Source organism: Platichthys flesus, chromosome 9, assembly GCF_949316205.1.
Source record: "Platichthys flesus chromosome 9, fPlaFle2.1, whole genome shotgun sequence".
In the NCBI taxonomy this organism is placed as follows: Eukaryota; Metazoa; Chordata; class Actinopteri; order Pleuronectiformes; family Pleuronectidae; genus Platichthys; species Platichthys flesus.
In genome coordinates, this window is record NC_084953.1 from 22,556,640 (window position 1) to 22,622,508 (window position 65,869).

At 40.2% G+C, this 65,869-nt stretch overlaps 3 protein-coding genes across 3 annotated transcripts; 2 read left to right on the forward strand and 1 right to left on the reverse strand.

Moving 5' to 3' along the window:
- The first annotated feature begins 22,087 nt into the window (after positions 1 to 22,087).
- On the forward strand, positions 22,088 to 25,843 carry LOC133961139 (claudin-18-like). The gene is made up of 5 exons (XM_062396138.1): positions 22,088 to 22,307; positions 24,560 to 24,724; positions 24,824 to 24,959; positions 25,051 to 25,164; positions 25,702 to 25,843. The coding sequence occupies exons 1-5, from the start codon at positions 22,088 to 22,090 to the stop codon at positions 25,841 to 25,843; spliced, it is 777 nt and encodes a 258-aa protein (XP_062252122.1).
- A 5,754-nt stretch (positions 25,844 to 31,597) lies between these two features.
- LOC133960681 (uncharacterized) lies at positions 31,598 to 34,748 on the reverse strand. The gene is made up of 2 exons (XM_062395473.1): positions 34,526 to 34,748; positions 31,598 to 32,357 (listed from the first exon to the last, which is right to left on the reverse strand). The coding sequence occupies exons 1-2, from the start codon at positions 34,698 to 34,700 to the stop codon at positions 31,795 to 31,797; spliced, it is 738 nt and encodes a 245-aa protein (XP_062251457.1). The 5' UTR covers positions 34,701 to 34,748; the 3' UTR covers positions 31,598 to 31,794.
- Positions 34,749 to 38,643: 3,895 nt separating this feature from the next.
- On the forward strand, positions 38,644 to 50,278 carry hs2st1b (heparan sulfate 2-O-sulfotransferase 1b). Its single transcript, XM_062395470.1, has 7 exons — positions 38,644 to 39,203; positions 41,348 to 41,586; positions 45,811 to 45,896; positions 46,276 to 46,414; positions 47,222 to 47,319; positions 48,832 to 48,989; positions 49,092 to 50,278. The coding sequence occupies exons 1-7, from the start codon at positions 39,080 to 39,082 to the stop codon at positions 49,316 to 49,318; spliced, it is 1,071 nt and encodes a 356-aa protein (XP_062251454.1). The 5' UTR covers positions 38,644 to 39,079; the 3' UTR covers positions 49,319 to 50,278.
- Positions 50,279 to 65,869: the final 15,591 nt, after the last annotated feature.

The following is a 65,869-nucleotide window of genomic DNA, read 5'->3' on the forward strand; positions in this document are numbered from 1 at the left end:
ATGTCGACTAAATGGAACAGATGAGACTGGATGAAAACCCAAGTACTGTCCCTGTAGCTAGGGCAACGGAGGTTCCAACTCAATTGTACTTCTCTCGATTAATTCAGTTATGCAGCAGTAATAATTTTTGAAGATACTGAACGATACGATGGAGCAGTGGAAATATGAAAAACTTAAGATCTCACCTTTTGATGCGGAATAAAATATGAGTAGCTCCCAGCATCAAAAGCCCTAATCATATCACATTTTCTCAACATAAAAGACTCTCTCCCTTCCCTATTTTATTTCCTCTGCTGTAGTCATATGTCATGTCAGTCGTTATATTATGCACAAGTGCTGTCTTTTTTATTGTTGATTCCAGATCGGGTGGAGCATTTGATATGGAGGCTCAGAGGGTTCTGATGCCCTTCTATTTTCCTTGATTTCGTTACCAGTGGGGCATTTTTGCCTCCATATTCTTTCATGTCCCTCCCTTCTCTGTAAAGTAAGTTGTTTATTCTCCATGATGACTATCTCCAGCTCAAAAAATATCTTCTGAAAAAGACTTCTGAGCAAATCTGTCCAGGCTCTGTCCCTTTTTAAATCTAAGGCTTGGGTAGAAGCCTACAATGGCTTAGAGTCCTTGGAGGAGGCAGCTTTCTTTTACTCTCTTTCTCCTTCCCAGTCATCTTTGTGATACTTGTGAACACACAGCTTTATGACAAGGAGCTAACTTAAATCAATTTAAAACAGCTTTTGAAATGCCTTTCGATATGCCATTGTGTTTACTTGAAAAAGAATGAAAAGGAAATCTGAATTGTAACATCTGTCATACTGGGTTCCCCCCCTTCCGCGCAGCTTTCGTCACACGCACAATGAAGTATTGATCGATTCAAGTCCATTTAGGTTTTGAAATAAATATAAAAAAACGTATAATCTATCGGGGCTAGAAAGCAGGGAAAGCAGGGAGAAAGAATTGGAGGGCCTGCAGGCAAACAAATGCATTAAAGACATCCAGAGCACAGAGGCAGCCAAGCTATGCTAAGCCAGCAGGATGATTCATTTAAGCACATCTCTCGTCTCTGTAAGCGCCACAGTCATTGTTGCTCAGCTGTGTACACTGCAGTGAACAGCGGCTTTAAGTGGAAGGGAGCCGCGGTGGTCATTCTTTGGAACAACAGTAAAAACTATCAAAGTTTGCAGAATAAAGAGCCGCTCGCTCAGTTCATCTGGTTACTGTATTTCAGACCCAGGCTTGAGTGCCTCTGCAGTCCGAGGGGATCAAGTGCTACTTGAAATCATAGGAGGTACTGACCATGAAAAAAAGACTTCAGCCTCATGTTCCACGTTATATCTCACAGACCATCAGCCTGGTGCACAATGCAACTCGAGACCCTTCATGTGACATCTTAGTGCGAACAGAACGGCAGAATTCTGCTGAAATACCTCTTTGCAGAAGCCAACCTGAGCTACAAGCAAATCCTTTTAATCCAGTACAGTATACTTAAGGACTGACCATTGGTAAACCCTAGAGAAGAGAGAAGTATTAATAAGCTGTCACAAGGCTTACTCATTCTGTGATTTCCACAGACACTTAACTGCCATGGTGAGAGGCAGGGGAGGGCTTGGGGATGAGTGCTCACCCCTGATCTTTACCCCTCTTAAAGCAGTAGGGAAAATGGAGTCAGGCAGGGGATTATGGAGTGCAGTAATTGTGGAGAGGTGTTGGAGTCAGGATGCAGCATTTCTGCTGGATTAAGACAAGAAGACAGGCTAATCTTGGATTGGGAGAGGAGACACAAGGGTCGGAGTTGTTCTGGAGCCCTGAGGCCATTTGGAAAGCTTAAGTGGCAAAAAAAGGACTGCTTATCCATACCTCTCTTGTGCTACAAGATGGCCCTCCGCAAAATCACGCAACGCTGCCATCTTTCAGCACATTCAACGTGCCCATGTGTTGTCATTCAGTGACGATAGAAGCAGACTAGAGCTGCTGTCTCATTTTCGTGCTTCTGATGTTACCAATGCAAAGGAAGGGATGTACTGTAGCTTTAGGAGAATGGTCACTTTCGTTTTCTGCGTTTTGATGCCGCCGCCGACATTCAGCAGGCCTCGATGGTTATTAGCAACAATAATCGGGATAGAAGATGCTGGCAAATTGCATTTTCCCCACTTTATTTGCCCCCTCTTTGCCTTCCTCTTGCTGCCTTTGTGCTGGCACAGTCCCCGGTGCTTCCTCACTCCAGTTTGTTGTTGTGCTTCCATTGTCTCCCTGAGGGGAGGTGACCCCGTGTCTGTTGGTTGTATCAGCAGCCCTGCATTGTACTCAGGGGGGGATTTAGACTCTCAAAGCATCTTCCCGCTGCAGCTTTCCCAGCAAACACCCAAAGTGGTATCTTGCCTTTTCTCTCCCTCAGACATTAATCTTGCTCTACCCTTCTACATCAAAAATGCTTGTATTGTCGGAGAGCGCTAATGTTTGCCTCCTATTCACTATATATACACATATATGTATTTTTGTGTCTGAGGGAATCAGTCGAATGCATTGTTCCCAAATCATTGTAATATCTATTTAGAGTGGCAACAGCACTGGCTGCCGATGCTCAGTATTCATGGAGCATAAACCAGCCTTAAGACTTAGAAAAGCTGAAAGGGCTTATCCCTATATTCTTAAACTCCCCTCTTTTATGTTGGTCTTAGGCATTAAGGATAGGATTGTGAATAGCAATTGTTCAACTGCTGCACTGAGTGTGAGCGTGTATACGTGGGTGGGGGTGTTTTATTCCCTGGCAAAATCCTTTCCTTTTCTCCCTTTTTTTTCAACTGTAAATATTAACTGTGTTCTTAACTCTTAACGGTGTATGGGACAGAGTAATGTGCTTTTAAGGATATATTATGTGAAAGATTTTCCACTGCATACAGTTCTGCTTGAAATAAGAAAAGGCTATTTTATGGTGCCTGAAAACAAATTTGCCACGGCAGAAGAAAAAGGAGAAGAAGAAGAAGGAGGAAAAAAAACAGATAGAACTTTGCGGTATCAAGTCGTCAGCAAACAATGACAGAGAGATCTCACGGGGGCTGGGCGAGGGAAAAAAATGATTGCATCCCGTTTTTATTTATTCATTTTTTTTCTCCTTCTGTCTCTTTTTTGTTCCGTCGCTATGTTTCAAATCCATGCTTGGTCTTTCTTCAGAGAGTGTGTAGTGCTAATGCATTTCAAAAGCCCATTTTCAAAGCACAATAGAATATCGCCATAGAAGTTTAGTGGTTCCGCTGAAGAAAGTGGCTCAGTCATTGAGAGCTGTACTCCATTGTGCCCGAGCCTAAGACATTCTCGCTGAAAACTCAGTTATTTTTCAGTTTTCATAGCAGCGGCTGGAGTTAAAAGGTTGTCAAAAAAGCTTACATACTTCTGTGCTGCCTTATAACCGGTTGTAATAATTACCCTTGTGAATCTAATTGTGTGGGGCATTACTTTACAGCAGAATAAGATCTAGAGTGTACAGAAGATGGAAAGAAGCACCGATTGCAAGTTAAGTTCTGCACCGGTCATGGAGTTGCTCCGTGGAGACCCATTCTGTAACTTGACTTAGTCTATCTTAGCACAGCCTGTATAAACATAGCATAAGAGGGAGCTTGGAGAAAACCATTACATGTACTGTAAAGTGCAGTCGACTGTGTATAATCAGAATAGAGAGTGGCACTTAGGGGGTTGTGACAGCCACAGCCACCCCTGTTGATATCAAATAAGACCTTCTGAAACCTTAAGGATGAGTTAGCATGAAACAAATTGCTCCTAATTGTCAGGAGGATAAATTGTGACTGTGAGCGTTTGTAATTCTGTCAGCTACCATTCACCCCCCTCCCCGCATCTCCATTCATCTGGGCCCGAGTGCTTTAATTGACAGGGTCTGGACTGGGGTGAGTGAATTGGTAATAGAAATAAGGACCGAGTGTGGATATTTTAATCAGCGGTGACTTCTGTACCGCGGCAGAAATGAACCAGCGCAGCGCGGAGCGGCGGGGCCATCCATCTCCAGAGCCTCAGGTGGAGATGGAAGAGTGGCTCCTCCATTGGATGTGACAGTCACTCACGAGGGGGGTTAATGGCCCAGCACGCACCACTGATGGTTATTGGGATTTATGCTCCCTATCAAAAACAATCAAGCTATACCTCTCTGAAAATGGCAAGGGCAGAAAGCGCGTCACCAAAAGACGCAAGAGGTTACTGTTGTTCTACTGCTGCCCAGCTGTTCAGATACTGTAAGAATTGCACTTGCCATTGTCTGCTCTGTCTGCCATTACAGTTTAGAAATGTTTGACCTTTTACTACATTTATTTAACAGCCACCGTTACTGGTTATTTTAAGATTTTATATACAAGATGTGGTCTACTACAACTACAATTCATGAAATTATATCTCAACCTCAACCAAATTTATCAATATACATTAATGCATTTATAATAAATGCATTAATGATAGTGACTAGTTTTTTGCATTTTTTTCGTCTAGTGAAACGTTTTTGTACTAATTGTTGAGGTAAATTGTGATTTGTGAATACAGGCAATACAAAATAGATTAAATTTTAAATTTAGATTTTAATATTCTGGATCAAGAGGGCCCCTTACACCTTTATTTTGATACTTTAAGTACATTTTACTCATACAATTTTTGTATTCATACTTTAAGGAATCGTTTTTTGGGGAAGTTTGTGTATTTGCCTTCTTGCTGTGCAGTTTGAGGATCAGTACTGTCATGTCTGTTCACTGATTATAAAGCTGCAGTAGGAAGGCAGTTAGCTTATTTTAGTTTAGCATAGCGACTGGAAACAGGGTGTGTGTGTGTGTTCATCATAACATCATCGTTACACCATTTAAAAACAATAATAATATGTCTTAATAAACCTCAAAAGCTCAATAATCAATCTTTATGTTTCTTTATTTGTTTTTCACTTTTTAAATCTAATTGTATATCTGTTAAAAACAATAAAATGGTTTTGGGTTAGTTTATTATTACAAGACTCCAGGACTTCACTAAAATGAAATTAAGATTCAGATTAAGATGCATTTATTAGTCCCAAACACATGCACAGACATCAAAGGCACACTCATGCAGGTAGGGAAATGTAATCTCTGCTTTTGACCCATCTGGTGCAGGACAAACAGAGCAGTGAGCGACCATGTACGGTGCTCGGGGAGCAGATGTTGGGGGAGTAAGGTGCCTTGCTCAGGGGCACTAGACAGGGTAGGGAGACTCTTGGATTTTTGGACAGATCAATCCAGGTTCGTCTTTTGTTGTCTCTCCGTGGAGTTGAACCAGAGTTGAACCAGAGACCTTCTCTGCCCATAGTCCAAGATTCTGCCACTAGACCACCGATCGACCAATAACACAAATTACACAAATTACCACTTGTGAACTTCAAACCAAGGATCCCCTACAAGATAGAGAATACTCTGAGGACCCTCCTTCATGTTGGTCCCTTTGAATAATTTGACATAGTTCTACTGAAATATATGAAAGGACAACACAACAGAAAAGTCCAAGACAAATATTAGACCTACATTAAAGATGTTCCCACTGTATCAACACAGAATACACATATATCATGATGATTTTAATGGATGAATCTGAAAACCTGTCATGGAGCCCCAGGGAGTACACAGACCTCCATTGGAGATCCACGGCATCACACAAACAAAATTCAATGTGTTATTTAATTAAACTTAAAGCTGCTTGTGGTTAGACTTTTAGCCAGACTCAAAGCAGCATCTTCCCTCTGCTGTCAGTTTGGGACCAAGCTGAGATAACTTCTCCCGACTAGGGTGTCGTATGTAATGAGACATGACAGTTTTATCATTCTTATTTAGACTGTGGTGTTACAACTTCTACTGAAGGATCTGTGCACGTCTTCCTCCACTGCTGCCAGCTCAGCTTTGGTGTAGTGCTGCTGACTCCTATAGACATGGATATGCTAATCATTCACTTGCTGTCTGCAGCATTATTACACATGACAGCTGAAGCCTTTGTCCATTTAAAAACACATACTCTCGTAGTTTATAAATAGGCCGACAGGACTATTTATAAAATTGGACAACAGGGAACAGACCAGCATGCATGTCTTATTATTTAGCTCCGGGATATTTGGCGTGACTCGCACATGCTAACTTCTACATATTCTAATTTGTCCTTGTCATGTTTATCATTAATCTTTGGCCCTGGTTTGCCTGAGACGTGGTGATTTGTTGAGATGTCCCCTGGGAGGACTAAAGACATTCTCCACTGTGATAATGGCATTATGCCCGCCTCAGTGAAAATTTGTCATATAAATTATACATCATCAGTGACTACACGTGTCATATGTTGATATGGCAGTCCTCAGTCCGGGGCAAAACACTTGCATGTGTCATTTATAAACATTTTCACTGGCCCAGGGCTCTGGTTAGGTTTCCTGTCAGAGCTCAAGAGTGCTCTTTGATTATAAATCATATATGCAGCTTATATATAGTCACTTAAGAATACACAGGACACTGAATAATCAAATGACAATGCAAAAACATGAAATAATAGACAATACATAATAACTCAAGATTTAATCAGGCAGCATACAGCACCACGTTAGCATTACACTCATAATTTTACAATAATGTGGAGGACAGTGACAACAACAACAATGTATTAAGTTTCGAAGGTTGTTGGCAACATCATCTTTATAATATGAACTCCCTTTTTATTAATCATTCATTTGACATATGCGTAAACTGTTTCAGGCTGTTGCTTGACTAAATTCATCAATCAAATGACACAGCACTTCTCACTTGATCTCATTGGGCATTATTCACCATTGTCCCTCAGTGAGTATATTCTCCGAACATCGCAAGCTCATATATCAATCACAAGCATTGTTCACTATTGATTTTTTTAACCAGGCGGAATCACAAGATTATAAGGGAATAATCAATCATGAGTTTATGGTTGTAGTGTAATGTGTTTTTTCTCTTGTTTTGTTCAGAATTACTTTTGCAAAAGAGAAGTCGCAGATGCTGATGGCTGGCGGACTCGCTGTGCAGGCCTAAGTCTTGGTACAGCGGTGAAGAAAAGGAAAGTAGAGACATGATGCTGGCAGAGATGAATTAGAGCCGTGGAAAAGCACTCAGATACGAGCAGGTGACATATTTTGCCCTGCCTCTCTTTTCCCTCTCTCTTCAATTTTCTCTCCACCAAAAAAAAAGGGAACAGAGGCTAAAAAGGGTTGCATTGTGTGAAATGGGACAAAGTATAAAACATATTCAAAGTAAGTATGAAATTCGCCAACTTCAGAAAGCCATTTAGATCATCCATCCAAGTGACGTAAGGGAAAATAATATACTTGACCCTTTTGTCTGTGCACTTTGAGAAGTTTGTTATAATGGCAAGCCCTGTAATAATTCACTGTAGCTCATGTATATTAAGTAGAAATTCACTGGCTTTTATGATAAATTGCCAGGGTAACACCAGGACACCTCTTTTGCATTTCAATGCGAGAGAGTGTCAGATTCTTATTTCATTACCAGGCGACACATTAGCTGATGGATTTTAATTTCCTTTTTTTTTTTTCCTGCAGGGAGGAATCCACAGAGACCCAATGGAAACAGAAAGGGCTTGAATATAAGGATAGGTTAAGAATGAAATAAATAAATACAACTAAGTGTCAAGTACTATTATTACGATTCGGAAGCCATCACCAAAAAAATAATGATGAAAAAAAAAAGTCAGTGTATGATCTTTGCATACCTTTGTGGATTGCCTGTCCAGAGTGTGAAATGATGTCGCCCCAATATCACTGGTGCAGCTCTCTCTTGCTGAGTAGACAGAAAATCAAGGTTTAATTCACATAGTGATAAAAATCGGGATGTGGCTGAATCTAAGACATGCTGAGCAGGGGCAAATATGGAGGAGACATGGGAGCGTAGCCTTTTCAGAACGTCACACAGTGGGGTGCTGAGCCGCTCCACAGCCCGTTCTGAATTCACAGTAAAAACTCAGCTCAGGGAATCTTTCTGCTCAGCTACAGGGAGATGAGAACAAAACGCAGGTGCCAAAAGCAATTATCAAATTACCTAATCCTTTCTTGCTCCTGTTTAATCTGTTTGTAGTAAATCCAGCTAACACAATACATCAGGGCATTCAAAGTTGTCCCCTATAGAGGTAATAATTAGTGTGGCTTCAGTTTTCAACAGGGAAAGAAAGAAGAAAACTAGGTCAGTGTGAAAACTTTAAAACACAAGTTCTATTTCAGCATTTAAGGGGTTTGTTTGTGTTTTTGAGGTTCACATCCAACATTTGAAGAATTCTCTGAATGAAGTTCACTACACATTCATAATCTATAGGTCAAAAGCTTGTTAAAGGTCTAATGATGTATGCATGGCCGAAAAGCAGATTATCCTAATAAGTAAGTAATTTAACAACTGAGAGGTGGCATCAAAATAATACGTTGAAAAACATTCATCTTAAATCTTTTTTAATCAGAAGGAGAATTTTCTATTATTTTCATGAATTACAATATTTTTTTATATTTCATAGTAACTTGTTTCTTCTTATGGAAGTAGCCAGCTAACTTGGCTTGGCTAGCAGTCTTAAAGCCTTTGAAAATCATCTGTGTAAATAAATCGCACAAATGAGTGAATTTTAAAATCAACTCAAAGATTGAATCAACATCAAGTGATGATTATCTACTTCTTTTACATAATTTGATGAGTTCCACTGGTTCAGGGGATGAAACTTCAGGATATATTTCAGGATGTTTGAATAACTGCTGCAACAGCTTTTACCAAGAGCATAGTTTTTTCTTGAATATTTAATATAACAAAGGTCTAGTTTGTTTCTAAACTGCCCCATCCCAACGAGTTGCTGGTGGACATTACAGACACAGACTAGGTAACACATACAAAATAAAATGTTGGCAATATGGACACTTGTTATAGCAGATAGAAATGGCCATAACAACCATTTTCACAAAACTCAAACACCAAGCACTTTGATCAACACTTTGATAGAACACGCAAACTATCCACTGATGAACATGCTACTTAATGCTAATAACAAACGCTCAGACCCCACAAATTCCAATTGTATCATTCTTTCTGTCTACAACCAATTGTCACTAAACCAGCAGCCAAACAAGAACAAAAGATAAAGTTCTACATCTTACCTCTGATGTTTGGTCACGATAAGTTATGTCAAAATTCATAACTCAAAATTCGGTGCCACTAGGGTGCATACCACCACCTACTGATCCTCTTCTCTCAGTTTCCTTCGTAAAACCTCTAACTTTGCTCTGCTTCATGTACAATGAATTAAAGGTGGCTCAGATAATGTTCAGATGTTGTGCTATGGATTGCTAGAGATTCTGGGTTACAAATACGTAATTTCACGAGGGCTATTCACTCTAAAAGTGTAAAATTGTGTAAGGAGGAAATAAAATGTTTCATTTATGGTGCCTCATGATGTTAGCATCGCTCAGTCCTGCAAGACTGAACGACCTACACATCTACCTTCAGCATTTGCAAACGGATCTGTTTAGTTCACTGTTTAAAAAGTATCATGTTCAATGGACAGCACATGTAGGCACGCTCATGCAAAACATAGAATTGGTTAGATGTGTACAAGCCTAGAAAAATTGGCGTTGTTCTAGGAAATAAATCCACAATATCAGTTAGCGAAATTGTGTCACTGATGTGAAAGCTCACATTGGCTGGATACTTGTTTGAAAAAATATTACCAACATGCAAGTAATTCACATTGTCTGGTGTGCAAAGGCTACTTTGGCTAAATTTAGCAGGCAGTGGGTGTTAGGAGCTAGTTTTTTTGTTGCAGCCAGTTTCAACATAAATACAGCTGCTGGTGAAAACTGCTCCAGGTCTTTCCACAGACTATCATTTTTAACTGGATTTGTCCACCAGGCCATCAACAGCTCCAATTGTACTTAGCTGCTGGGGTTGGGCCTAAACCAGTCGAGTATGTTTTAACTGAGAAGGAGCACTGCAGCTTCTCTGCCTCCCACATCTGAATGTATTCACATTCATTGACAACAAGATCCTCCCTCATTTCACACACAGTCCTCCGTCCGCAGAGCGTGTTCCTGCCATCCATTGTTGCTGCATTAACCGTAGGCTAACATAAAAGTAATTGGAAACTGATGCGAGCCAAAGCTTCAATTAATGCACCACCAAAGTCCCCGTTCTGTGTAATCGGCAATAATGGTTTCATGTTTGGGAGGGCGCATGGTCACTCGCATTCAGCACTCACCTCATGACAGAGACTGTTAAACCCTGCTCAAAATCCCCACTCCACAGTAATCTTCATTTCAGTCATTTTCCCTCTTTCTCCATCTCTGATGACAGCTCCAGTGTCTTCGCATTGCTTGCAGTCAGATTGTGCGCCCGAGTGAACAGGAGGTGTAATTGACTACTGACAACTCAGCGACAGGATTCTTAATTATTACTCTAGGGTATGGTGGCTGGCTGGCCTGGGTTCAGCTCTCTTACTGAGTATGCTAACAGAGTCATTTTCCTCTTCTCTGTGAATATTGAAATGCAGTTTTGTTCGCTGCGTTTCCGTGTCAGACCCCGAGACTCTACGGGAGGATTGCAAATGAAATGCAGCGGGATGTTAGTTTAATGCTGCACAGATTTTACACAAGTGCTCTGCGGGTTGTAGATATGTCCCTGACACTGCAGGCGTATCAATAACTGATCCTATCAGTGCAACACCAGATATTAAATTTGTCCTTTGTGAGAATTCTTGACTGTTACTTAAAAAAATAAAAAAATATATAACAGTGAGGCTCCAAGCATGAGACTACATGGTACCTTTTGTTTCCTTTGCCTTTGTGTGTCGATACTTCATCTGCCCTTACAGTGATAAGACATTACACTGAGGCTTCTGCTGCTACTAGTACTACACAAGAGCATAATTCCTCTGGCCCTTGCCTGTTTGTGCCTGCACTGGGCCTGCTCAGTGTGATAGAGCAGAGTAAAGAGGGTGAGCATCGCTTTGTGCTGCAGTCTGTATCTTTTGTGCGGGTGGATATGGAAGAGGGCGTGAAACAATTGGACAAAATGGCCCTAATGTGCTTAAAGAATCTTCTGTCTATAATCAAAGCTCACACACATGCACCACAAAGGAAGACAGAGCAAAACCAATTCTCCGCTCCTTCTGCCGAGTGGCTGTTCTTCTCCCGGCTGCAGCCCTTCTCCTCTCCGTGCTCAGGATCAGGTTGGCTTTGTTGTTCTTTTTCCCAACTGTCATTCTCAGAGACTCATTGCCTCATCTCTTAAAGAAGGGACAACAGGGAATTGGCTTTAAGACAAAACAGCAAAGTGTAACTTTGTATTTGTGTTGTCATCATGATTATTTGACTGCTTGATCCACTCAGAAGTCATTATTTTTAATCCACCTATTCCACATTTTAATCAAGTCCAAAAGGTAGCTGGAATAGAAATGAAAGACATTAGTAATTGAAACATTTTTTACTGTTAGCTTAACATATTTCACCAAGAAACTGTCCAGTCTTGGGAAACGCAAGTGAACACACATACATGGGATTTATGATGTTTTCAAATTGTTTTACTTTAGCCTTTCCAGGAAAACACAAGGTCATGTTTATTGGTTCTAATGATAGCTGAAACCATTGGCATGTCGAGCTAACTAGATTACTACCTCCAAAGCTAAAGAGCACATTATCAATATTTTGAAGGTTGACCAGCTATGTCAAAAATATTTTTTTTCGAATAACACATTCACTTAATAGTATTTCTCGGCTGTATAAAAGTCAATCGCGGATGCTAATATGATTTAGGCTAACATTAGCAGTGCTGTTTTCACAGCATCAACGCCAACCACACTCTTATAACGTTAGAAGTGAAATTAGCAGGAAAAAATGCTGCCATTCAAACCAGTCTTACCCACTGGATTTCGACTGTGGGTATAAACCATAGACTGTATGTATCTTGATTTCCCCCTAGTGGCTGGCTGCAGTATTGGTCAGACATTTAAGCCTTGCCTCCTCCATGTGAGGAGATGAGACATGGCCCAAACTTAAAAAGCCCTTGTTAAAAACATTTTTCACAAACAGTGGTTTCTGTCATTTCAGGTAGTTCTCGTCCCACTGATAAGTGTGTTCTAGAGCAAAATGTTCTATTAAGTTTGGTATAAATTAATTCATGATTGGTCGAGAATCAGCGGTCTTGGCAAGACCCTGTTGCCGCAGCTCCCCGACCTCCACCATGCAGATTTTAAAAGATGGCAATGTTCTTTATCCGGGATTTGGCTTCATTTCTGGATAGTGGAAGTAGCTGGAGGCTTGTTAACCATATTAATGTACAGTTAAAAGAACAATCCTTGGACACTTATCTCAGAAATCTGATAGGTGGCCTACAGTATAAAAAGTTGGCTGGGTTTTGTGAGGGGCCATTTGTGACTTTAAAATATATTCAGGCTTTTGTTTATGATCATTCGGCAAAGTTCATGCAGTTTTAGTGATTACCACTTGGCCCACTGACATCAAATTCCTTTATTCCCGGTTCTGTCTATTCAGCAAAGTTAAGAGATCAAGAGACTGATCAGAAATGGCCGCTCATCTCATCTGTAATTTGATGCTGAAATAGATGGGAATGAAAAGAAAAAAAGGGAGCATACCTGGGAGCGTTGAAAAGCAAGATGGTTGCTTCATGACCACTCCTCTTGCCCTTAGTGTAACATTCAGGGGAAGAGTGTCCCTTTGTTATCACCCCCCTCTCCCTGGCAATTATCACAAACTCCACTTCCCCTGCCCTCCGGAGCCCAGAGAACTGAGCGGCCGGAGTGGGAGAATAGCTACATTTATAATTTTTTTTCTTCTCTTTCCATAGATTAATTTTCTAGGAAGCCCTGTCACTGCTGTACAGGAAAGCGAGAGAGAGGAATAGAGTGTGAGGAGGGGGGAGATGGGGGCGGGCGGGTGGGGTGTAGAGATTGGGGCTACAGTGCACAAGCCTCCTCGCTTTTTCTTTTTTTTTCTTGACAGATCATTTTCAATGCAGGGGTATCAGGGGGTCTGGCCGATAATTGGCATGCAGATTGCAGCTGATGGCGTCCCGCAACAGAAGAAAAGAACTGGCTAGTTAGAATAATGAGCCAGCCTGCCTGATGGATGGGCGAGGGAGGAGGTCATACAAAATGTTTCCGACACAATTCTTAACACCAGCCCCCCTCCTCCCAGCCACACTGCTACCTGCACCTCCCATTTTTATTTTTCTCTTTTTCACAAAGCCCTGATATTTCATTATTTCCTCCTCTTTCTACCCTTCCAGGGCAATGAAAGCGTCCCATCTTCCTCTTTCTTCTCCTCGCCTTTTATTTTTGCTTTCCTCCCAGCCCAGCTGAGAACGCTTCCCGCCGCACTCTGCAAAGCGGGGTCTGTGTAGGTGAGGGCGCACAGTGACAGTACAGTTTTGGGTACGTGGAGCCTCTAAAATGTCACAACTCATTAGGAGCCTGACACCCTTAAGAGACTGCAGTTTTTTAATTACAGTAAAGGAGTTAATTACTGGCCTCTCAATGGAATTCTGTTTCTCACCCTCTGCTGGTTTCAAATGCAGGAAGTAGAGGCGTTAATATAATGGAAATCAAACTCTGACGCTTGTAAATGTAATTTTTTTGTTGAAAACTTTAAATAGGTTTTGAAGTTGGGACGTGTAGGTTTCTGTATTACTGTCACTTGATTTCCATTTAAATGGTTGCATAGGAATCTGAAGTATATACTTAAATGTAAATGATATTTATAGACCAGTGTAGATCATACATGGTACAATACATTTTCTTTTGTTTTGTTTTTTGGACTAGGTTGACTAATGAACCCTGGTAGACCCCCATCCCTGAAAGCATGCGTTAACACCACCCTCAATTTATTGTGAATTCCTCTAATCCTCACTGCTCTGCAGATAATTAGCCTGTCATTTTACCCTGCATGTCACTGTGCTTTTGATCTACCTTCCAGGTCTGGTAGTTACAGGTAAACTGACACATTTTAATATCCTGTAAGTGTCATTAAGTACCTTGTTTTGCCTGAGAGGATCAAGCACATTTCCTTATTCTGTTGTTTTTCTGATAGACTTTGCTTCTCCACCTGAGAATGTACTCTGCATTTTAGAAAAGTGCAAAGTATACGAATGAGAATATGAGAAAACAGTAAACCACCGAAAAATTATATTAATGTCTTAATGGACGTAATACAAAGTGAACTTGATTATCAGTAGTGGAAACTAATTCAATAAATTAACTCTAAGGTCACTTTATACTTTCACAAAATTTCAGACCGAAATGTATTATACATAAACCACTACAGTTATTCTTATTTATAATTCTTATTTATGTTGCAGATTGTTCTTATATTTGTTTCTAGTAAAGTATGATCCATTAGATAAAACTATCCAGGATGCAAAGTTGATTTTAGTAGCATCACCAGCTTCGACACACCATAAAGTTTATTTACACATTTAAACATTATTACCCACTTTTTATTATTAACAGGGGTATTTCAGGGTATTTTGGACATTTTCTATTTAATGCCATAGGTATCTTAATTACAACATAATATCAACTAAAATCTCAAACTGAAAGAAATGTCCTCCCCCCATGAGTAAACCACTGCTTTAAGACAAAAAGGAAATGTCTGTTAAGCCAGTGTGTAGAGATACTGTTCATATTCCAACACTTTCCATGGTAGTTTGGCCGACATGCAGTGTCCTCACTACAAACAGTATGAGCTGAAAACAGTTTGTATACATGGGTCGTTGAACTGGTCCGGTTCACACACAGTTCAGTTCGGTTTAATTCAACACAGCTTTATTTATTTATATATATTTTTTTACTTTTCTAGGGGGAACACACAACACTAAAAAGTGTGTAATATGAAACTGGGAAAATGCTTCTGATTGGTCCCTTCAAAGTAATTTCTGAAATCCTCATCAGGCAAATGACAGTGGTTTCTAATGAAAAAGGGGATGACACTAGACATATAGTGTTCAAAATAGTGTGATGGATATAATGAAAATGAGGTCATGATGGAAAATACTATCACAAGAAGAGCGTCATTCGCTCGTCAACATCACTGACGCACTTAATGTGAGCGTGCTCTACAATCGTGAAAGAGAAGAAGAAAATAACAATAAGTTGAATGTTACAAAGAGCATAAGTCATTGTTGGATCAAGTTCTGTGGCTGCAGCAGCTCAGTGAGCAGCTCTGCTCGCCTAATCTCACTTGCACCCTCATCAACACAACACAGAAGGGAACAAATTTACTGTTTCATCCTCATTCTTCCAGCAGCGCTAAGGAGCTGTATACAGTACACAGCAGATCAAAGCCTTAATTGAAAAATAATTATAGGTACTTAATCATAGAAAGCACTGGGCTAATTGAAGTGAAAACAAGGAGGCAAACGCAGACCCTCAGAATCGTGGCAGAAAGAGGATATTGTAAAAGCTTCTTCTTCAATCCCCATTGTCTTCCAGATTAAACAGGAGAGGGCTATTAGCAGAGTTAATTGGCTCTCTAATTTAGATCTCGCCGCAGTGAAAGCATAACGGATGCGAGCCTGTCGACCAATGATGTGTGCACTCTGTCACACTGTCCTGCTGGACTGTGATTGGTTAATTGCTAAGGGATTTTTGAAGTTTTCTGTCATTCTTCAAATGCAGCAGATTTGTGGGGGGCTGTGTTGGACTCCCTGGCTGCCCAGGTGCTATTCATTGTTTGGAGGTTTGAAGTGGAGATCTCATGTGACGCAGTCATCACAGCTAAATCAATCACTGCCCTGTCTGGCTCTCATTAAGTCCTTTTTATTTTTTATCCAACCGAATCCTGTAGGACTTTTAATTTATATTCATTTCTAGCGTATGCACCTTATTCTTATGGGGTAATATCTAGTGAAATGCGGATCCTCCTCCTCCTGACCTTCTCATATATTTATTTTAAAGTTACGGAGAAACAGCACAGTCCCCCCAGGCGTTGTTTTGTGAAAGGCCTCCTCATCACATTCCCAGCTACGTTGCTCCCTGCTGCGACAGCTGCTGCCTGTTCTCTGCACTCACTCTGCCCTCTAGTGTCCGCCAGCCAGCATTGCACTGAGCACTGGATCAAAAACCTGTGCAGACTCCCAAAAGGTGGACGAAAGTAAATGGGGCATTTTTCCACCATTTTCCGAGACAGCCTTTCATCATTTCAGCACCTCTCTTTCTAGTGTTTTCTTATTGTAGCCTGAGTGGTAATGGAGCTCTTGACTGGAGTTCAAAAAAGAAGTTGGTGTGGAGGTTTTTCCCTCAAGGTCTGTCACCCAGACTTTCCTTCTTCTCTCTCAGCAAACTCAGTGACAGTGACAGCAGATTATGTTACATGCCCTGCTGTATGACACTCTGTGGGACTACACCAGAGAGGGGAAATGTAGCCCCTTCTCTTTCCACTGAAGTCTCTGCAAAGCTGCATTAATCAATACGTTTAGTCTTACCGGTGCCATGAGTGTGGTGATGGAAGTGCAGCTCTGTCTGTCAGTTGTTTGGCTTCACCACTTTTGCCCATGAAATTAGCTGCACACGTTCAGCTCACCTCCTTCTCATCTGGCCTCACAGAGCCGCTTGCACGAGGTGGTCATATTCAAAATGTATAAAGTGACTATGTATACTGTGGGTTTTCATCTTTTAACTCATTGTGTTGATTTTATTGCCTGAAGCTTTGCTCTCACTGCTCTCATTAATGGCGGATTCAGCCCAGCAGGCAGCTGTTTTCAAACTGGTGCTGGTGAACACAGTGAGGCATTCAGCAGCTAAAGTGATACTCATGGGAGACTTTTGACGGAGAGATGTGACCTGCAAAAAGAGAGTTACATGACCAAGACAGATCGCTTAACGTTTTACCTTGTAGTTTATTAGAAGTAGTTTTACAACCTTAAGGGTCCCTGTCTGCCCTGCACACACTTAAGTTGGTTTTGCATTAAACAAGTGCTTCCTCAAGTTAATAGTGACAATATTTTTAACCCATGGTTAAAGTTTTTGGAAAAGTCATGAATAAAAGAAACACTTCTTCACACACAAAACAAACAGATGGTTCTCATATGAAAGTCTTGTGTTTTTTCAACTCATCCATCCACCCAGACCTCCTCTCAATGTGAAGCCTGTTATTTATCACCTACCTTCCTCCTTGGCTGCCGTCATAATACCATGCCAGCTAGAGGTCACAAGCTTTGAGTCCTAATAAACTGCATGCACACACAGAGACTCAATTTTTTTTAAAGCTTGCTACTTTGAAGGCTAATTTATGGTTTCCACATCTGCAAGAGTCAATGGGATGTACATTTCATCGTATAAATTAAATTGTACTTTCTGTCTTTTGTTTCTCTTGTAGTTACTGAACAAAAAGCTCTGTTCAGATTGTTAAAGATATGAGACACAGCTCTGTGTCACTATACTGTAAATAGAAAATTTTACTAAAAGTTTCAACCGAAATATATCCATTGTTTCATTTTTAATTAGATGATTTACAGTGTGTGAAGACAGAACATGAGCCCAACTACATCTATTGGAAAACTAAAGACAACTACATGCAAACATAAACACACACGTACATACATGTTTGGTGCATCTGTTTCAATCAATCAATCAAATTTTATTTGTATAGCCCATATTCACAAATTACAATTCATCTCATAGGGCTTTAACAGGGTGTGACATCCTCTGTCCTTAACCCTCAGCAAGAGTAAGGAAAAACTACAAAAAACCCTTTTAACAGGGTAAAAATATGTAGAAACCTCAGAGAGAGCCACATGTGAGGGATCCCTCTCCCAGGACGGACAGAAGTGCAATAGATGCCACGTGCAGGAGAACATCATCAATAATCAAAGTCTCTAGCAGCATTGATGAAGCACAGTCCATGCTCAGCAACCATCTAGACCACGATCCACCATCCAGACCAGACGCCACTTCAGTCCTCAGTCACCGTCCACCGCCGCCCACCAGGAGGACCCATCACAAGCCACCACTGCGGTCCTGGTCCACCACCCGTGCCCAATGCCAACGCGACACAGGGTCCGCCACCAGCACCACGATCAGCCCACATGACTCAGAATCCGCCACACTGGATCCAACACCGCGACCCCCGGTGCGCGATCCACAAACCGTAATCCATGGTGCGGCCACAGAGGCCCTGGATCTGCGGGTGATAAAGCAAAGGGATTCCGGGGAAGGGGGATAGGGATGGAGAAGAGGAAGGAGAAGCTGGAAAGAGAAGCTCCGTGTGTCATAAAATAGAACAAGTAACGTTCTGGCGCACTAATTAGCTCTAACTATAAGCTTTATCAAAAAGGAAGGTTTTGAGCCTACTTTTAAACGAACAGATGGTGACTGCCTCCCGAACTGAAAGTGGTAGATTATTCCACAGCCGAGGGGCTTGATGGCTAAAAGCTCTGGCTCCTACTCTACTTTTAGAGAATTTAGGGACGACAAGTAGGCTTGAATTCTGGAATCGGAGTGCTCTAGTGGGTTTATAAGGTATTAACAGCTCTTTAAGGTATACAGGCGCTATATTATTAAGGGCCTTGAAGGTGAGGAGGAGAATTTTAAATTCTATTCTAGATTTAACTGGAAGCCAGTGTAGCGATGCTAATATTGGAGAAATGTGCTCTCTTCTCTTTGTTCTCGTCAGGACACGTGCTGCAACATTTTGGACAAGCTGTAGAGTCTTTAACGACTTCCTGCTGGAGCCTGATAATAATGAATTACAATAGTCCAGTCTCGATGTAACAAAGGCGTGGACTAGTTTTTCTGCATCTTTTTGTGAAAGGACATGTCTAATTTTTGAAATATTACGCAAGTGGAAAAAAGCGGTCCTAGAAATTTGTTTTAAGTGACTATTAAAGGATAAATCAGGATCGAAGATCACTCCCAAGTTCCTGACTGTTTCATTGGAAGCAAGGGCAATGTCGTCTAGCGCAGCTATATCATTAGATAATGCATCTCTAAGGTGTTTGGGGCCAAGTATTATAACCTCTGTTTTGTCTGAGTTTAATAAGAGAAAATTGCGGGTCATCCAGGTTTTTATGTCCTTGAGACATGTTCGAAGTTTAGTTAATTGATTACTTTGTTCAGGTTTTATTGACAAATATAACTGGGTGTCATCCGCATAGCAGTGGAAATTTACCGAGTGTGTCCTGATAATGTTTCCTAGTGGAAGCATATATAATGAGAATAAAATTGGGCCGAGCACAGAGCCCTGTGGAACACCATGATTAACTTTGGTGCGCACAGATGACTCATCATTAATTTGCACAAATTGGGAGCGATCAGAAAAATACGATTTAAACCAGTTAAGGGCGGTTCCATTAATGTTTATTAACTGTTTTAGTCTTTGTAATAAAATTTGATGGTCAATTGTGTCGAATGCTGCACTGAGATCTAACAGAACGAGGACAGACACAAGTCCCTGATCTGAGGCTATTAAAAGGTCATTAGTGACTTTTGCCAAGGCTGTCTCTGTACTGTGATTGGCTCTAAACCCCGATTGAAAGTCTTCATATATATTATTTTCCTGGAGAAACTCTTTCTAGCTTATAGCTCACATACAGTTTAAACGTCAGATGTTTGGGGCAAGCAAACTCAAATTATCCAGTGTTCACGTTCTCATGATTGATGCGGCTGGATGTTCTCTTCACTATCTGTGTGAACACACATTTATACTGTATAACATACTGTATAGACCACTAAACCTTTGAGAAAAAAACTTATTTGACATGTATTAACTTTTTAGTTTGGTTCTTATCTCATCCATTAACATGGAGGAGGCATGATTTATGACCTATATTACAGCCAGCCACCAGGGGGTGATTGAGACGCTTTGGCTTAACTTTAGGGAGCTAATGTCGTTCATCTTTTCAAAATCAAAAAGAGAAAGAATATTCAACAATCTTCATCATACTCTCTAACTCAAACATATTTCGTTTATAAGCTTCTTCCGGCCTTCACTGGATCATCTTCTAAAAATTCAAACTCAGTTGATTTGTATAATTCATCCTAACATTTACTGTCTCATTGAACAACTTTAGGTAGGATTCTAAGAATTCATACTCATTTAAAACTAAAAAACATCTTTACAACTTATAACTGGTGTGACAGCCACTTTGCAAACACTTTTACCTTCTTTCTTCTCATCCGCATTTTCAATGGGCAGCTCATGAAAAGTAAACAGTGGCTCCTGCAGATGCTTGAAAAGTTGTTTGCTTAAGGTTCAATCTGCTGCAGCACAAATGGATTTGACCTGCCGACAGAAAGAACCATTAGCACTGCGTGTAACAGACAATGTTATTCCTACTGGCTGTGATTGAATCAGGTCGCCTGTATGAGTGTGGGCGGGTTATTTGAACTGCTTTAACGATACTTTACTAATGTAAATATATTTATTTAACCTTATTTGCCATTTGACTTAAGCTTCTGTAGTTTTTCCTCTCGGCAGCATGATTTATTATTATTCTGTTCTTGCACTTGATGCAGAGATTCTGGTGATTTGTTAAATGTGTCAACATTTTAACTTTAAGGGTAAATACAGTAAATCAATAATGTGTAAATCAATAATAATTGGATAGTTAAAAAATAAGATCAATAATTTATTGCCGGCAATGTGTCTTCTGTGACTGAAATATTGTGTAGCTGCAATAGTTGAAGACATGTTTTTCATAATAAACAGTGAAATTACTATTAATAGAGGGCTACATGAAAATGGGAAAAAATATCTGAAACCACAGCCCAGCTTTTATACAGGTCTTGAGTCACTTGACATTCATTTTTAAGTTAAGCAATGGTACAATTATATTATTCCCCTGCCCAAGTTTTGTTGTGCACACTGAACAAAGCCACAGCCCAGTTTCGCTTCCGTCCTGGTGTCTCACATGTTCTCCTCCACATACAGTATCACCCACAGGCAAATTCGTTTCAGTTCATCACAATCATATCAGTATTTACTTTTACATGACTGGCCGATGGTGCCGCAATGATACCGAGCACTCACCTCAACAACAGTGTCATTTAGTTCTGTGTAACGAAGCCGGGCCAAGGCATATAGAAATATTTAAACTTTAAATGTTAAGCCTCTAAAATGAAACATTGTTTTATAACATTAGGAATGCATTTGCTGTATGATGAATCCACAGAATACTTAAATAACTTAAAAGACTCTTGTAGTAGATATCATGGCAGTATAAGCATGTTTGTTTGTTTTTTGTTTTTTTAAATCCAGAGCGTATACTGACAACACCGTTTTCTGTGAATTTTGGCGGACAGCAATTATCAGCAGGATGTCAGAGAGCATATTTACATCTCTGTAAAGATAACATTTTATTTATTTACAGCTACATAATTATAACAACAAACGTGAATTCAGTTTTAGAGGCAGCTGAATTTAAATGTTATTGAGTCACAGTGGCCAGTCACACTGGCCATTAAAAAAGAATCATGGTAAATGCCAAGACATTAACATGAACACAATCTGAGATATCACCAAGTCACTGAACTGACTTTGTAGAATTCGTTAAGTGCTTGTTTGTATCTGACCTATGCTTATGTGAGCTAAAGTATCAAAACTGTGAGCTTTATACTTACTGGCTGTTGCAAAGCTACTGCTTATCAGTTTTCATTTGTTAAAGGAAGGCCCAGTCTGTCTAGAAAGGCTCTGAGCACCAGTCAGAAATTGATATTATCTGAGTAAAATGTTGATGGTTGGGGCGCAAACAACTGAAGCAGCTTGACCATTGATTATGAGCATCTGACCTAATTTACATTTTGTGACCATCTGAAGTTTTCAGTAAGTGAATAAATGATGATCAGTCATAGTACAACATCAAGTTCCGCAACATTAATCATATTTTACTGATACTGTTACGCTCCACCCAACTCCTTGTGTACATGGCTGGGCTGTGTGCAGATAAACAGGGTCACTGGTGAAGTCCTTCTTGACTTCGCTACTGCTGATATCGTACTCAAACACAGTCGCAGCTCTGAGGAGAGGCCGTTACTCTTTGAATCCACAGCTCAGTTTTTGGCAGAAGGAGCAGCACCATGGCCGCCACTCTCTGTCAGGTGATGGGCTTTCTCCTCGGTTTGTTAGGGACGGCGGCAATAATCGCAGCAACAGGGATGGACCAGTGGGCGACGGAGGACCTCTTCGACAATCCTGTGACCGCCGTGTTCTCGTACTCGGGCCTGTGGAATTCATGTGTCCGGCAGAGCTCCGGCTTCACAGAGTGCCGGCCTTATTTCACCATTCTGGGACTGCCAGGTAAATAGTGGAAGACATTGATTCATGGATGTGTAAAAGTTTACATTGTTTGTTGGCGGAAATGGAATACATAATCACAGAAGCAAACAAAATAATCAAATCTATATCTGGAAATACAGAGATGAATTTTTTTTCTTATATTCTCACTGGCCAAAAAGTAATGGCGTGATATGAAACCATTTTGTGTCTGTTTCCGTGTAATGACTGAAAAAAACAATTGTCAATGTCAGACCACACCCTTTGTTACCAAGGGGTGGAGACTCATCACCAGTGTTTCCCGAAACTGGGACAAAGACTTTAGGTAAACATCTGATAAGAGCTGTTCCCTGTTGAGGCGTACATAATGATAAGCAGCAGCACCGATGCTGCCATTTCACGACGCTGTGACATTGGCGCTAACTTTGTTTGAGCGGGACATCTAAAATGGCTGCCTCAATGATTCAGTTAATAGGATTCATGTTGTCTGCTCTGGGGCAATTTTTGATATCGGCAGCAACAGCAATGGACATGTGGAGCTTACAGGACCGATCTTTTACCGTCATAACAAACGTGTACACCTATTCTGGGCTGTGGAAGTCCTGTGTCGGGACAGCATATGGAACATCACAGTGCAGGCCTTATTTTACCATATTGGGACTGCCAGGTAAGAGAATTACACTTACACGAGAAAAAAAAAGAGAAAAGTTTATCTTGAATGTTTCTCGAGCAGGTTGGATTAGGAGAACATTTTCCAAAGGACCTTGGAAGGTACTTTAGCATATTTGGAAGGTTTTAGGGCAGATTTTCTCCATTTCCCCTGCTGCATAAAAGTGCAGTCGACTGCAGAAACGATGGTGTCTCTCCGGAATCAGATGGAAATTTGATGAAACATCCAAAGCTTAGCTGAGCAAGCACAAGCTTTACCAGAGTGTCACACAATGTAAAGTACATTTCCACACTCTGTACTTAACAGCTGAATGTAGTGTAGAGCACATTGTATATACGGTTTTAAAGGCTTAAGTCTTGAATAATACAGGTACAATATCTACGGCCGTGGACGGATGTCATTTAGGTCAATGTGTGTTATTACATGGTGCCTTCATTTATGAATTTATAAATCACTGCTGGAGGTAAATATATAATTGCAGTAAACCTTTTTTCTTCATTCGCTTTCTTTACTCTCATTGAAGGAGAAAACCGCGCGTGTTGAGCTCCTTAAAGTATATTCTGATTAATCATTCGATAAAACTTTTGATCTGTGTTGAAATAATTTTCAGATTCTGACCAACAGTACGAAGTTGTTTCCTTAATGCATGACCTAAAATACCTCTAACCTATTAAGTAATTTCCTTTTTGCATTGTTGCATCTGTGTGTATATATATATATGTACACTATTAGTGTCAGAATTTATTAATGTGTATTAATTTCCTAATTAAAACAAGAACATGAATTTGAGCATATTGAAAGCAAGAAGTCAGTAATGTGTTTTGCTTTCATAATAGGAATGATTTGTGAGGCAAGCATGTTTTTTGCAATACAACAAATAATCTCATGTTCGTCAAAAGTTAAAAAATATTAATATTATTAATGAATTGAATATTTAAATATTAATTAAGCTGCCATGTTTTCTTTTTGTGGTAATATGAATGCTATATTACGCGTAATGACACTTTTTAGGATACAATGTTGTTACTGAATGTAAAGTATAATATATTAGAGATTATTAATGTGTGTGCGTTAATGTGTAACCAGCAGCTGGTATAGCTGGATCCAATTTACTGGCGTAAAATTGTAACTTTAAAAAAGAGCAATGTTTCCTCCTGAATTGGAGTTAACTTGGAGAATTGGGCCGCATGAACACAACAACTGCAAGAAAGGTTCAGTGCGTTGGCTTTAGTGACAAATAAAGAAACTACGGGGGCCTTGAGGCAACGTAAAATTCCAAAAGGCCTCCTCCAGAGTCAAACTTTGGTTTGTTCACCCTTGGTTTCTGTAGAAACTTGGTGCTTTTGTAGGAAAGGCCAATGTAAATATAAAGGGCTCATACTAAGGTGACAAAAAAACACAACAGTTCTTAGTTTCAGGTGATAATACACTTATCAACAGAAACTAAGAAAAGTTTTGATTTCCCTGAATCCTATGCACTGGACCTTTTCTGTAAATCTGTAAAAACCTATAACTTTTACAATACTTAACAAAATCGACTCATGTTTCTATCTACCACACAACGTTGATAGGTTTCAAATCTGAATTGTGCATCTTTGACTTTCAGCTCTGCTCCAAGCCGTCCGAGCCTTGATGATTGTTGGCATTGTTCTTGGAGCCATTGGCTGTCTGATCGCCATCTTTGCACTGAAGTGCTTGAAAATGGGGAACATGGAAGACAACATCAAAGCCACAATGACTCTGAGCGCTGGGATCATGATAGTTCTTGCAGGTGATTTTTGTATTGCTTTGTTCACAATGTCTAGTTATGTCATTGCAGTTAGACATTTTTTGTCCTTATTCCGTACTGTATCTTTTGTTCAAATTTTAGGCATCTGTGGCATTGCCGGGGTCTCAGCCTTTGCTAACTTGATTGTGCAGAGTTTTCGGTTCACAACGTATTCTGAAAGTGGGTTCGGCTCGTATGGAGGTGGTATTGGTGGACTCTCAGGATCTCTGACTCCCAGGTCAACATAAGTTAAAATGAGTCTATTTTGGGAGGTTTTATCTCTACATCACTTTCAGTAGATTTTTACCATAATCATCATCTTCTCTCAGGTACACGTTTGGCCCGGCTCTTTTCGTGGGCTGGATCGGTGGTGCTGTATTGGTCATTGGAGGCATCCTGATGTGTCTGGCTTGTCGTGGAATGTCTTCAGATGGGAAGCAACGGTACGTTCACTCACAGATAGAATCAATCTATGGCTGCTTGTGACCTTTAAAATGACTGGTAGCAAATGCAGCAACTTTTGACAGCAGAACTCCTCTTCTGTATAAAAAAATAACAGAAAGGCGGAAGCTCTTAAATAGAGCAATGGTCCCAACAGAAGTGTGTAGTAAGCAGGAAAGACAGCACTGAAAGACAGAAATCTGACAAAGCTGGAACATCATATAAAACCCATGGATTTTGTCATTATATGTGGTAGTAAAAATCTAGGTTCCTTTAACATTTAAAGGCACATACTCAGCAAAATGCAAATTAAGTCTTTGGTGTCTTTATGTTTTTTCCCCTCTGCATATATATAATGCGGAGCTGCAAATGCTTACAAGGTTGCTTGCAAAACAATACACACAGATACTTGTATTCCTCTCCTAGTCACACAGATGATGATTCACTGCAGGAGACGAAAAGGTCTTCTAACTTAACTCTTTATCCCTGCTCTTTCCTGTCTTTTTTTTTTAAATGGATTACTTTCTGACATCCCTCAGGTACGATGGGATGACCTACAAAGCTGCTTCACAACACACCATGTACAAGTCGGACACTAGACCCCGTCCGGCCCACAACGATTCCTACAAGGTTCAGAGTGTGGATGGAAGGCTGTCGAACCAGAGATTTGATTATGTGTAGAATCGTTTCACCCTCGCTGATACCTCTTTTTTATATCCTACAGCTCTGTGATAATGAATGAGTGTTTTTTATTTGCCTGCATTCATAGGGAGAGTGGGTGTTTTGTATTTCTCTGTTCTAACATTTAACAAAATTGCTAAACATTTAAGGTGTATTTTTTTAAATATTTTTTCGATTATAAAATCATGCTGTTTTGTGGTATTTTCTCTTTTTGTGTCAAATAAAAACAACAATGATTCTTATTTTTTTTAATTTCAAATATACGGAGTTGAGCTAGTAATGTTGTAGGGGAAATGTGGTGATATGCTGGTCACATTTTTTATAAAAAATGCTGTTTAGTAAGGATGTAAACTGTTTGAAAATACATTTTACAATCTTGAACTTTTTCTATCTTAATTTGAAAACATTACGTCAATATTGTTAGCATGAATACTGAATTTAGGTTTGAAAGCTTAGCTTCCCCGGATACAAGCATTTTTCTCTCATGTATGTACATATGAATCAAACAAATCCTGACTTCATTAGCAAGGACTATCTGATTAGTTCAAAATATCTTTGACAGATTATGCTGCCAAATAGGAGGTTAGCCACAGATTTACATATTACAATGCTTTACTAGTCTTTGCTAGCCAAGACATTGCCATATGTTTTACAAGTGTGATTAAACTTAAACCGTCACTTTAGAGATATTGTAACAAAACTACACTTTATTTCTATTTCAATTGACAGGTTTAATTAGATTACCAGGTGTTTTCAATGGTCTACTTCATAATGTAGAGGCGGTGGACTAGTGGCAGAAACTTGGACTATGGGCAGAAAAGGTCTCTGGTTCGTCTCTGTTTCGACTCCACGGAGAAACAACAAAAAGACGAACCTTGATTGATCTGTCCAAAAATCCATGAGGATTCTCCCTACCCTGTCTAGTGCCCCTGAGCAAGGCACCTTTCTCCCCCAACATCTGCTCCCCGGGCGCCGTACATTGTCGCTCACTGCTCTGTGTGTCCTGCACCAGATGGGTCAAAAGCAGAGGTTAAATTTCCCTACCTGCATGAGTGTGCCTGTGCATGTCTGTGCATGTGTTTGGGACAAATAAATGCATCTTAATCTTAATCTAATTAAAAAACATTTAGTATGATGTGATTCTGTACATGGACAATAATGTACTTCCACCCAGTGCTCACCAAGAAAGAAAATTGAACTACATTTTGAGTTTTTCATATCCCACTACAATGATCAATCCACATGCGACAAACACCCCTGTTGATGATTGTCTTTTTGTTTATCCAATTAGTGTTATCAAGAACAACTGCAGTGGTCATCAGTTTGTCCATAGTAGTTACCTGTTATCTCCGGCCCTCCAGCACCAATATGATAAATATAATAATTATCACAATGTTTCCCAGTAACTGAATGAAACAAATGTTTTCCATCAGATAGACACTGCATGTTCGATGTAACCCTGGTTCACTGGTCAGATGCTCAGATACAGAAACAGTGTCTGGACTGGATCCCAGAGAATCACTGTTTTTTGCCGCTCTTAAGGGATGTGACCGTATGTCCGAGGAGAACATACAGAATCAGGTTTGTTCCTCATTAATGACATTTATTGATAGAACATGGGATCAAAGTAATAAGTAGACCATAACATTTAATCACACTCAACAAGAGTTTTTCATTATCATGCATATAGTAGCAAATTAATGTCTCTGCATTTAGAAAACGTGATTAACCGTTTTTAAGCTCCAGTGAAGAGTCTCTTCCATGTTGGAGGAGATGAGAACACACTAATATCACCTGCTTCACTCCTGAGCTGAGAGCAAACTGCTGGAACACTTTAAATGCCCGTCTACTGTTAATAATAAGTACAATCTGATTTAATATCACATTATATGAGTATACATTTTTTACTGCCCCAAAATGAACAATTTTGAATGCTGTGTTGTGTAACAATCAAGAAACCACTTTAAGCTGTTTTAAATTGAGTAAATTCATGATAACTGTACTAAAAGATTCATAATAATGTGTAGGGGGTAAATAGTTTTTTTTCATTTGTTCAATCATGACAACAATTGCAGAAAGTTCGTCAGCCTGAATGATCCACCCTATTCATTACCAAGGTCTGTTACCGCTCAGAAGTCAACTTGAGTTTTCCAACTTTTGGTTCCACTTAACACAGATGGGAAAAAAAGGAATTTGTTTTGCCAGAGTTAGCTGATGAAAATCCAACCAATATTATTTCAACCTTGGATGTCTTGCACCACCTACTGGCTTTGAGACGTCACTGCTCTGTTCAGGCTACGCATTTTATGTTGATCTGATCGACTTGTCTTAGATCTCAGGGGTCCTGCTTTATCTTTTCTCTGTCCTTTTCCCAGATGCTGAGACCTTGGTCTTACACACTTGGGCACCTGACAATCAGCACCACCCTCTACATGAATCCCAACTGATCATTGGCAAATTGCTCACACACAGGCCAAGTAATACTAGGAGCAAATTAAGATGTATGCTATACAATTTTGGCAGGAACATAGATAAAAGAACAGATATTTGCCCAAAATATTCCCAAACATTTTTTTTTTATATCATCAACAACTCAAGCCAAAATGTCACAATTTTATATGTCGTACATATGACATTTCAGCAGCTTTCAATATGCAAAAACCAGCATTAAACTGATGAAATTAAATGATAATAGCTTATCATAATTGAAACAAATTAAAATTTGTAAATATATATAGTTTTGGAGGACTTTTCTTTATTACAATGAAAAATGTAAAAATCTGAATTGACTGAACTCAAACTGTAAGGGGCTCCTCACTGGTGGCACCCAAAATATCTAGATAGATATGAATGCAAGAATAGTCTTTAATATCAAGTACTATAAAAACTATTTGTGTAAATGTATAATTATAAAAAAGCAGATTTTTCATTTCTCAGTTTTGCAAATCTACCATTTTTATCTTGAATTTAAGGAGGCAGAGCTGTAGACTGCAGTCGTTTGGTACCTTTCCCTCCATATCCCTCAGGTCCTACATTATCTTTGATAGCAAAGAATCAGCTCTCAGAAGCAACATACGAATTCTACTGACGCAGGATAAAATGGAGTTCCAGTCACAGTTGTTACTGTCAATGAAAAATGGCTCCAGCTCAGACAACAGCTGTGTTTGAGCTGAAGCAGTAGAACCCCGAAGGCAAGCAGTGAAACAAAGGAGCTGGGCAGCTGTGGGTGGAGGCTGGGACACGCCACATCAAGCTTAGCCACATTAATGGCATCAGTAACAATATACGTGTTGAAGATCAACGGGGGGAGAAAAACTACAATATCATCAGACTTATGTTCAAGTCTTTGTGATTACAAGACAAGAGACTTGGGCCTGTGGAGAACTTCCTGTTGACCGGTCAGAGTCAACAGGAAGTATGTGTCCGTGAGAGTCAGGAAAATCTTTGCAGTTGAGCATCTCATGACAAATATTCTATATGAACAGAGAATTTTATAGGGCAGGCTAAAAGTTATTCAATGTATTATAGTAACAAAGGTGATGTATAAAGTTAACACAAACCGCCAAACCACAACATGATATCCATGCTGACACAAAGTCCTATCGATAAACAGACTGTCCCTCATAGACTGTCCCAGATTACCCAAATTCACCCTTGCTAATATTTAGTAGATCTTTCATGATATAACTAATTTACAGTTAATGTAGGACGTCCTCCAGAATGACCACACTAATTCCTATATATCTAGCACACACACTGAATTTGGTTGATTTAAAGGGGAAAATGGATAAATGAAAATTAAACACAATAAATAATATTAATATACTAAATGTCCTGTTATTGTTTCTTCAAGTTTATAAGTTTGATCGATAAGTGTTAGACAAATGCAATATATCACAATATGGTACAACGTTTTGTACAAAAAAACAACAGGAAGCCCGCCATTTTGCATTTAGTGGCCATTTTTCACATTTTTACTTTGAGGTACTTGTACCAGGGCTTACATCAGATCAACTTCAAATTGAGATGAAAACAAATACAACCAAACCTTAAAATGACAATTTCTAGGACTGCAAGTACTGAACGGGCCCGAGCACATAAGTTTGTTTTGAATGACTGCCCTATGATCTATGTTGTTTTATATTGATCTGTGATCTACTGAGTCCAGTATCACACAGATTGACCAACGGAACCAAACCATCCCAGTACAAACACAAGCATATCAAATTAATTATCTTCAATTTTATAGATTGGGGACATCAAAGCTGTCTCTGAATTTAACAATCCTGCTGTTTGACATTTACTGTCATTCATGTCAACTAGGGCTCCTCTGTCATCGCTGCTTCACTGTCCATGTGTGTGTGTGTGTGTGTAATGCTGCGTTCCAGACGAATCCTATGTCAGAAGTTCTGACCTGAAATTGTACAGTTCAGACGTCACGTCAAACAAACGTGTCTGACTGCGAGAAGCTGATTAATTTGTCTTGTGATAAAACAATTCAACTGTAGCCAGTGTAGCCTCCGTGCGTACAGAAACAAAGAGGAGGCGGGCGACGACGCCATTATCTTTTTATTACTTTTATTCTTGGAAACACATTCAATAGATAAAGGTGAACACACACTGTCATCGAAACTATTTTTTTAAAAGAACACATTTAATCATATGAACTAGTTAAAAGCACACATTCGTGCTGTGCAAGGAACCATTGTTGTGCATGAACGAGCGCAAAAGAACGTGTTCATTGAACACGTTCACTTTTATGAGAACGATGAACTGAACGCAACTCGATGACAAATAATGAATTTGAACGGTGAACACCTTATCATTGTAGCGTCCTCGCTTATATACGACAGGAAACTTCTCTCTTTATGTGTTACTTTATTAAAGTCCAACGAAAAAGACACACTCCTTGCTCTGCACTACGTCACACACTACAAACTTTCCTTAAAGGGGCAGGCCATACCTGCAACACAACAGCTCTCGCTCTCATATACAATGGCAATAGAAATATATGAAATGAACTGAACTATGACATCGTTCAGAATTTAAATGGTAAACATAAACGTGAACTATTCATGACTTGTATGAACTGAACTGCTTCATGAGAGGTGACAACTTGCACAACACTGCAAGGAACACACTTTAACCTTAAAATGACATGAAGGACATTATGAAAAAGATATAAATTATGTAGAAATCAATAGAAACAAGATATACAAATAGAAATCTTTTGTGTTATTCAATGAGTTATAGTGTCTAGGGACATAAAAACTGTTAATAGTCTATTTAGAACAGTGAGCTATGAATATGCATAATATGAATCTCTGCTGAAAATTCTTAATAAATATTTTGCTGCAACGGTCGCAACTGAATCACTTCTCTCCTTTAAGAATCTTCACGTCTCGTACAATAAGACTGAATATTCAATCTTTTACCGCTCAGATCAACTTTTAGGTTTATCTCCTGTATGACTCTTCATATGTGTATTTAGATGCCACCTACGGCTAAATCTGTTACCACACTCAGAGCAACAAAACGGTTTCTCTCCTCTATGACTCCCCATATGTGTATTTAGATTGCACCTACGGCTAAATCTGTTACCACACTCAGAGCAACAAAACGGTTTCTCGCCTGTATGACTCCTCATATGTATATTTAGATTGCACCTATAGCTAAATCTTTTACCACAGTCAGAGCAACTGAACGGTTTCTCTCCTGTATGAATGATCATATGTATATCTAGATTGGCCCTTTGGTTAAATCTTTAACCACACTCAGAGCAACTGAACGGTTTGTCTCCTGTATGAATGATCATATGTGTATTTAGATGGCACCTTTGGCTAAATCTTTTACCACACTCAGAGCAACTAAATGGTTTCTCTCCTGTATGAAGCCTCATATGTGTATTTAGATTGCGCCTATAGCTAAATCCTTTACCACACTCAGAGCAACTAAACGGTTTCTCTTCTGTATGAATCCTCATGTGATTTTAGATGGCCCCTGTGGTTAACTCTTGTACCACACTCAGAGCAATTAAATGTTTTTGTTTCTGACTTACATCCCATATCACTTAGAGGCTGTTTGCTATTTCCTGTATTTAAACCAGTCTGAGGTTCCATGGTCTCCATCCAATCATCCTCACTGTCTTCAGTCTCAGAAGACTCTTCAGCCTTGTCCTCCGGAACTGGGGGTAAACGTCCATCAGGACCTGAGTTCCTGGCTGGTTCTGGTCCTCCACAGTCCGCGCTGTTGTTCTTCGTCTCACTCGGATGAAGCTTTGACGATTTAAGTTTCTCTTCATCTTCTTCACTCTTAACAGCGACAGGAGTCAATATGAACTTGATATCAGCCTCCTCCAGTCCTGGAAGCTTCTGTCCATCCTGATTGGTCCACGGTTCCTCCTTAATGTTGGGGGGCTCTGGGTCCTCCTGGTCCACAAGGGGTCTCCACTGCTGCTGCTCAGGGGGAACCTCTTCTTTATTCACCATCAGTTGCTGGACGTCTGCAGGACACACTGAAACACAAATACACATGTTTTTTCATTTCAGAGTTTCCTGAAGTGTTCTGAAAAACTTGTGTTGTGTAGTTTAATGTCGACTGTTGTGATTTTTGAAGGATTACATTCAGGAAGAAGAGATGTTGAGGTTGTTTGCAATTACTGTTACGATGCAGCTCGTAAAGGAGGCAGCGTAAAACAAAGGGTTTCTGGTATTAAAAAAAAATAATTTTGAGGCCAAATTAACCAATTGGGTCAATAACAGGGGAGAACAGGGCGAGGGGAAGTTAGTTAGTTAAGCTGCTTTCAAACAAGACCTGTGGGTTAAACTCAGAGAAATGTGTCCAGACTTTCTTTTTCAGACATAAGCAACACAGTAGTGATGTGTCGTTCGTGAACGATTCGTTCATTTTGAACGAATCATTACAAGGACTCAGGAGTAACGAGTCGTTCATTTTCTCGTGGCCGCGCATCGAGAAAAGGGAGGGCAGCAGCAGAGGGCAGCAGCAGACCATGTAGTGGCTGCGCAGCGCACCGCTTTTCTCAAGCGCACTCCCGCCTGAGCCTGAGACCGGTCAGACCGGACCCCCATTTCTCCGCGCTGGTCAGCCGGTCAGACAGTGTTAGGGTTGCCATCATTAAGGGTTTGAATAACCAGGCACTGATATCCTGGTTTCACGGAGGAATAATTAACATATCTTATTTATTTATATTTCATATACGCACAATACTCTGCACTTTAACTCCTTTTTTTTGCACTTCTGGTTAGACGCTAAACTGCATTTGGTTGTATAAGTACTTGTACTGTGCAATGACAATAAAGTTGAATCTAATCTAATAAGACACGCAGCCATCCTCGGTGTTTACCGGAACCGGAAGTGATTAAAAAATAAAGCATAGACTTCAGAATAAGGGCACATATACTAATAATCGTTTGAATAATCGTGATTTTGATATTGTCCAAAGTAATTGTGATTATGATTTTTTCCATAATCGAGCAGCCCTACTTCATTTTACTGAATGAGATTCAAAGAACCGAGTTGGTAAAATGATCCGAACTTCCCATCACTACAACACAGCAGCAGCTTTTCTGCACAGACTCGTTCACAACAGGTGAGAGGTGGAGCAGCCGGGTGCAGCAGACAGAGACAGGAAGTGGGACGTATTAACTCCGCTGCTCGAGCTGATGCTATCTAACGTTAGCATGTGAGCAGTTCCTCTAGGGCAGGGGTGTCAAACATACGGCCCGCGGGCCGGATACGGCCCGCCAGGGAGTCCAGCTCGGCCCGCCGGATGCAAGGCATGCTCAAAAAAAAAAATGTGTGTGTGTGTCTCCAGACAGCCCACACAGACACACAGGCCTCGGGGCTCCGGCCCCACTCACTCACTTAGAGACACACACGAGAGCAGAACTCGTTCCCGTGAAGCAGCCGGTCAGGGACAAACAAGACACAGTGTTCAAAAAAACAAGTTGAAAAGAAAATACGATGATGTCTGTCTTGCTCTTTGGTTCACAGTGAATGACGGAAGACATGAGGAGAGACCAGTGTGTATTTTAGGTCTGAAAACTCTGGCAACTGACAGTATGAGACCCAACAAATGAATAAGACACATAAAAACAACCCAGTCACATGCATGTGTTCTTTTTGGTTGAGCTTTATCATCGTTTTAACAAAGTGATTATAATTCAATACATTTTTTCTCTATTTTTGAAAAGTACATACTGATGGAGGAATGTAGTGATAGATGTCACCAAAAGTACTTAAATTAAGTTGAATTTAAGCAAAGTTGAAACAGATTAACAGGAATAAATGTTGTTGAAATCATTGTTAATAATTATTGTGAGAAATAATTAACCTTGACGTGATCTTTTCAGATATTATTATTATTATTATTAAAAGCTGATCTTTGTTATTCAGGAAGTTTGTATCAAACAAGTAGCCCTTCGTACTACTCAGTATCTTTGAAGTAACTCTCAGTTTCCAAAAGGTTGGTGACCCCTGCCATAGACCATCGGTTCCCAAACTGGGGTACAGGGTACGCGAAGTGGTTCAGGGGGTATGGTGTGCACGGAGCCCCGGGGGCAGGAATCCCACCTCAGCCGGCGCGCGCCGGCCCTCACCTCATAGTGGGCAGTATGTGGCCCCATATCTAAAATTATATGGGGCCACAGTCTAGGGACTGACCTGCTCTGTGCAGCCGGACTACGGGCTGCATCACGGCATCGAGCAGCCTCCTCTGGCGGCAGATCTCCCGCTCGGAACGCTCGGACCGCTCCACTAGGTCCTCGTACTCTGACAAGGTTTCCTCAAGGCCCACGAGGATCTCCTCCCCCGCTGCCGTGAGCCGCTCGGTTAGCATCGCTCTCAGCGCCGGGATTTGAGCCTTTCCTCCTCCTTTCTCCACATGCAGTAGGACAGTGATTCTCAAATGGGGGTACGCGTAACCCTGGGGGTACTTGAAGGTACTCCAGGGGGTACTTGAGATTTTTTTTTAATATATTTAAATTAGCATCCATTCAAAAATCCTTGAAATTTTTTTATTTAACAAATATTCAATAAAATATAAGTGTAAGTTCATGAACTAAATTTTATATTCAGTAGGATTTTCAATTTAATTATCATAAAAAAACAGTTTCCCCATAACGATGGTTTGACCCAACCTGGCACACGCCACCTGTCATCCCCTGTCATCACCTGCCTTGAAAACTTCAACAATGGAGTCGAGTTGAATTGCAGCAGCAATGCTGCTGAAACACGGAGGGACAAGCGCCAAAGAAGGCGAAACCAGAGCAGAGAGCCTTCCCTAAACAACACCGTGAGAGCTTGTGCCTCTTCGGAGGGGCGCTATAACGTAAAAGTTTTCCGTTGTGAAGTTAATGATTCATAACAAGAAGTCCGCGTCTCTACCGGTACCCTTTCAAAATAAAAGCATGTAATACAAAAGCGGAAATGAAATTGTATGACCTTAAAGCGAGCAAATATTTCACAATAAAATAACAGAAAGACGCTTCAATAATATTAACAATAACATAGATTGGGTTATTTTCACTTTTAGTTTTTTTCTGTGGGGAGAGATTAGCCAACAGTGGCATTAAGCCACCACTTCTTCAGCGGTATCTCCAGACAAAACATGAAAGTCATGTTGGTAAGCCACCTGAGTTTTTTAAGAGGAAACTTTCTGAATTCAGGTCATCTCAAGACACGATGCGAAAAGCCTCCCCGAAGCAAAAGGAAACAAGCTACCTGTCAGTATTCTTTTCGATCCTTAAAGAAGATATTTTAAGATGATAAATATTAAAAGAAAATGTTTTGAGCTAATCTTTTATTTAAAACCAAGTTAATGATTTATTTTTTGGGAAGAAGTGTTTAGCTATAATTAAGTTCATGAGTTCAGTTTGAGAACATACTTTATTATGATCCCAAAAGAGGTCACTTTAAGTTGATAATTATTTTGAGGTGCACAAATCTTTATTTATAATGAGATTATAATAAAAGTCTTTAGTTATTTTTATATCTTTTTATTTCGAAATAGTTCAAGAGAGACCACTTCAAATGAGCAATGTTATGGACATTGATGGAGTTTTAAATTTGAATGTGTCTAGTTACAAGGCTTAATAAATCACATTACATCTTTCTTTCAACCAAAAATGCTTTGCGCTGGTTAGGGGGTACTCGGCAGAATTTTTTCTTCGAAGGGGGTACGTCACTGAAAAAAGGTTGAGAACCACTGCAGTAGGATGTCTTCAGCGTCAGCGGTGATCTGCTCATGTACCAACACGCGCAGCAGCTGCACGGCGGACATGTTGCTCATTTCTGCGCACTTTGAGTCTCTGAGCGAACAAATAGAGCCAGCGGCATGAAACCAGAGACTCCGAGCCAGCGGCATGAAACCAGAGATTCCGAGCCAGCGGCATGAAACCGGAGACTCAAAGCCAGCGGCAGGGAACCAGAGACTCACATATCTATGGAAACTCCGAGGTCCGAGCCAGCAGCGACCCCTGTTGGACTGGAGGACGAAGAAGAGACGAAAGTTCTAATACTGCACATTAGAAATACTCTGTTACGAGTACTTGTGAAACAGGTACTAAAGTATAAGCAACAAAATAAACTTAACCAATGGTGGAAGAATAATTAGGATCATTCACTGAGGTAAAAGACAGTAAAGTAGTATTCCATTACAAGTAAAAGTACTAAGACAGTGAAGTAGAAATACTCAATAATTAAATTAAACAAACTCCGACAGTAAAACCAAAAATAAATGACAATTTCTAGGCCTGAAAAGCAGCACTGAAAGGGCCTGACCACATGCATTTTGAAGCTTTGCATGCGTTTTGCGCACTGCGGCAAGGATAAGAGCTTCCCTTCATGCGTCCATAATGTGATGTTGATTCTTGCCTGCTAATTTATCATTATGGTCAACACTATTAATCATACTACCCATCACACTGTAAAAACTTTATGTAAATTGTATGATAGTTGTAAAACAAAGCTTATTTACTGTTGCCAGTAGGTGGCGCCATCATTATTATTACATACAGACTAATAGATCTGTTCAAGTAGGGGCGCTGATGTATTGTGAGCCATTTTGTGTTAATTGGACAATTAAATTTTTTATCTCCATCTTGTTGAGATGACCCTCATCTCAATTTGAAGTTGATGTGATGACAGCCCTGGTACAAGTACCTAAAAGTAAAAATGTGGAATATGGCCAAAATGGCCACTAAATGCAAAATGGCAGGCTTCCTGTTGAGTTTTTTTTTAAATTGCACCTCAAGACTTTTTTGTTTGTCTGTTCATGATACACATGTGTGTACATTTTTTTGAAGATCAGTGAATGTGAACACGTTTCGGGGGGCGCCGTTGGGACATTTTGCCATGCCCATTGAAAATTACTCCAGAATAAATTTCGGTAAGTATTTGAGCATGTTAAAGCCCTGAAAAAGCCAATTTATTTGAATTAATTAAACAAAAAAAATCCTTACAATTTCAATAGGGCCTCCCACTGTTCGGTGGTCAGGCCCTAATTACAATCACAGTCCACTCCAGACATTTCAAGAGTCATCAACATAATCAAAGATCAGTTATAGGGGAACAAAATACTCCGGCCTACTTCACAGCAGAATAAAAATGATCTAGTACTACTGATTCTTAATAGCTGTCACCAACCACGGGATCTCGCATAGAGTACCCCCCTCCCCAACTGTGCAAGCTATAAGTAAAATCCCATCTCTTTATTATAACACAGAGTGCCCTAGGAGACATATTGTGATATGTGAATATGGATTTACACAAATAAAATTTGATGGCTTGATTTAATTGGGTCGGTAGATGTGAGCTATGTACCAAACAGATGTTGTCATGATTTTGAACACGTTGTTGTGGAACTTGTGGTTACCAGATACATCCCTATTTGTCTGATAATCTGGTAAATGATCTCTATTCACTTCCCTCTTCACAGAAAATGAGGACCACACATGCAGTCTCTACACTGTTATATCCTGTTGGACCTTTGAAGCTGTAATCAGCTCCATTAGAGGATGAAACACATCACCATATTGTTATACAGTCATCATTAGTTCCTCCAGCAATTTTAACAGAACAGTTCCTGTGAAAGGTTTAAAAAAACAACATTCAAAGTCAATGATCCTTACTGATACACATATCTTTGTTATGTTAAATAAGTTGGATTATCGTTATTGTAGCAAATAAGAGGTATATGTTTATTCAAGAGAAATAAATTCCAAAATATTATAGACAACAATCAAATGTAAAAACATTTTGCCTTCACATGCATCAATGACTACCTCGTGTGTCAAGGGATACAATAGGAAGATTGTTTATTTTTATGCATTGCTTTTTGATGGATACAATATTAACAAAATCATAAAGATCATAAAATAAGCTATATGCATGTTTCCCCATGGACTTCACCAGTTTGTAATCCCTACAACTAGAAACCCAGACGAGGCTATAGAGCATTTAATATGGTGGAGCAAGGGATAGTTTTCACATCACCTCAGCCTGCATCTGTCATGGAGCTGTATCTTCCTGTCTGCTGGCCATCAATCACTTTATACCACCATACTGTTGGTAAAGTGTGGGTTTGTTTCATCCCTCTCTGAAAGGAAAATGACCATCAAACCTGTGTCAGTGGTTAAATGTGCAGTAAAACTCATGTTTAACATCTTATCTTTGTTATGCATGTGTTGCCCTGTGTGTGTGTCACACCCTCCAGTCCAGCAGATGGCGCCTTGCATCTGTAACACTGTCTGCTGACGCTCCGGTAAACACGAGGAAGCGACGTGTCAGTGATGCTAGCAGCTAACGAGCCGCTGCGGAGCTCGGCTGCAGTTTGAACTCTCTGTTTGAGATGATTTGATGTCACTTTCAGGCCGTGTTCAGGTGGACGGAGCCTCGTGGAGTCTCTGAGGTGTCTGCGGGGATTCAACACACACACTGACCGCGGTGTCCATCCTTAGAAGACGCTCCTGTGCGCTTTACGTGGCTGTATGATGCTAGGGGAGAACTTGGCTGCTAGTGGTTTGTTTGGCTCAAGGCAAGTTAATCCCACAGCCTGTTGATCCTTGCAACATCCGATGGCGCTAAGTAGCTAACGTCAATCCAGTTAGGTTTAAAGTGACTCAACTCGGTCACTCGTATAATCGGTTAGCTGTATAGTTAGCCTTTAGCACTGGACCTCTCACTCTCTGTGTCCCTGATGATTCACCTGGCTGACTGATGGGGTGTCTGAGGATCATGGTGCCGTCTAAGATCCAGCTGCTGGCTGTGTTGGCTTTTGGAGTGGCGATGCTCTTCATCGAGAACCAGATCCAGAGTCTGGAGGAGTCACGAGCCAAACTCGGTAAGAGCTAAACAAAGCTGGTTGACTTTGTAAACATCAGCTTGTTGCTTTGAGTTGTTGTGCTCATTCAAAGTGTGAGACTTTAAAATGTTGGAGTGAAGTCAGTGTCTGGGTTCGAAGCCCAGTTCTAACATCAGAGAGGGGCCAGGACGTTTACACAAATACTCAGGTTTAAGCAAACAGTAAGTTATTATGGAGACATATGGATTGTTCAAATGGATCCAAAAGACTGCATCACAAGAGATCCGCAGACTCTGATTCATAATGATTAAAAAAGCCCTTTTCTATTGCAAGCTTGAATAGCTCCGGTTGTCCTCCCAATTCGTCCTCCACCTCAATCTCAGCTGTCACAACATATCCTGAATGGGATCAGTGTTTATATAATCAAGGCAGCGTAACAAGTGTCATTTTAAAGCTGAAGCCGTTTGCATTCACCAATGTTGAATCTCTGTGTTTAAAGGCTTGAAGTTTAATACAAATATTTTGCATTTTATTTGAGTCCTCCCTCTACAAAACTTTTAGTGTTTCTCCCTAAGACCTTTTCAGAAATTCAATCTTCTCACTCCTCTCCCAGTGCATCAGGATCCCAACTTTCCCAACATGAGTTTTGGGACAGAGCTGCCTAAACTCAAGTGATTCCCAAGTTTGCAAATGTGGGGCTCAACTCTGAAAAGTGCGTAATTTAAACTCAACTCTGATATAACAGACTTGCAGGTATACATCAGCAAAGGTTTCAAATAAAAGATTTGCTATTTCAAAGCTCAAGTTTCAATGTTTCAGAACTTTTTTCCATCGTAAATGCACCAGTTTTCAGATCACTTTTTCACAATGTATCCAACCAGTGGAAACAGTTTTTCAGAGAATTTAAACATTATACAAAGTTTACAAAACTTAGATGCAATCATGCAAAAATAAAATAAATAAATATTATTACATTTCATGCTTTCAAACACTGAGTTCAACCTTTCAATGCCTTTTTTTTTAAATTTCAGAATATTGCATAATATGCATCCCATAAATATGGTGTCAGTCCAAACAGGATCACCATCCCCACTGTATTATTGCAGTTATTAGCGCATTATGATTTTAAACCAAATAAGTTTCTTGAAACTGTGGAAACTCATTCTGTAACTATTCTTCTTTTAAAAACCTGGATGTTACGTCTACTGTAAATCAGATCTGTAATATTTATTATATATTGTATCCTGTTAATAGGTCACGGTGGGCTAGGAGGCAAATATATTTTATCTACTTTCAGACAAATTTATGAGTGGTACGTTTGGCCCTTGTTTTCAAATTCATCTCATGGGTAGACTGCTTGCTGGGGTGTCGCCTAAGAGACAGCCAATCCACTCATATTCTGTCATATGAGCCGATTTAATAGAGTGACCCAAGAAAGTTGATAAAAACCTGTCTAGTCGGAATGAGAGCATTGCAGACATCAGCAGCAACATAGTCGACCTGGGTTATAATCGTCTTATTTTGGTTCACAGTACAGTAGTATATGTTGGAAGAAACAAAAAAGTAAAAACAAAGTCTCCATGTTCATATTTATGGCGATATTTTCCATTCTGCAGTCCACTAAAGCGGACCGTTGAGAGGAATGAGAGACATCGATATGTGTTACATTGCCCTAAGAGACACTCGTAAGACCGTCGCTGTAATAAGCTTTAATTAACACTGCTGTGGAGAAGAGAAAAGTGAGAGAAAACACTCTGATATTTTAATCATGTCTCTTGTCAACACTATTGTCAAAAGCTTAATTACATGTTTTGATGTTATTGTCTTTTGAAGGACTATGTTGATTTCCTTAATTAAGGAGTGCTAACGCTCCTCGCTGGCCCTAATTTTAAAACCACTTGTTCATTTATACAAAGGCAGACCTCAGCTTTGGTCTCACACCTGCTGTGTGCGCCGCTTAATGAGAATAACAATAGGCTTTCATCTTATTCGCTCATTAAAAGCCAGATACAGATAAAAGCAGCCAGTTCATAATCATATAAATCGAAGATTATCTTGATTTAATTTAGAAATACTGGCAACTGACAACCAAGAAATCAGATTTTTCTATTTTCAAATGTATTTTCAAAGGTATACATGTGTCTGATCATTAATGGGTAATACAATCATGTGTGCCTCCTCAGAACGTGCCATGGCCAGACATGAGTTAGCTGAAGTGGAGCATCGTCACAGCGAAAGTACCGGGCGGGAAATCTCGCCACTGTCAGAAATTGATGACATGGTCGTCATCTACAACCGAGTGCCCAAGACTGCGAGCACATCCTTCACTAACATCGCCTACGACCTGTGTGGGAAAAATCACTTCCACGTCCTGCACATCAACACGACCAAGAACAACCCTGTGATGTCTTTACAAGACCAGGTAAGAACACGGGCCATTGCTGCATCTACAAGCAGTGGTGCAAAGTAGAACAAGCCAATAGAGGCATGAGGATCCCATCGAAACAATTTAAAGTCAGTACACAACACATTTGAATCATTTTTTATTTGTGTTACAAAAAAACCCACAGCTCACTAGATCATTTTGGTCAGGTGTCTCCTGTGAAAGAGAGAAAGTATCTCAAAAGACGTAAATAAATAGATATTTAATCTCTAACCAGTTATGAAGGGAGACACTTTTCTACCTTCTCTCCCTAGCAGGAAGGAGCATGCTTTACAGATCTTTACACACTGTTAATGATAAAACCATCATTATTGCAAACAAACTGCCGGACTCATTCTTGATTCCATAGATCAGCTTGACCATAAATCTGCTGCTTTAACTCTTAATGTCAGTGAAGAATATTAGAGGAGCTGTTACAGGAGAGATTTGTGGCCCATTTGTCTCACAAACCATTAATACAGGGTTGTTCACAGCATCTTTGTTGAAATGCATAGCCTCAGTCTTCCTTAAAGCCTCTCTGAAATTATTTCCGTTTCACTGTTCAGACAGACTGTGATATTTCAGGAATCTTTCAAAATGATTACAAGCCACACTGTGTCACGTGGATCTAACAGGTTGTGACAACAGGTTTGATTTTTTAAGAGTGTGCAATGATAAGAACTCCTGAATCATAGGCTACAAGACAAGTTCATTCACAGAATAAAATGTCATCAGTGACGCCATGAACAATGAAGCCAGCTCCACCCCCTCCCCCCCATAGTGAGATGGTCTTTTTTAATTTCTCTTGTCATCTTTGAATTTGTATTCATATTTGAACATTTACTTTGTTATTGTTTATAACAGGAATCATTTGATTTGAGAATAACGTTCATAATTTCTTTGACGCTTGCACAATGACACGAAAGTTCTAAAATTCTTGAAAAATGGACGTTTTGGTTAGAAATAAAATGGTGTTATTCTTAGGGCAAATAATATACAGACTGTGTATGTTTTTCAAAGCTCTAGAGAATATGTGTGGCATCAGCACACATTACTGCCTGTTACACCGTTTGTACTGCTGTTGGTGGAGCTTAGGACACATAGTGGAAATGCCCTGAAGTTATGCTCATGTTATTTTGGCTGCGAGTGCCAAGGTAATATCCTGTCTGCCATCTCACAAACAGTGCTTCTTCAGAGACGAGGGGAGAAAATCAGTCTGCTGATACATCACAGTGGAACTCATTTCACTGCAGGAACATTCACGCTGGTTTGCAGGAATAGCATTTAGCTTGGCCCAACACTGGGGAGTCTGTTTTACTTCATCATAGTTTTTTCTCTCCCAGACCACAGAGTTGGTGTTAATGTTCTTATATTTTACCTGACTTTGTTATCTTAAGCTGTTTTCAGACATGCGCTGCAGGGTGGACATTTTCCTGAAATTTTCAAGAGGTTATTTGTGGATCTATATGCCTGAGTCACTTGCTCCAGACGTTTTCCGGAGTTTTTCCTGCCAGACCCCTAACAAAATGCCTGCAAATGTCCAAGTGAGTCTGTGTGTGAATACAGCAGGAATATTCACATGCCAAACTGGAAGGTACAAATATCTCAGGATGAAAAAGATGTCAACTTGGAAAGACAATGGGCCGATGCTGTACACAGATCATGTGATTTCTGTTGTTGTGAACACGTCTGACCTCTGACCTGGACAAACACCTGCTGTGTTCTTCATATGAGTAAAGCAACGTGAGCTAATGTCCGAAAATAGCTTTATATGAAATATAAACTGCTGTCGTAAACATACATAAAACCATAGTGTAGAATGATTTATTTTGGGAAAGGTTTTATACTAATGACACAGGGTGACATTTCTGTTGGGGCTTCCTCCCTTTTCAGAACCCGAGATAGTTTCGGTTTGATTTACTTTCTAAAGGTTTGCTTGAACTGTTCTGCTACTATAAACCAGATAGGAGATGTGTTGACTCACCCGTTTGAGTTGCCTTAAATCATTTACCACTAGTAGCAGAAGCAAGGGGTGTGTATCCCTCTAGCCCTAGGATTTGACTGTCAGGCTTCTTACTCTCCACCTTACCTTATGGGCCTCTGTTGGAGCCATATGTAGTCTGAGAGCATGTCGGGAATTTTAAAGTACATTCATTTTTTCCTTGTTTATATGTGTTTCTGGTTTTTAAAAAACTGTTGCAGTAAGGGGGAGTGAGTCCTCTGCATCATTTGTGTACAATAGAAGACAAAGCTACTACATTAAGGAGAGTTTAATTAATTGTTTTATTAAAAAGGAGAAGCCATCAATCCACACTTAATCAATAAAGAGTAAAATTCTAGAAATTTATGAAAACTCAAAAACTGTAGTCTCTCATTTCCAAAACATTGGCACAGTTTCGTTGTAGAAGCTTTTTGGCAGCTCCAGCTCTCAGTGTTCTTGGCTAAGCCTGTGCACACCTGGAGTTAGGCAGTTTATCCTCTCTGGCTGATCCTTTCGGGCTCTGTCACATTTGAGGGGAAGCATCTGTAAACTGTTATCCTCAGGTCAGTCCACAGATGCTATATGGGGTTTAAGTCCAGGCTTTGACTGGACCACTTAGGAGGGACAGTCAGAGAGTTGTCCTAAATTCGCACACAGTGTTGTCTTGTCTGGGTGCTTCAGTTCTCTGTTGAACTGAAGAGGAGAACTGTCACCAAGGTCTCAGCCAGGTCTTGTGAGCACTGGAGCTGGTTTTATTAAAGAAACTCTGTTTTAGCTGCTTCCATTCTTCTCTCCAGTCTCACCAGTCTCCATGTCTCTGCCAAGGCTTCTTAACCGGAGGCTCAGTTTGTCTGGTCAGCCATCTCTACGAAAAGGCCTGGTGTTTCCAAACCTCTTTAATCTTATCCTGATCTTTGACACAAAATGGATACAAATACCTCCACAGAGACTTCAAAGCTTAGTATTTGTCCAGCCATGTAGTGAGAACTAACCATATCTAGGCAATTCAAATTGTACACAGATGGAGTCTTTAAAGCAAAGAGGATGCACCTGAACACAATATTGAGCAAAGAGGCTTTTCCTGCTTCAACTTTTGTAAATGAGAGCTTTCTTTTCTTTCCAGCTTGCTATTAAGGACTTTTCAAAGTCTGACACCTTGTGCCCTCCATCAGTCGAGCCACACTGCAGTGACTTTTCAACACAATTATCTGTATATGAACCATGATGGTTGACCATTCTGAGCCTTACTCATGTTCAAACTAATTGATATTGCAGAGCATGAAAGTAAATACAGCAACTCTCAGGCATGTAATGAACTCTAGAGATCATTCAGACTTTCTATGGAGGGGATGTATGTGTGGAAGGCAAAAGTCTGCAGAAAGTCTAGAGGAGCCAATATGAGAACACAGCAGGAGAACGGCCGCTGGATTCACCACAAGCCAGGCGTTTCTAACACACAATGCTAAAATGGGAGAAAAAAAAAACTATCAGTCACTGCATTAAAAAGTGGAGCCATACAATAGAACCCACTGACAAACATGTTGAGAAAGTTTTGTGATAAGACGTCTGGGTTGAAAGAACATGCGATCTCTGCAGGTCTCAATATTACGAAATGTCCTGTCTCTGCCTACTGCACCCCCCCTCCCCTGAGCAGCCCAGAGATTTGTGCTGTTTTGACGTCTTACATGCATTAGGCAGAGAATCTCCTGCTGCGCTGTTCATGTGTGAGAGGAAAACTCCAGAGAAGGTCAGGGCCCAAATCTCCAATTCCGAAAACGGCTAATCAGTGGATTTGGCCACCGATCAGTATTCGTCTTACTCTTATATCTTGTGCATATGCAAATGTAACAGACTTAGCATTCACAATTTTAATTAAATTTTTTTAGTTGCAGGTTTTCTAACTTCATTAACTTCCTTCACCTTTAATATTGTCAACGGAAGTCTGCGAGCCACTCAGTCAGCTGATGAACTTTTGTGATCATCTGCTGCAGCAAGGGTTTCTTGAACCAATTTGATTTAAATGCAATAGACTCTCTCAAAACTCTGTGTCCCCAAACCTGACCTCAGCCTTTTAACATGCTTGAAAATAAGAGCAAAGACTTAAAAGCATTTAAATAAAAGGGTCCATCTTCAACCAAATCTGCCACTCGATCTTGTATCCCTGTATTTTTGTTGTGGCCTTTTTCTTTCTCCCGCAGTTTCCCCTCCTCTCCATTAAACGTTCCCGTTATCTTTGGTTACAGGTGCGCTTTGTCAGGAATGTCACCTCGTGGAGAGAGATGAACCCGGGCTTCTTCCACGGCCATGTAGCTTATCTGGACTTCTCAAAGTAAGGCCCTTCATTTCCTGTAATGCCATTCATCTCCACATTAGTTACAAACAGTTAGCAGAGCAGATAAAGGGAGGTCATGTATTGACTGCTCAACGTGAGCCTCAGCGTGGATTAATCACATTGTTGTGCTTATCTCCTCCAACACTATCACTTAGTCATCGCAGGTAATTAATTAAGTAATGGTCTAAGTGTTTTTCAGTGAGAGGGATCCTGTTAAGTCGCTGTCTCAGTCCTCACTGATGCTGACACTCTTTCACTGATGGAGAAGCTGATTCTCCAGTGGAATAAACTGTAAACTTGGTGTAGAAATGTGACGGCCGCCTGGGTTATATGTGTTTTGGTCTCTCTAATTGTCAACCCTTGTCTTTTGGTGCAGATATGGCGTGCGGCGGAAGCCCCTGTACATCAACGTGCTGCGAGACCCTATCGAGCGCCTGGTGTCCTATTACTACTTCCTGCGATTTGGAGACGACTACAGACCTGGCCTTCGCCGAAGAAAACAAGGAGACAAAAAGGTTTTTATATACAGTTCTTACTCAGTGATTTCCTGTTTGACGGCCCCCTCAGGCCTTTTTAATATGCCCCCGTGCCTGTGACAGGCAGTGGCCGGAGGCATTATGTTTAAGGTGTTCCATCTGCCTGTCCGTCCGCTCGTCCCATTCCTCTGAACACGATATCTCAAGAATGCCTTGAGGGAGTTTCCTTAAATTCGTTATGAATATTCCCTTGGACTAAAGGATGAACTGATTTGATTTTGGTGGTTAAAGGTCAAGGTCACAAAGTATGTGTATGTTTTTCATGAACAAGATATCTTCAGATCAGCTGAAGCGAATGTCGTAACATTTTGTACAAACCTTCATTTGGACTCAAATATGAACTGATTCGATTTTGTGCCTGGAGGTCAGAGATCAAGTTCACAGTGGCCTCATGTTACTGTGAATGTGACATATTAGGACTGACTAGAGAGAATTTGATTACATCTGACACCATTTACCTGGACTCACTGATAAATTGATCAGATTTCAGTGTCAAAGGTCAAAGCCATGGCGGCCTCTTAAATGTAACTTCTCAAGATTGCTTTAGGGAATTTCTTCCCCTTTTATATCAGTCGTCATTTGGAATCAAAGATAAAGCGGTTCAGTTTCAATTGTCAAAGGTAAAGGTTACAGGGACATTTATATGAATCTGGTACAAAAGCATTTAGAAATATATATACACAGAAACTGCACTGATTGGCAGAGGCATACTAACTGCAGTGCGGCATTTCTAGTTTGTCTGCACATTCATTTATGAGCGCTCGTGTTTATGTTTTTGTCTTTTAGACCTTTGATGAGTGTGTGTCATCGGGGGGGTCTGACTGTGCTCCTGAGAAGCTCTGGCTCCAGATCCCCTTCTTCTGTGGCCACCATTCAGAGTGCTGGTGAGTGGGCTGCACTCTCCTCATCACAAGCACAACACACTTACAGTTAATATACAACACATTCAAAGTGCCTTACAGTAGAGTTTTACAATTCACCCATTCACACACATTTATACAGTGCATCTTTGTGCAACATGCGCCACTGACACACTGCTGGCACATCCATCAGTTTGGGGGCTCAGTATCTTTCCTTAGGACTTCAGCCAGTATGGAGAAGCCAGGGATCGCACCACAGACCCACTGGTTAGTGGACGACCCTCCCTACCTCCTTAGCCAAAAAATAATAACTTAATAAACTTCAGACCCACGCTTCAGAAGCTTAGTATGGAAAGATGCTTATTTTTCCACTACACAGTGATGCAGCCAAATCTAATACAATTGAAGTCTATCCCGACCTCTTCTCCAGACGTAATGGATTTGGCTGCAACACCGTTGACCCCTGAGACCCCTAAAGTGTTTTTTGGAGTCAAACACTTCCCCCACCCCTCCATCAGCATAGGGGTGAGTAGATAATGAGTGAACTATCCCTTTAACCTTTTAAGCAAACATGTTCAGATTTTCTGTGAACACAGTAACTAGAAAACAATACATAGTAAAAACTGTATTCTTAGAGCACAATGTAAGTGTTGTTTACTCTCTCGGGAGCGACACTCTTGTTTTACAATGTAGGATTTTGACCAATCATAAAGAGTGAGCATCCCGTCTGAAATAATTTGATCTAAAAACCTCTAGTCATCCATAGCTAAAAAATTGTAATGCTATTTGTGCCTCATTTTATTATAATAAAGTGAAGCAGAGCTAAGTTAGAGAGGTTTTAATCGGGATCGCCAGTAAACCGAGGGAAGAAGAACAGTAGGTGGTGCTATGTACCCTTGGAATTGTTTCAAAGCAACACAGAGACATTGGATTAGTGGCTTTATCAGAGTTATGAATTAAAACAAAATAATCTGACGAAACATCAGAGGTAAGATGTAACTTATTAATGTTGCTCTTTGATGTGACCTTTTTGCTCTTGTTCGTTGCTCTTTGGAATCTGTGGTGTCTGGGCTTAATGTTAGCATCAAGTAGCATGTTAGTCGATACCAGCTTTGTGGACATGTACAATTTGTGTTATAATGAGGCATATGATGTCCATTTAGACAAAACATGTTTTTGCATATGCTACCTTATCTGTGTCCGTAATGTCCACCAGTGACACGGTTGCTTTAAAGAGGTTAAAATAATTGAAGATATGAGCGTGAACTTTTTAATTATTGGGACTGAATTTAGTTCAAACTTTAAAAAATTGCACAACACTGACCACAACAACATTGTGCGATTTCAGTAACCAGCACTTTGGCCTTATAATCATGCATATGACAGTGCAAGGCAAAACTAAAGAGAAACATGTGGCAAACAGAGACAATGCCTGTATTTGATCTGCACTTACATCAGGGCGAACACACTGGAAACACCAACTGGATTGTTCTCAGGTCTACTTGCAGTGATTTATGTCCAACATGTGGTGTGCAGGAATGCAGGCAGTAGATGGGCCCTGGAGCAGGCCAAACACAACCTGGTGAATGAGTATCTGCTGGTTGGGGTAACTGAGGAGCTGGAGGACTTCATCATGATCCTGGAAGTAACACTGCCACGCTTCTTCAAGGGCGCCACAGAGCTCTACAGGACAGGTACCAAACACCCTGCACATTGTCTCACCTCACATTCCCAGTCAGTATTAACCCTGTGTTGCCCTGACGGCAGACTCATTCAACTGTCTTACGTTACCCCAGGGAAGAAGTCCCACCTGCGAAAGACTACAGAGAAGAAGCCTCCCACCAAGGAGACAAAAGCCAAGCTGCAGCAGTCCAACATCTGGAAAATCGAAAATGAGTTTTACGAGTTTGCACTGGAGCAGTTTCAGTTTGTGCGTGCACACGCTGTCAGGGAAAAGGATGGAGAACTTAATGCCCTGGGCCAGAGCTTCTTTTATGAAAAGATCTACCCCAAAGTGAACTGAATATGGAGCCAGAAGATAGTGACAAGGGCTGTGCGGACAAAAACACTATTACAAGTCGTATACACTGGGACACATGAATGCTGGAATTATTGTTCATGTACTTCAGCTTTTTCAGTTTTTTTTTATTATGGCCCTGTTAAAGTACAGAAAGGTACTGTACTGTGGAATTTCTATGAGGAATGTGTGGATTTTCTGCTATTGTTATGCAGCTGTTGAGGAAACCTAACAAGGATAAAGTGTCAGTCTGAGCTGTGAGACAGCATCACCGCTCATACGCTGAATGTGCTGCATCACAAGAGCCAAACACACGATGATTGTTAAGTCATGTGTTTTTGTTAATTGGATCGATTAAAACAACTCAAACCTCAACTAGTTCGGAGTTTAAAGTTTAAAATTACATTTAAGATGTAACTGTTACAAAACGCAACATAAGAAACAAGCTGCGGTCATACACACTGCATTAACCCAGTGTTGTGCTTTTGGACCAAATGATAGCAACAGAACATAGATTGAACCACTGCATCCTGTGGAGCGTGAATAGTAAATTTTTTATCCCACTGAGGCGTTTTACACATTATGTCAGTATTTAATCACAGATATGATGATGTGCATCTTTGATATAACTGATTGCTGCTGTTTTTTAACCTGTGGATAAAGCACATTGAGCTGGAGGAAGTTACTAATCAACAGTCAAAGGATTGCTTGTACAGGGTTAAATGGATATTTGTCTTGCGCACAGGGTTCTTTCCTGCAGTGTGCAACAAGGGGAGAGGTGGAAGCAATAGTGCCTTTAATGCCATATATAACACACTTTTATTGTTTTTTAATTTTCCAGTGATCTCACAATCATGTTTCCTCTTAATTTGTGTATTTACTTAAATCTTCAATTCCTTTCCTGTTTTTGCTCTGTTTTGCACTTACCACATTAACAGCTTCAATACAAAAACTTTCATATCTCCAGTCTTTCTATTTTTGCTTTTGATTGTGTCTAATGTGTGTGTTTGTGTCATGTGAATTAAGTTGGCACTGATGAGCAGAAGGACACCTTAGTTATCACTGCACTTTTTAAAGCACTATTCAGTCTTGAACAAGCACCTTTTTTTTTTAAATAATTTACCATTTGCTCCAAAATACCTGGTTCCTAAATTTTTCATTGCATATATTAATGGCATTGTTTGTTAGATTGCTTGGATGATGACATGTTTGTTTGACATGTTGAACATCATGAAGTTAAGGCTGAAACTCCAAAGATTGTTGTTGCATAGTGGACAAAATCCGTTTAAACTGACAATTCTGACAAGAATTTGACATGGACATCCTATGCTCCTTTTTCAATACTTCTGAGGAATAACACACTTCATTTTTTTTTTTAAACTGACCACCTATGTAAAGTAGGCCTTCATTAATGTATGGGAATTGCTGGTTAAATCGTTATTGTTTTAGTAAATAATTGGTGCTACGCCAGCGGCTCCTAGTTTGCACTGAAGCAAAGCTTTGAGGTATGCAAACATGTTCCAGTCACTAACATGCTAGTGTTTAGCTGATATAATATTAAATTTGTTACCAAAAAACATGGCATGTTAGCATCCTTACCTTCGCTAATTAGGAGAAAACTCAAAGTGTAGTTAGAGCTGATGGGATGAGATTAGTTTTTCAGCAGTTTGGTTGTAAACACAAAGTGTTTGACAAATTAGATGATGGCACTGGAGGAAAATACAGGACATAAAGTCATTACAATATGTGCGCTGAATATTTTATGGCAATTCATCCAATAATTCTTGCAACATCTCACTCAAACCAGAAATGTGAAGGTGGTGGTGGCAGGTCAAGGTTGTCAATTAAAATCAGGGGCTGAGGATACCAATAGTCTAAAACCTAAAGATTTAAAATAAAAAGCTAAGAATCATTACATTTAGCAAGATTTGTCAATATTACTGAATAGTGGATTAATATTGATTTACTTGGTTCAGCGACCATTGGCTCTGTTTTTCAGCCTTTCGTTTGCATCACAAACAGAAAATGAGGAGCTGAAACATACTCTTGTGTGTGTGTGGCCTGTTTTTTTTCAGTCTCTCATAGTGATTTGCATGAGCCCAGTAACTCTTGACTCCATTTCTCGTCTTTTGGCTCCATAATTACAGCATAATTGCCTCGCTATATCTTACTCAACAGGGAGTACTTAACCACTGAAACCGTGAAATAACAGACTGGGATGGGATGATCTGCTGAAGTCAGCGGTATTACCAACTCTTGCCTCCTCTCTGATGGGAGAGTAGACAGGAGGGAGGGCGAGTGTCTGCAGGGAGAGAGAGCGGCAGCATGCTCCATCAGTCCACAGCCTGTTCTTGTGTCGACACAGAGACAAGCACAAAGGCCCAAACCCATATTTGACGCTTTGTGGCCATGGACACAAGGAGAGGCTTCTCCTCTCAGAAAATAGAACTCAATTAACAGTTTTGCTTCAGGCATATTGGAACATTGTTTCATTAACGAGATGAATACAGTGTGATAATTACTTCATCTCAATTAGAGAAAAAAAAGGCTGCGGTCTATATTGATTGTGGCTGATGAGCTTGAAGGTTAATTAGGAACACAATATTTCAAATGTCTATCCTGCTTTGTTGGTGTTGTTGTCAGACAGTTGTGGAAGCTGCTGTTTTTTAATGACTTTGAGCTTCTGTGCACTTTAAGGACTCTGCAGGTCTGCCTGTCACAATGCAACTTATTGATTTTAGGAGTTGAACAAAGGGTTCAGCTTTTGTTTCTGCAAAAAAAAAAAGAGAAAGACCCAAAAAATCCTCCTTCTCTCCCAACCTTGGCTCCAGCCTCTGTTTGAAGCATCGGCTTTGTTTCCCTTAACTTGTCATTGTGCTCTCTACCACTAGAGGGCGCCGTGGTCCTAATGAAAGAGCAGGCGGAGCAGCGTGTGGGCTTGGACTGACTGCAACGGTTCACCAGAGCCCATTAATGCACCTGTGCAAAGCCAAATGGAACAAACTAATAGTGCATTACCATTAACAATACAAATTACACCATTAGGCACACTTGGCTCGCAGGCCTTGTGATAGCTATAAATAGATTAACTTTGTCTTAGGCAATTTGTGCTGTACTTGCATAATGACAGCTCTCAAATTAATTCTGGGTTGCGAATGGAGTACCCATGTGGCTGTGTGTTGTGAAAGGGGGACATTTAGTTTTTTTCTTTCAAATGAAACTCCTCTTCTTGCAGCAGCACCTGTGCAAGAGGAATTGATCTGCAGGGGCAGCATCTCTAACATAAGTAAAATGTCTCCATTACGACCCATCAAGAGCATTTACTCCTGTTATTGCTGAGGCCGTGCACAGACTGAGGACCTCTTTTTGTCAATGAAAGTTGACCGGGCTTCTAGAAATGGCTCTCTGGACTGGTTTTGGACCCTTTTCTCAGCAGACCATTGGAGACCCAGCACAGGTTATTTGCAACTAGCTGACCTCAAAGTGTTCTAACTACTGCTCTATAAAACAAACAGAGCAGAGCATAGGCAGCTTGACTGCCTCTCACTGGGACTGTGGACAGGACCTTAAAGCGCTTGGCCAAAGGGGACTATTATGTGTACTACATTTCGCTGTGTTTTATGTAAATGTGAAATGGAAAATAAAATTAAGCCAGCATGTCAGAGGCACTGGGCCAAGAAAACCTCAAGTGCTCCTGATATTACTGGAGGCTGGTGCAGATGATAGATTGCAGTTGATGGGGGCAAAGCCATCACCTTCATAAAGCATTGCCAGATTCATCCATTAATGGCTTCTTGCCTTTTAGCCTGTTAAACACTGACAGTTACCGTGAAGAGGAAAGTGACACAGGACTAAGTGTCTACAGCCATGGGAGCAGCTCTCTGAGGCTATAGGTCCAGTTTAACCCCAGAGCTGGCCATTCATTTCCAAAGCTTTACACATACACTCAACGAAGCATCTGTTTCTCTACAAGATAAATAGTGTTTGAAAACCCCAGACAGTCATTTAACAGCACTCAATGTTGCTATGGAAGCCATTTTCAGAATCCTCAAACCGTCTCGTAACCATCTGGATGAAAAAAAATATATTCTTACCACTGCACAATAAGAAACAAGAAAACAAGCCAAACAAAGACAGTAGCCAGTGGATAATGTGAAAAGGACATTCACATTATTATTATGTAGTGTACATCCAAATAGTCTTTGAGGAGCCTAGAAATATCTTAACTTCAACAGTATGCATTTATCTTTTAGAGAAAAGGAAGCTGTGGCTGTGACTCAAATGTTCTGCTAATTAGAGCCCAACTGATTTATCTCTGTGCTGATACAAATCCAATCTGTATTTTTGTGTTCCTTTTCTCTGTTCAAGCTTATTAGCATTGTAACACGCTAACTACATCAGAGGAAAAGTCAGAGGATTGTCAACTTTAGTAGAGTTCAACCTCTGGAGACCGTGAATGTTCAACATTGTCTGCAAATCCATTATATTGATGATGAGATTTTATCTCTGGAAAAGGCAAACATGTGAGCAGGTGACATCTAATGAAAAGCAGGGGAATCAGATGAAAGTCAGAAGGGTTCATCCTCTGGAGACCATGAACTTCTATACTTCTTTAATGCCAATCCATTCCATAGATGTTGATATGTTGTTGTCATTGGATACAACATTTGAGTGGGGGAAATTTTAGGAAAGGTAAAGAATGATTCATCAAAGTCTGAAAAAAGAATCAGCAGTTAATCCCTAAACTACTGACCTGACAGTTTTAATCCTGCCACCGTTATGGTAGTCAACATTTTACCTTTATCCATTCATGCATGTTGCTGGTCAAACTATCAAAGTAAAGCAACAGTGCTACAACTCTATTAAAATATTATCATCAATTAAAAAGCGTATGGACGGGAGGGGGGGGGGAATTAAAAAGATTTAATCAGCATCACATCCATCATTTACATGTAGGAGTACATGATGTATCACAAAATGGACAATATGAGCCAGTGAGCACAACAGGGAGGTTGACCCCATACAGGAAACTCTCTGATACTCTTAATTAGATTGCTGCATTGTAGTTTGACCTTGGTGGAAGACACTCTACACTGCTCGGTCTCCCTCCCTCACTCTCCGTCTTTCTCTTGCTCTTGGTTGCGCTGGCAGGCTGAGAGCATATAGTGGAGCATGGGCATTTTCTCCTGGAGGGTAGGAGAGAAATGCAATCAGCAATTCAATCGTGGCCATTGTGTAGCAGTGCTGATGAGCTTTGCAGAGTAGATAATGGATTAAATTATTTATCCCCCCTCCCTCCTCCTCAATGCTCATTGTTGCCTCCTCTTTGTGCTGCTACAGCGGTACACAGACGTAGGTTGAAGGCCTAGATCACTCGCTGCCTTTCATAGATCTAATTTTTCTAATTAGCGCTTGAATGCAGAATGGTCTCTCCCCCTTTACCCCCTGTCTCCGCCGCGGCGTTCATTGTCAGATACATTCCATGAGGTGAGCATGTGAACCTATCAGCGTCCAATTCTGCGACAGAGAATACCACTCTACCACCACGTCGCGTCACTCCTCCACGTACTTCTCTCATTGAAACATGAAATGATCTTAATAATAACCTAATCAAGGACAGCTCCTTCAAATGGATGTTATTAGACTGCAGCAGCTGTGCAGAGGACTGGCTGATCTGGAGTCTGTAGCAGTGTGACCGAACTGTCACCCCCTCTAAGTGTTTTCAATTACACGCTGACTGTTTGGAGGAAATAAGAAAACTGCAGGATCCAGTTCATCTGCAAATTGAAACATGGGCAATCCATATATGATACTGATTATGTAGGCCATGGACCGGGGTCAATACACGCTGACTGAGATCTGAATGTGATGCACCGCACTCGTGCTGCGGCAGCGTCTTTACCACGAGTTCACTGATGGTTCCTGAAGATAAGATCAACTTTAGCAATCTCATAAAGGAGAATTAAAGCCCCATAGCAGCAAAAAGTTGGGAGAAAACCGACATATTGTGAAGGTGAGACACTCAATCACTTCATATCATGAGCACGAATGAATGAAAGATTTATAGATTTTGACTAATCTGAAAACCTTCTACCTTTTGTAAGTTTCTGGGCTCTGTACTGGTTTCACTCTTTTATTTCCATATACCTTCAAGGTTGGAAAAATCTTCTTATTCAATGCTGCCTGACTGTCTCACTAAGCTGTATCAGTTTGGTACAAAGCTGGCCAGGCAGCTACAGCTACATGATGTTTGCACAGAGAGAAATATTTAAACAAACATATAACAGCTTTGTGAATTGTTATATTAAATGTTGTTTGGGTCGTATTTGTCTTTAAAGAAAGACACAACATAATACTTACCTACTTAAGATTGGATTCACATATATATACTTTCATTTTAGAATAAAGAATAAGCATCTTTCCCAAAACAGCAATGTCAATTTTAGAATTAGAACATACAAACAGGTTAATAGTGCACTTGTTTGGGACTATTTTTAGCTGCGGATTTATATATACTTAGTAAGCACAAGAACATTTAAGGCAGCAGGATGGAATGTACTGCATGTGGGGTTGACTCTGAATAAACTGCTGCAGCCACATTCATGGCAATGAAAGGAAAGCATCATTCAGTGCAACAGTGTGGCTCATGGACGTGTTTTTAGTTTTGGGACGACAGTGAGAGCCAAGGGCACAGAGACACATGATACATCAGGGTTTGATATACACGCACACAGTGCTTTAGTACCAGGATTAATGAGCTGTTGGTTTTGGGCTTTTGATGAGATGTGTTGACAGTAGAAAATTGCAATACTATTTTTAAAACATGTTTATTCACAGTCCCGATGGCCACTCTATTTACGAAAAGTTACGTAAGAGTTGTGAAAAATCTTAGAATATTGTATTTATGCATGTATTATAATTAAGATTAGGAGTAGTCGTAGTAGTAGGAGTGGTAGAAGTGGTAGTACACAGCTGTGTATGTAATATATTTTGTGTATATGCATGTGTACCTTTCAAACAAGCAAATTCCCCCATTGCTCTCAGGTCTGTGTGGCAGCACTTGCTCCTCTTCCCTACAACAGCTAATAGTGTCTGCTGTCAGATGATGGAACTGTTGTGGTCACAACCGAAAAAAGCAGAAGTGCCACCAGTGTCTGTGATGCAGACTCCTTGTCTACAAACACTCCCTATTATCCCCGCTGCGGCTGGTGGAGGCTTGCATGTACTGTAAGTTCCACAGCAATGTGGCCTGCTTGTGTTACATACTTTTGTGGGCCGCCTCCCTGACAACTGGCAACAAAGGAGCCATTGAGCAGAGGCAGCGACGCCGGGCTTTGATGGGTAATCTGCATGCGTTTGTAGAGGGAAACTGGAGCTGGGTTAAAGGAAACAGGTGCAACTAATTACAATATCTCCAGTCCGTCTTTCCTCTGGATTTCCTCTTGCTTTATCTCCTCCTTTCATTTTCTTTATCATCCTTGTTTTCCCTATTGCGAAATCTTTCGCCGGGCTAAAATTCCCTAATGAGACTCTACTTTGCAGACACGCTGCAATAACACAGAGCATGTAGGTTCCTTCACTTCCTCCGCACAGGTCAGACTTCAAAGTGGCGAGGTGAGATCCACGAGTGGAATAACAGGAAGACGTTTTAATTTAATGCTTCACGCCGCACGTGTTATGGCTTTGCTCTTTGCACGTCATCAATAAGCTTTGCACCTTTGATAAACTGAGGCAGGATGACATTGTCCTCCATAAGCAGATTTTTAGTTATAGGCCGATCCTGAGTTTTGGCATGGACAGTAGAAGGGATTTCCATGTTGATAGCTCAGTCTGAAACTGGCATCAGGTGACCATTCGGTAGATAGCTTAGGAACCAGAGCTATAAGTAAGACAGGTTTTAGGTTTCTCCACATGTCGAGTTGGTTAGCATGGTAATATAGCAGGAAGATTACCTTCATTTAAAATGTGAAACGGATACAAATATATATTTGCATAAATTCACTGGTATGGCCACAGGTAAACCATTGATTAGCACAGAAGTATTGGGAAGTATTGACTATATACGGCTATATATTTTGTACTTTTATTTAAGCTTCTTCTTCTTCTTCTTCTTCTTCTTCTTCTTCTTCTTCTTCTTCTTCTTCTTCTTCCCATGACACCACATTTGACCACTTCCGCTCAGATAACTGTCAGTGCCAACACAGAAGAAGCTAGTACAGCAAATGGCCAGTGGTGAAAACTTTTGCAGTGCCTCAGAGTATTAGCCGTTGCTGCTGAAGAAACACAGCTGCAGAAGAGTATCAGTGCTGAAACAATTCAGATACTTTTCCAAGAACACAATTCAATCACCCAAACAGGAGAACAAGGAGGCCATAACCTGTTTGATATCATTGAGTAACTGTGTGTGTCTAGCATGTGTGTTTAATCATGGGTGACAGGTCGGCTTGCGGGTCATAGCGGGAAACTGGTTGGGCCTGGTACGGGGCTTTGCCGGTGCGAGTTTGCAAAAATGTAACCGTGCAGGAATCTAGCCTGGAACTCTACACTTTACAGTACTTTTTCTGTCCTCCAATACGAACCTGTCATCTGAATACATATGCCTACCACGTCAGTTAGCTCCCTTCCTCAAATTTCATCTCCTCTCCAGTTTATCAACAGCGTGATTGTTATAAGAATCATAACCTCTGTGGTTTTAAATTGAGCGTCCTATCAAAAGATGCATTAATGTAGTCAGACTGTGTTAATGCATCTGAAAAATGCCTCCGAGAAGTTTTTTGTTTCACGATGCAGTCTCTTTGACATAAAAGCTGGATCAGGCTGTTAATTGATGCCTTTAGATCTCCGCCTTTTGTTCTACTTTATCTCATATGTCTAGTCCTTGAGCTCTCCTTTATATCAGCGCACCATCAAAATACGGAGTCATTCATTTTCAGACGCGTGTCATGTGGTTTCAATTGCTGCTGCAAATACAGGCACAGACTGTCAGTAAAACAAGTGCCTAACCCTAACTTATGCAGTTTCTCTCTGGTGTGTTGCAGGGCCCGTACTTGGATGTTTGTCTTTTTCCAGATAATAAGTCCTTACAATCTTGATACATGTAGAGAGGTGGCTCCCCTGAGCAAACAAATCTGTTATTTAATCATACAGATCCAATCATGATGAGTGAGTCATATTAAGGCGATTCAAAGGCTGCTATCTTGCAACAACACATTCCAAAGTCTATGTTTCATACAGGGTGCAATATCTTCTCCTGCGCAGCCACACCTCCAGTGCAGATTAACTCCATCGCTGTGTGTGCAAGGGAGGAAAGGAAAACAATCTTGCACTAACAAAACCATTATTAGTTCATTATGAATTAGAGAGCCACATCTGCAAGTAATACATGGCCAGGTGGGATTTGTAAAGAGAGTACAGTGTAGAGTTTGTTCCTCTAATGCATTATAAACACTGTGAGAGCATGTGGCCTTTGAGGTTATAGTTACACTGAATATGAAGCCCGATGCTGCTCGGATATAATGTTTCTCACATGGGTCAACATTTTTGAATTGAACAATCTGGGATGAAAAAGAGCGGCGTCCTTGCTTTTCCTTGCTGAAAAGGTTTTATTTCGGTCCACTTCTGAAGCGATTTCAGGACAATTTAGCTTTTGCTTTTTGTGACCATTTGTGGATGAAAAGAACTTTAATCAAATCCAGTGATAACGATGAAAGAAAGGGAGCAGCAAAGGACCCCTGTTGAAGGTTTTATCCGGCATAACCAGATGAGAAATATATCTATGAAGCAATCAGGATCCTATTCACAGCGAGCAGAGTTAAGACACAAGTTTATTTAGTCTGGACGTTCATCTCAATTCCATTTAGCTCTCAGTTGTGCTGTCAGCTCTGTGACGAGAAAGGTGGGTAAAAGGCCATTTTCCCAGGCTGCTCAAACAGATTCTGGCTTGAAAGAGAAGCACCGCAATGAGAGAAAAGGGACATCAAAATTGGCCTCTTGTCATCAAGCCCTGGTATGATCCCCATTTGCCTTTCTCCGACCGATCCGTCAGCAAGCCTTGATCAAAAAGGGATACGTCTTCGACCATTCCCCCTTTCCAAGAGATGAGTGTCCCTCACTGTCCCTGTGCAATCACTTCCTGTGAGCCAGGAAGCCCCCAAAACAAAGGCCTGCCTCTTTCTCCTGGGCGGCATGAGTGCCGAAGAAGAAATACAACACATATTTATGAGATTATCTGGCCTCTCATGTTTCATTATAATGAAAGAAAGAGTTGTTTCAGCTTCGCAGAGTTGAAACATGTGACACCAGGAAATGGTTTGGTGCCGTTACTCTCTTGTCTGGGAGAAGGAGTGTACTTTTTTTGGCAAGGGGGATGAGTGATGATGCTATTCAGAAAACTAGTTAGACAGCATGGGATCAGCAGGGAAGGGGAAAGCAACATGTTGTTTGGAGAATTCACTAAAGATGCAATGTCGATAATAATAATAGTATTATCTTACTTATGTGTGTTTTTTTGGACGGTAAAGCAAAGTTTTACAGAGGAGGCTTTTAGGTTTGTATCTGCTGAATTCTCCACCCCAGCTGGGAAAACCTTGTTCTGCAGAGGAATGAATAACATTTTTGCCTCCAAGAACAACCACTTTGCTCTCATTTGTTCTGCTAATGCTGCTCAGAGGCCAGAAGTAGACGTCTGCCGTTGCAAGGGCAAAAAAGAGAAAGAGACAAACAAGTAATTGCATGCTCAGCAAAATCTTTCCCATGATAAATAAAGTTAAAAAAAATCCACAGCAACTCAGACACACAGGGTCGCCTCTACTTTCCCTGTGTGTCTGAGTGACAATAACTTTCACTGGGATTTTTTGGGGCCTGCAGACAGAGGAAGTAGAAAGACCGGAGTAGGGACGGAATGTTTACATTGTCGACTGTCTATGTGTTGACGCTGCTATAAAAACTGTCTTTGGCACCTGACTATCAAACTTTATATATTCATTCATTTATGCAATACTGTATGTGTCAGTGTATAAGATGATTGCATTGATCTAATCGATTTTCAAGAAAACTTACCAAACTGTTAAACATCACACAGCAACTTGGTGGAAACATCTAATCTGTTATTATTGTAATGTAAAAATATAGGTCTTGGGTTATTTTTACTGTATAGATAAATTAGCAAATATACCAGTGTGAGCTGTTAGTGGCTAAAACTTTCCAATGGCCATTCCTAAATGTAATTCAAAGAAACCATACAAGCGTGAGTGTGTAAGGGGAAGATTATTGATTTTTTTCAGAAACAATCTGAAGAAATCCAGTTAATATACTGAGAGCCATCAATAAATAGCTTGGTCAATAAATAAATCATAAACACGACCAATTGTATAGGTTGCAAGTGTAGCCTGCTGTTGCTAACTTTTCCAGGATTACCAACCCTAACTTTAAGAGCATATACAGGCTGAGTCACTGTTGTGTCCTCTGACAGTACTAAGTGAGGCACCATTCAATATGGTTTCAGTCGCTTCTTATGATAACCTGGACTTTCAACAGGAATACACATTGCACCTGGAGGTGACAACTAATGTGATCAAGTTCAACAGCGTCTGTTCCAGGTAAGGTCAGTGTGTTTTGATAGAAGATAGATAAATTCATATATATATACTCTGTGATATGTAAAGATTCTACACTTAAGACTGGTGACGTCACTTGTGTGTCGCCTGTCAGAGACATACCACTAAAATGACAACAGTGGAAGAGGAAGGATAGCCAAAATCATTTAGTAAGTCAGGTAGCCAGGGGCACTATGTGGCAACTGTGCACCAATTTCAACAACAGATTGTGTGAACATGAAAAATTTAGGGTTGAAAATATTTTCAGTCTGTGAGCAACATATCAAACCAGGTGGTTGCATGATGAGAGACGGTGGCCACGATAGTCTTTTTTCATTTTAAGGGACAAATATGAGGGAGGGCTGATCTGTGGTGCAGCTCCAATTGATTCGTGGAGGAAAGATGTTTATTTTCTATAATTAAAAACACTAAAAACAGATCATGGAATAATTCCCATTGTGACTGTGACGTGGCACACATAAGGTCTCCTCCTGTCCATTTAACACCTCCAGAGGAGATAACTCATCTCATGGAGAATTAATTAGACATGCTTCAGACTCAGTGAACACAGAGGACTATGTTTTAGATTAGTCTGAATTCATAGTGAGGCTGAAATTATCTTCAGAAACCAATGTTACAATGTCACAGAGTGTTTTCACTCAGTGAAGCAAGGTTATAATCCAGCCAATATTTTCAGTGACTTCATACTTTTAAATTAACTTCATAACTACAAGAACAAACAAAACATGCTTTTTTTTCAGCATTGATTTAATTACTTGGAATTTACTAAGTCCCAGATATTATTGATTGAGCCTTTAAATCTAACATAAACGCTTCATGCTCAGACATAACTCAGGAAATGCCTCAGAGACCACGACACAAATATTGTTTTTTTGGGGGGCAGCTATGTCGAGCAATCCTTATCCAAATGAATGTGCTGTTTCTTTAAAATCAAGAATTAACTTTAGTTTTTTCAATCTATGCAGGTCTGTCCATTCAGCCATGTGGAGGAAGGGTTATTCTTTCACTGATTTACATCTGTTTCTCTGTGCGAGCGTCCAGCTCCAACGTCTCGGGTGCACATTCACAACACAAAAGACAATGTTTTTCTCCCACTCATTGATTTTCCGTAGAAGCATCAATCTACCTGACTTATTCCCATCAGAAATCACACAGAAAACAAGATACTCACTCAATGACTAATTGCACTTTCTGACACGCCGTCTGCTTTTGCCGCAAATTTGACGGAGCATTCATTTTTGATTTGACACAAAAAATAATGGTCAAAGCCCCCCAGGAGGAATGCCCCCGTCTCCGAGGAGAGAGGTGGAAGGGTGAATGTACACTGTTATCTGCTTTTCATCACAAGCAACCTAAGCGAGTATAAATGAGTCAGTGCAGTAGAGCTTTGCGATGGTAAATAGGGTGTCTGACTGAAAGATTGGCCCACCTGGCCGTGACTGTCAAAAGGCCTCATCCAAACGCAGGTAACCACAAAACTCCGCCCGCATCCTTCAGCACCCACTTCCCACTATGTGTCGCCAAAATAGCCGGGGACAAGACCCGTGTCTGAGGAGATTGCTTTTGGATCGCTGTGACTGGACCCTGATAGAGGAACACTTATCTCCGGGTAATTACCCTCTGTGCACAATGAATAAATTGAGAGACAGCTACATAATCTATGTCCGGAAAAACTCAGAGATTAAAAAGCCAGTCATATTATTCGCCAACACCAATATGCAATGATGACAAACAAGTGAGTTATCTATGCCCCTCCCCCCCACACACACACAAACATGTATATTTTATTTTACTTCCGAGGAAGGTGAGAGTGTATTTCGCAAAGTCACTCCATGCTTATGGATATTTTCTGCTCCCCATAGTCTCCTGTCTTTGTGGAGGGTATAAGACCAACCCACTCTATTGTTGAGCTTTGTAATTGGCTGTGTGTTCATGACAAAAGAGGCTCATGGAGGGACCTTGATGAGAAACTGCCCCAATCCAGCTTCTCTGTTTCTGGATGGACTTATTTAGAATTTCTGCAAAGAACCCACGGGCCAGAGAGAGCGCCTATTTAATTTTACTGTTGTCTTTTGTCATCCTCACATTGTCTTCCCTAATTATTTCTGAGCCAAGAAAATCTGCTGGAAGGACTGAAGAGTCTGAAGAGGTCAGTCTCTTGGATTACCCAGAAATATATCATAACAAGTGGGACAGAATAAAGTTTGAGACAAAAGAGAGGTTATTTCAATAAAGTACTCCAGTAAGGTACTTCATTGATACGTACATTAGAGATGTAAAATCATCATGCATGATGTAGGCCTACCCTAAAACATGTGCTAGCATTAGCACATGCTTTCTTTAAACTACAGCTAGTAGCTGGATGGCTTACTTTAGCACACAGAGCAGTAGTGAAGCAAAGGAATTAAATACTAAGTTAAAGACCATTTAACTTTCACTTGGTTACCCATTCAAAGATTTGTTGAACATTGATTGCACCTGCTCTTTTTTTTTGTTTAAACTGTCTTCTATGTGGCAATTTCCACTACACTGAATTAAAATAGGTTCAACACAAACCGTGTGAGCTGATTGTAGATTTTAGCTATATCCGTCTCCATATCTTGTTTACAACCAGTAGCAGCTAGATTTATCAGTTATCTAGCAAATTTGACTTACAAATATAAGATCTATCTAATAATGATATGGTTAAAGTGAAATAAAAATAAAAGACATTTCAGAAAAAAAACAACTGAGGCAAAACAAAACCAAAAACTGCTACTTGCAGCTAATGAGTTTAGTTAGTTATTTAGATACTGTAATGACTTTCTGTTTACAATTGATTGCTTTTCCAGGGCAAGCATTACTAGTTTTTACTTATCAAAACATTTCTTACCTTTTTTGTAATATTATTTATTTTATTATAATTGTAAGACCAAATTAAATGATTTCTTTCTTTCTTTTTCTCAGTTATATAATTAAGAACTTAGGAAGGACTCAACACACAAAGTCATGCATTTACACAGATCTAGTGCAAACCTGTCCTTACGTGGCTAAAGAATGCTACGGTTCAGAATTGAGCTTATCTTGGTGAAATTGTAATTTTTCTTTCACCCAAGGTGCAAAGACGACAAAGCAGAACAACAATCAGTGCAAACTCAACATGGGACATCTCCATAGATGGAGTGAGAAATCATTCTGACATTAAAGGTCCCTACCTGTGCAATCTGGAAAACAAAATGTTCACATTCATGGAAGGTGAGAAAGTGGCCACTCTGCTATTACTGTACACAATATGACTGACTCAGTGCAACCTGGGTTTGAGCAGTTATTACTTAACAAAAATAGCCTTAAGAGTAACAATTTGCCTGATGGATTTTACAAGCATAGTCAATCACATTGGCTCCTTCTGCACATACTGCCTGTACTGTAGTAGAAAGCTATTTGGCAGGGATGTCGCGCTGTATGAGGGTGATAGGAGTAATCAAGCAGAGGAGGGGGCTTCTCCATAGGAAGTTCCTGCAAACAGGGTGCACCCACTTTTTAAACCCCATTTGTCTTGTTAATGCTCCCCTCTGATTACCTGATTGCACTGGATGACTGTGGAGAAATCTGATTGCGTAAAATTATATAGAGCAAACTTTTGATTGGGGAGGGATCTGGCAAGCTCGCTGCCACCATTGACAGGCTTTGTGAAATTTGGCCTTGCTGATTTGAAATCAGCTAAGTGTCACGTCCCATAATTGTAATCAGAACTTAATTTTTTAGCCTTGTTCTTTTTCACAGCACAACTTTTCCTGTGTAAACTTTTAGAGCTTTAACAATACTGCAGCTATATTCTACACTCTACGCTGTCAAATACAAGCATTAACTCTCAAAGTGATCTGTCACTGACACATCCTCCTCTATATGGGTCAATGACAATATAAACTCATTATGTTCAGTGTCTGCACAGCTCCATGTTAAACATGCCACATAAAGAATTCATTAACTCCTTCAACAATTTAAACACATCGCTTTAAACATGTGTATTGAAGATGTTTCTGCCAACTCTCACTTCATTTTGCACTCAAACTAAACCTCTTCAGAAACATCTGGACTGAATCTATATAAATGTCAGAAATGAAAAGTAAAGTTGAATTAAATAGATACAATCTTCATCCATGGCCAGCGGCTGAATCATAACTTAGAAATAGGCTATTCTGAACAAACATGTGAAAAACTTCAGCAATTTATGAAGTCCATAAAAACATACATCCACTTAATTAAGTCAGAGCTAAATATTTCTCTTTATTTAGCTAATAATTAGAAATTCAAGGTAATTAAAGGGGATGTTGATTTTTTCCCGAATGTAATTCTGGTGACATTTCAAAGATTGAAAGACACAATCATGGGTACAGCATTGTGTACTCTTCATTAATTAACTTTCTATTGATCACTGACCTTGCAGTTTTTTCAGGTTATGCTGCACGGAGACAGCAGAAATCTCACAGCAAGGCAGCAATTTAAATGCATTAGCATCAGATAAAGAAAATCAGCAAACACAGTTCTGCTCTAGCTAAAAAAAAAGCTAAATAAAATTCCAACCATAAGCCATGACAAGAAAAAAATATGTATCATCAATACTATAATGACCTGTGTTTTCTTTACAGTTAGCTGTTAGAGATGTTCATTATTTTTTAGGTTAAATTTTAAATTTCAATGACTATACTGAATCACTACTGTCACTCAGGGAATCAGTGAAGCCCCTCGTTCAATTCAGCTGTGATCCTATATACATTACTTTCATAGGCAAGAAAAATGACAACAAATATGTGCTGACTAGTTTTGAACTAAGATGAAGGTTAAAGCTTGAATTTTAGAGACTGAATACACAATTCCGACCACTGTAACCTTTGCATCATTTGATATTACAATGTTTACATCTGCAGTTTAAGATTACGACATTAAAGTAAGACACCGGTAC

Excerpts from the sequence above, each read along its gene's own strand:
- LOC133961139 (XM_062396138.1), top strand. The coding sequence starts at position 22,088 with ATGGCCGCCACTCTCTGTCAGGTGATGGGCTTTCTCCTCGGTTTGTTA. Across the intron at positions 22,308-24,559 it reads CACCATTCTGGGACTGCCAG|CTCTGCTCCAAGCCGTCCGA; the intron begins GTAAATAGTGGA and ends TTTGACTTTCAG. Across the intron at positions 24,960-25,050 it reads TCAGGATCTCTGACTCCCAG|GTACACGTTTGGCCCGGCTC; the intron begins GTCAACATAAGT and ends ATCTTCTCTCAG.
- LOC133960681 (XM_062395473.1), bottom strand. The coding sequence starts at position 34,700 with ATGCTAACCGAGCGGCTCACGGCAGCGGGGGAGGAGATCCTCGTGGGC. Across the intron at positions 32,358-34,525 it reads AGTCCGGCTGCACAGAGCAG|TGTGTCCTGCAGACGTCCAG; the intron begins GTCAGTCCCTAG and ends TTTGTGTTTCAG.
- hs2st1b (XM_062395470.1), top strand. The coding sequence starts at position 39,080 with ATGGGGTGTCTGAGGATCATGGTGCCGTCTAAGATCCAGCTGCTGGCT. Across the intron at positions 39,204-41,347 it reads GGAGTCACGAGCCAAACTCG|AACGTGCCATGGCCAGACAT; the intron begins GTAAGAGCTAAA and ends GTGCCTCCTCAG. Across the intron at positions 45,897-46,275 it reads GCTTATCTGGACTTCTCAAA|ATATGGCGTGCGGCGGAAGC; the intron begins GTAAGGCCCTTC and ends CTTTTGGTGCAG.